This window comes from Henckelia pumila, unplaced genomic scaffold (genome assembly GCF_033568475.1).
Source record: "Henckelia pumila isolate YLH828 unplaced genomic scaffold, ASM3356847v2 CTG_298:::fragment_3, whole genome shotgun sequence".
NCBI lineage: Eukaryota > Viridiplantae > Streptophyta > Magnoliopsida > Lamiales > Gesneriaceae > Henckelia > Henckelia pumila.
This window is the reverse complement of record NW_027331797.1, coordinates 439,908-508,121: the sequence shown is the minus strand read 5'-3', so window position 1 is coordinate 508,121 and position 68,214 is coordinate 439,908. Positions and strand designations below refer to the sequence as shown.

At 36.2% G+C, this 68,214-nt stretch overlaps 11 protein-coding genes across 18 annotated transcripts in view; 7 read left to right on the top strand and 4 right to left on the bottom strand.

Annotated features, from left to right (window-relative positions):
* Positions 1-4,105, top strand: part of LOC140870924 (protein unc-13 homolog) — a 5,060-nt gene extending 955 nt beyond the window's left edge. For both annotated transcript variants that reach the window (XM_073273333.1, XM_073273334.1), the window contains exons 2-5: positions 354-1,220; positions 1,772-2,227; positions 2,456-2,645; positions 2,731-4,105. In XM_073273333.1, coding sequence (XP_073129434.1) covers positions 354-1,220; positions 1,772-2,227; positions 2,456-2,645; positions 2,731-3,659 — 2,442 coding nt within the window. In that variant the 3' untranslated portion in view covers positions 3,660-4,105. The remainder of the gene's footprint in view (positions 1-353; positions 1,221-1,771; positions 2,228-2,455; positions 2,646-2,730) is intronic.
* A 511-nt stretch (positions 4,106-4,616) lies between these two features.
* Positions 4,617-7,404, top strand: LOC140871005 (protein NONRESPONDING TO OXYLIPINS 2, mitochondrial-like). Of its 3 annotated transcripts, none has more exons than XM_073273449.1 (3): positions 4,617-4,861; positions 5,276-5,394; positions 6,975-7,404. In XM_073273449.1, exons 1-3 carry the CDS (start codon positions 4,734-4,736, stop codon positions 6,998-7,000), a joined length of 273 nt encoding a protein of 90 aa, XP_073129550.1. In that variant the 5' UTR covers positions 4,617-4,733; the 3' UTR covers positions 7,001-7,404. The 3 variants fall into 3 exon arrangements, with proteins under 3 accessions (XP_073129550.1, XP_073129551.1, XP_073129549.1); XM_073273450.1 differs by having other exon boundaries at positions 5,276-5,445; XM_073273448.1 differs by lacking the exon at positions 6,975-7,404 and adding an exon at positions 5,526-5,969.
* Positions 7,405-12,612: 5,208 nt separating this feature from the next.
* On the top strand, positions 12,613-19,586 carry LOC140870986 (homeobox-leucine zipper protein ATHB-8-like). Its single transcript, XM_073273420.1, has 19 exons — positions 12,613-13,071; positions 13,583-13,804; positions 14,018-14,177; positions 14,360-14,460; positions 14,729-14,819; positions 15,032-15,127; positions 15,220-15,333; positions 15,422-15,505; positions 15,593-15,748; positions 15,828-15,902; positions 16,165-16,271; positions 16,357-16,549; positions 16,642-16,827; positions 16,961-17,041; positions 17,133-17,267; positions 17,598-17,923; positions 18,144-18,252; positions 18,366-18,515; positions 19,035-19,586. Exons 2-19 carry the CDS (start codon positions 13,587-13,589, stop codon positions 19,179-19,181), a joined length of 2,529 nt encoding a protein of 842 aa, XP_073129521.1. The 5' UTR covers positions 12,613-13,071; positions 13,583-13,586; the 3' UTR covers positions 19,182-19,586.
* A 19-nt stretch (positions 19,587-19,605) lies between these two features.
* On the bottom strand, positions 19,606-19,962 carry LOC140870967 (uncharacterized). The gene has a single exon (XM_073273393.1). It carries the CDS (start codon positions 19,960-19,962, stop codon positions 19,606-19,608), a length of 357 nt encoding a protein of 118 aa, XP_073129494.1.
* A 3,414-nt stretch (positions 19,963-23,376) lies between these two features.
* LOC140870995 (mitochondrial import inner membrane translocase subunit TIM17-2-like) lies at positions 23,377-25,249 on the top strand. Of its 2 annotated transcripts, none has more exons than XM_073273433.1 (2): positions 23,377-23,505; positions 24,105-25,249. In XM_073273433.1, exon 2 carries the CDS (start codon positions 24,170-24,172, stop codon positions 24,851-24,853), a length of 684 nt encoding a protein of 227 aa, XP_073129534.1. In that variant the 5' UTR covers positions 23,377-23,505; positions 24,105-24,169; the 3' UTR covers positions 24,854-25,249. The 2 variants fall into 2 exon arrangements, with proteins under 2 accessions (XP_073129534.1, XP_073129535.1); XM_073273434.1 differs by lacking the exon at positions 23,377-23,505 and adding an exon at positions 23,543-23,603.
* Positions 25,250-28,551: 3,302 nt separating this feature from the next.
* Positions 28,552-32,344, top strand: LOC140870926 (uncharacterized). The gene is made up of 2 exons (XM_073273336.1): positions 28,552-31,317; positions 31,759-32,344. Exons 1-2 carry the CDS (start codon positions 28,683-28,685, stop codon positions 32,208-32,210), a joined length of 3,087 nt encoding a protein of 1,028 aa, XP_073129437.1. The 5' UTR covers positions 28,552-28,682; the 3' UTR covers positions 32,211-32,344.
* A 67-nt stretch (positions 32,345-32,411) lies between these two features.
* LOC140870927 (early nodulin-93-like) lies at positions 32,412-33,100 on the bottom strand. The gene is made up of 4 exons (XM_073273337.1): positions 33,004-33,100; positions 32,778-32,839; positions 32,624-32,699; positions 32,412-32,547 (listed from the first exon to the last, which is right to left on the bottom strand). Exons 1-4 carry the CDS (start codon positions 33,056-33,058, stop codon positions 32,462-32,464), a joined length of 279 nt encoding a protein of 92 aa, XP_073129438.1. The 5' UTR covers positions 33,059-33,100; the 3' UTR covers positions 32,412-32,461.
* A 608-nt stretch (positions 33,101-33,708) lies between these two features.
* Positions 33,709-36,780, top strand: LOC140870956 (pentatricopeptide repeat-containing protein At4g17616). Its single transcript, XM_073273381.1, has 2 exons — positions 33,709-34,026; positions 34,219-36,780. Exon 2 carries the CDS (start codon positions 34,383-34,385, stop codon positions 36,498-36,500), a length of 2,118 nt encoding a protein of 705 aa, XP_073129482.1. The 5' UTR covers positions 33,709-34,026; positions 34,219-34,382; the 3' UTR covers positions 36,501-36,780.
* A 5,537-nt stretch (positions 36,781-42,317) lies between these two features.
* On the bottom strand, positions 42,318-45,374 carry LOC140870949 (serine/threonine-protein kinase Aurora-2). The gene is made up of 9 exons (XM_073273369.1): positions 45,253-45,374; positions 44,386-44,502; positions 43,884-44,030; positions 43,713-43,808; positions 43,413-43,508; positions 43,229-43,325; positions 42,902-43,019; positions 42,705-42,777; positions 42,318-42,613 (listed from the first exon to the last, which is right to left on the bottom strand). Exons 1-9 carry the CDS (start codon positions 45,283-45,285, stop codon positions 42,512-42,514), a joined length of 879 nt encoding a protein of 292 aa, XP_073129470.1. The 5' UTR covers positions 45,286-45,374; the 3' UTR covers positions 42,318-42,511.
* Positions 44,394-50,055, bottom strand: LOC140870950 (uncharacterized). Of its 2 annotated transcripts, XM_073273371.1 has the most exons (6): positions 49,802-50,055; positions 49,210-49,348; positions 49,000-49,128; positions 48,823-48,913; positions 47,489-47,528; positions 44,394-44,502 (listed from the first exon to the last, which is right to left on the bottom strand). In XM_073273371.1, coding segments are annotated over exons 1-6 (528 nt in total). In that variant the 5' UTR covers positions 49,930-50,055; the 3' UTR covers positions 44,394-44,501. The 2 variants fall into 2 exon arrangements, with proteins under 2 accessions (XP_073129472.1, XP_073129471.1); XM_073273370.1 differs by lacking the exon at positions 44,394-44,502 and having other exon boundaries at positions 47,279-47,528; positions 49,802-50,054.
* A 1,136-nt stretch (positions 50,056-51,191) lies between these two features.
* Positions 51,192-60,604, top strand: LOC140870908 (calcineurin-binding protein 1-like). Of its 3 annotated transcripts, none has more exons than XM_073273312.1 (15): positions 51,192-51,327; positions 51,441-51,515; positions 52,091-52,210; positions 52,341-52,381; positions 52,833-53,044; positions 53,173-55,004; positions 56,218-56,340; positions 56,454-57,158; positions 57,338-57,573; positions 57,673-57,883; positions 57,986-58,141; positions 58,353-58,510; positions 58,590-58,782; positions 59,078-59,457; positions 59,812-60,604. In XM_073273312.1, exons 1-15 carry the CDS (start codon positions 51,325-51,327, stop codon positions 59,897-59,899), a joined length of 4,533 nt encoding a protein of 1,510 aa, XP_073129413.1. In that variant the 5' UTR covers positions 51,192-51,324; the 3' UTR covers positions 59,900-60,604. The 3 variants fall into 3 exon arrangements, 2 of the variants coding, with proteins under 2 accessions (XP_073129413.1, XP_073129414.1); XM_073273313.1 differs by having other exon boundaries at positions 59,078-59,466; XR_012147569.1 differs by lacking the exon at positions 59,812-60,604 and having other exon boundaries at positions 58,353-58,446; positions 59,078-59,216.
* The last annotated feature ends 7,610 nt before the right edge of the window (positions 60,605-68,214 follow it).

Genomic DNA, 68,214 nt, shown 5'->3' with positions numbered 1-68,214 from the left:
TATGTTTCCACTTTTTTGGAGTAAGAAGCATTTTAGGAGTTATGTGACTCATTTGTGACTGTGTTTGATGAATCTGTTGTTTGCTAGTGTTTTGAGTTTTTCAAATTGTGTCAATGAAAGCAATACAAAATTAGATTAATATATTTTCTGGCTTTTTAACAGAGTGACAAATGTGCAATTTTCTCTAATTTTTTCCTGCTGGAAATTTTATTCTATTATGTTATTTGAACTGTAGATGTACTGTATTTTGTTTTTGTTTTTTTGTTTTTCTCTAGTTCAAAGATTAAATGGATTGTCTGTGCTTCATGTACTGAACCATAAGTTAAAAAGAATTTTTTTTGGGGTTGTTATAGGTTGGAAGGAGAACCGAGTCAATGGTTCTTCCACTAGAGCTTTTACAACAATTCAAAGCCTCGGATTTTGCGGATCAAGAAGAATATGAAGCATGGCAGAAAAGAAACCTTAAAATGCTCGAAGCTGGACTACTTTTGCATCCGCACACGCCATTGGATAATACTAATACTGCTGCTCAACGACTACGACAAATTATTCAAGGAGCCTTCAACAAGCCTCTGGAAACTGGGAGAAACAATGAATCAATGCAAGTCCTTCGCACTACAACAATGGCGCTTGCTGGAAGAACATCTGACGGATCTCTGGAGTCTTGCCACTGGGCAGATGGTTACCCATTGAATATCCGGCTATATGAAATGCTTCTTGAAGCCTGCTTTGACATAAATGATGAAACATCTATTGTAGAGGAAGTTGATGAGCTGATGGAACTCATAAAGAAAACTTGGGGAATCCTTGGACTAAACCAAATGCTACATAATTTATGTTTCACCTGGGTTCTGTTCAATCGCTATGTGGCCACGGGGCAAGTTGAAAATGATCTAATATGCGCTGCTGATAACCAGCTGGCTGAAGTCTCAAAAGACGCAAAGATAACAAAAGATCTAGTTTACTCGAAGATTTTAAATGCTACTTTGACTGCCATGTTGGGATGGACTGAGAAAAGACTCCTGGCATATCATGAAACATTTGATAATGGAAATATAGAGTCCATGCAGAGCATTGTGTCGGTTGGGGTTTCAGCTGCTAAGATTTTGGTTGAAGATATATCAAATGAGTATCGCCGCAGAAGAAAAAATGAAGTTGACGTGACTCGTAGCAGGATAGACACTTACATAAGGTCATCGCTGCGCACTGCATTTGCTCAGGCAAGTTCCTCTGTTTTGTAGAGATTCAATTTTGAAAGGAAAACCTCATAATCTTCATTAAATTTTGAGTCAGGTGGTCAGTGACAATGCCTCAACATGTGACCTCAAGTAATTTCTTCCACTGCCTGTACAGGTGGTGCGGATCTAATTCTGTGATCCTTTGTAGTCCCATTACTTATTTTATGCGTAAACATTTTGAGTGATCACATTATTGAATTTTTTTTTATGACCAACGCATGCGTCTGCATGGATCATACTCATAATCTATGAGCAGTCTACCAACATGCAAACCATTCATTTTCTTCAAACTCCACCTGTCTTGAGTTTGGGTCCAATCGCATAATTTGCTATTTCCGACTAGGAAAAAGAATACGAAGACTAATATACATATTAACAGCAATGGATTATGTGTAAATGATCACAGTCCTTTCCTGAAGTTGAAACCCTCCTGGGGTATATAATGGATCCAGTTTTCTCCCATGTTATTCATTTTCTGATCAACTCATGAAATATTCACACAAGAAAGATATTCACAACTCTTGATTTTACAGAGGATGGAGAAGGCAGATTCCAGCAGGAGGGCATCTAGAAGCCAATCAAATCCTCTTCCTGTTCTTGCAATCCTTGCAAAGGATGTTGGCGAGCTTGCAGCAAAAGAAAAGGACATGTTTAGCCCTATTTTAAAGAGATGGCACTCTTTTGCCGCAGGTGTTGCTGTTGCCACTTTACATGCTTGCTATGGGAACGAGCTGAAGCAATTCATATCAAGTATCACAGAGTTGACCCCAGATGCTGTCCAAATATTGAGAGCTGCAGATAAGTTGGAGAAAGATCTTGTCCAAATTGCAGTAGAAGATTCAGTGGACTGTGATGATGGTGGGAAGTCTATTATTCGTGAGATGCCTCCTTATGAAGCTGAAGGTGCAATGGCAGAAATGGTAAAAGTTTGGATAAAGACTAGAACAGAGAGGTTGAAGGAATGGGTTGACAGAAATCTCCAACAAGAGGTATCTTAAATTGTTTCTTTACCAAAACAGCAAACTTCAGATTTTATTCAAGTTCATAAGTTTTAAATGATCAATTTTTTATTTAGTTTAAATCAGAAAGTTGCTACTGTTATCAAAGGCTGTTGTCAAGAAAGATTTCACGCCTTACTGCTGTTTCGGTCTTGACAGTGGTAGAAACGTTGTTTTTGTAATATAGTTGTGCATATAATTGTATTTCTCTAATTTTAGATTTGGAATCCACGAGCCAATCAAGAAGGATGTGCTCCTTCAGCTGTAGAGGTTTTGCGAATAGTTGATGAGACCTTGGATGCTTTTTTCCAGTTGCCAATACCAATGCATCCAGCACTGCTTCCTGACTTAATGACTGGACTTGATAAATGTCTTCAATATTATGTAACAAAAGCAAAATCGGGCTGTGGTAATACTGCTTAGCTCAACCAAATTTTTTGATGAAATTGTCAATTGTCCTAAAAGTCAACTTATGAAATCTTTTTGGTACGCAGGATTAAGAAACACATATATTCCCACGATGCCGGCATTAACCAGATGTACCACTGAGGCGAAATTTCAATGGAAGAAAAAGGATAAATCAATAAATTCCCAGAAGAAGAATCCTCAGGTTGCTACAGTTAACGGCAGCAGTTCTTCGGGGGTTCCACAACTTTGTGTACGTATAAATACCTTGCATAAAATACGAATGGAGTTGGAAGTTGTTGAGAAAAGAATAGTTACCCTATTGAGGAACTCAGAATCTGCTAATTTAGAAGATTTTTCAAATGGATTGAGTAAGAAGTTTGAACTCACACCAGCTGCTTGCATCGAAGCCGTTCAGCAGTTGTCTGAAGGAGCTGCTTACAAAATTGTCTTCCATGATCTGGGACATGCTTTATGGGACTCACTGTATGTTGGTGACCCTGCATCGTCTAGAATCGAGCCCTTTCTGCAGGAACTTGAGAACACTCTGACCGTTGTAGCAGACACTGTTCAAGAAAGAGTGCGTACCCGTATTGTTGCTGACATAATGAGAGCCTCATTTGAAGGTTTTTTATTGGTATTGCTTGCTGGGGGCCCTACACGAGCCTTTTCTCGCCAGGACTCACAGGTGATAGAGGATGATTTCAAGTCCCTTAAGGATCTATTCTGGGCGAATGGGGATGGATTGCCTGCCGACATAATCGATAAGTTTGCAACCACAGCAAGAGATATACTTCCTCTTTTTCGAACTGATACAGAGAGCCTCATTGAGCGGTTTAGACGTTTGACTTTAGAAGCATACGGTTCCTCTGTCAAGGCTCGACTCCCATTACCTCCAACGTCTGGGCAATGGAACCCAATTGAACCAAATACATTGCTGCGAGTTTTGTGCCACAGGAACGATGAAACAGCATCAAAGTTTCTCAAGAAAACGTACAACTTGCCGAAGAAACTGTGATAGATGCTGCACCAATTGTGGACTATCAAGAGCAGAACTTGGCCATAATTTTTGGCAGTTTTGGTTGACTAGAGCCGCTGCATAGCCGTGTACAGCAATTCTTCTGAAACTTCTTCTGGGGTCAAGTTTCAGTGGGGATTGGATTAGTGTTGTCTCATTCTTCTATTTTATTTTAATACATATGTATTTATTCCTGTTGCTTCCCAGTTGGTTGCCTCATAGAAGATCGATCCTTATTCATTTGTTCTTTTATATCATTTCACTCACTATATGCATCGTTTTGCTTTTTAATGTTTTTGTTTTTACTATGTAATCTTTATTTTTGCTAGAAGTTGAAGAAAGTGAAGCAACTTAACATTTATTTTGTAGGCGGGACACATTTCTGCTCACCTCTATCTGGTTCTCCTTCGGAATGAATAAATAATAGGGAAAAGTACATTTTGTGATGTTGGTTCTTTACGTTTCAAATTTTTGTTTTGGTTGTGCATATTCAAATTTTTTGTATTTTCGGTCTTCTTTCAAGAGAAATGTTGATATGGTACGATACATGTTAGCTCTACATCAGCGTTGTATGAGTGTTGTACACATTGAGAAAATGACTAAAATTAAAAAAAAAACAAAAAACAAAGACAGCGGACTAAAATTGAAACTTGGAAATTTAGATGATCAAAATCGTAAAAAGATAAACATATAAACCAAAAAACAATTTTTCCTAAATAATTAAAAAAAGTATTTATATTTTCAGCCTCGGAAAGAATATTATTCTGAATCAAAATTTTCGAAACTTTTGTGAAGCACGAAGTGCATAGTTAAAAATTGATTTGATTTACTTAAATTTTAAATCAAAATTATTTTTAAAAAAATATTAAGAAAAGCCGGAATCAAACCGATGGTCAATGAGACCAAACCGCTTCATAGTCGTCTAGACCGATGATGATGAATTAATCCAAATGTGAACTGTGGTGAGAGAGACTCAGCTCCACCTCTATTTTTGGCTTCAAAAACTTATCTAGAACCCTAGCTCCTTCAATTCAATTTTCCCCAAATTATTATTATTAACTCATTTCGCCATTAATGGCGTCGTGCTACAGATCAATCTCAAGACCTGGTTTCAACCTCCTCAAATCCACCTTTGTGAAGTCCTGCGCCAGACCGGTATTCCCACCTCAATCTATGCGCTCCCCATCATCCCTTTTCTCTAGGTTTTCACTTCAAACCATACTTGAGTTATGCTACCGTTTTCCCTGATTGATTTTGTTGCTGCGTATATGTTGGGTTTTATCAAACAACACCACACAAGCTCGTGCTTTATGATGTGAATCATTTCAAGATTTAATCTTCAATGATTATCATTCAACCGACTGCAGTTTAATATATAAAAAAAAAAGACGAACTATTATTGCTATGCCTTGCAGAAGGGTGCCGATTTTATTTGTCTTCGGATGAAGTTGCATTTTAAGAAAATTTAAGCCGAGTTCTTTCGTTTTTAAGTTGCAAGTACCCGCTCTCCTGGTTGGGTCCAGCCTTTATTTATGAGAATTCATTTTGGATTAGAATTTTCTCAATTTAAGACTTTTTGTGTCAAGAAAAATCAGATGTAAGACCTTGCATTTCAGGTCATTGTCACAAATGGGAGCCCTACAGTCTCTTTTACCACTCCACTCGGCTATCTCCTCGGCTAGGTTGACTTCTTGCCTGGGCGCTGACACCATCGGCTGCAGATCCTTGTCTCAGGGTATGATTTGCAGTGCCAACCCTGGAGTTTGATAGATTTTGTATTGTTTATGTAAGAATACTTCCTACTTCCTAGTTCTTTCATATGTTAACAGAATGCTGTATTCTGATCATCTGATGCTATCTTTCCAGAAACTTTGCTTCTGCAACAGCCATATTAGTTTCTTTTTATTCAGCAAATACAAATTTGTGAAATTCCCAACCAAATAAGGAATTCTTGTTGAAACTTGTTTATTAGGTTTTTTTTTGTTGCTAAATCAATAGCAATTTACCGGGAAAATTTAATGGAATGCAATGTGATTTTATTGTTTCATTAATTTAGTACTCAGTGGAGTCAAAATGCATATTTTGCTGTGCCCTGAGACTTAATCCAAATGCCTTGTTCGATATATGTATTGTTATTTCTAGGAATGACAACAGTGTAGCATGGAGCTGTATTCTTTTAGCTTTAATTGACTTTGGAATGTATTATTTAAGGCATGTAATGTCAATTTAGTGAGTGCAAATATAGATAGAGTTTCATGCTCTTCTTAAAACTAAACGAATCTCGAACTTTATGATATCCAGCCATTAGGAGTCTATCTTGTGTTCTACAAACCACAACTAAAAAATACAAGGAAAGGTACCTTTCGTTTTCGTCTTAAATTAAGTTTCTTTGTGAGTTTGGTTTCGAAGTATTGAAAGCAGTATCTTGTGTATGTTAGTGGCCATCTCTAAAAGGCCGAAAAAAATTCACTTGGGGGAAGTTGCGTGTATTGTCCAGTTTATTCAGCTGAAACAATGTGTTAGACTATGAGCTTGAGATAGAGCCCAAACCCAAAAAGTTAGTCCTAGCTGGAAGGTCCTCTCAAGCTTAATCACTCAATAACCATCGTGGAGTTATGTGCAATGTTGACCGGTACTTGAGGACCTGATACCCATGACCATCTACGACTTGACACTCATGACCATCTATGACTCTATCACTACGCTATAACGCATGGAATCTCTAAATTCTTGTGAGAAAATGGAGCATACACTGTGATATTGTTGGGCACTATAAGTTTCTTCCATCTCAGCGGCATCAATGGTGTGATTCTTATGCCATGTGCTGCTGTCTATGTGGTCCCTTATCACAGATTCACAATGCATTCTTCTCCCCTGGCTTTACCTTTCTTTATTAGAATTATCTATACAAATCACCTCAAACCTGTTGAATGTTTATCATCCTTCTTTAAATCGTGAATACATTCACCAACATACACATGACTTCACCCTGATATAATTATTTGATTTGAAAGAAAACTCGTATGTTATGTCAACAGAGAAGAACAGACACAAGTTCATAATTGTTTTTACTGACTTTATAACGACTAATTGCTTTCTATGTTCATGACTATGTTTTTGGTAACATTGTAGTTGTACAGATAGAGAGTCACTCATTCTTGCTTTGTTATCATAATCTCCTCATTAAATTAATTTGGTTTTTGCATTCAACTATTTCATTTCCTTCATTTTAATTGTCTTTTGGGGTTGATTTTTTCTTCGAGTTATCTGACGTATGGTATTAATGCTAACGTGTGGAATTTCTTCTTGTTCCAGAACTAGGTATCTGTGTGCCACGATAACTGCCGATGTGATGTGTTTCGAAGAAGCTATTTGATCAGATGGATGTATCTTCTTCTTGAATCGGTGTTCTTTCTATTTGGTTTCAAGAATCAAATTCTTGACAGTTTTGCATTGCAAGCAATCGATTAAACTTCGGGTGGTAGTGTCAATTCCGCATTTTACTTCTTGCCTTATCAAAATGTGCTTTTCCACATATCTGGCGGGAAAGAAATACGATACCTAATTTTATTTTAAACCAGCATATCTATCTGCCGTTAGTTTATGTAACTGGTGAAAAAGAACTTGGTTTTCCGATGACATTCCTTCATTGTATGAATGTTTGTAGAAATTAATAGATGCATAATGGCAGAGGGAAAAATAAATAAGAACTATGATTTGGAAATAATAAATAATAGTTGGATGATACACTAGGCCTTTATTTTGATATGCTATCGTGAGATTTTGCATTCAATATATCGTGAGATTTGATAAATTAAATTTTGTATTGATTTTTTTGTGTTGTAAAACTTGTTGTATAAATTTGGTTGTACATGTAACATTGCTCAATCGATAAATGAGGCACGTGACGTGACAGCTAGTAATAACAAAGGAAAGGACATAAATCCAAATAATATATTTGTTTTTGATTCACTAGAAACAGACAAGGAAGGGGGTAAATAAATCCAAATGCGTACCTTTTATTTTCTAAATCTAGTACATCATATTATTTCGCATGTTTTAGATGATTAATATTGAAATTATCATACTGCATTCGTAAATAAAACCGAAATATGCATGCAAAATCCAGAAAAGATATGTCACATATTAATAGCTGCCAATCACTCGTTTAGCTTATAATTACTATCCTTCCTACATACGTGGTATTATTATATAAATAAACAGTAATTTTGCACATCATATAGAAATAATATTAGTTTCTGAGACACGAGTTAATTAACATTTGGACCAAAAAATGTGGTTTAATAACCGAGATTATTTGGCCATTCACCATTTGTACGTGAACTTGTTATTAATAAAACAAATATATTTGAATAACGCGTGGCTCTCACATTGTGAGAGGGCGCATGAGGACATTGTGAATTGACAAAAAGAATAAATGGGACATAGCGTGAGAAATAAATAAGAGCGAGAGCGATAAGCACGATATAAAGTTTTCGATCACGCGTACGTGCGGGCCACACAAGGTCTGCTCCCCTCAACTACACGCCAGACATTTTTCTCGGACTCTCTTCATTTTTTATTTTTCGTAAAAACTGGATCAATTTTATGGGATAAACTTTTTATTCGAGTCAATTATAAAATAATATTATAATTTAAGCTAAACATATTATTTTTTATGATAAATATAAGTAAAATTTATCTGTCTCACAAATAAAAATCGTCCCACGGTTTTCAAGCCTCTCGCTCTCTATTATAATTTATAATAAATATGCCATTTTTTTTTCAATTTTTTTAGCCTAATTTCATTTGCAATTTTATGACCGAAAAGTGGACAGCCGCTGATAAACCTTTAACTTAATACAATATATATATATATATATATATATATATATCATATCACTTGATAAAAATATAATATTAGAGGAAATTTACCCTACCATGTTGTTATGTTCTTTTGGATTGATAAAATAATTATACAAAAATTTTCTTACTTTTGTTCATGTTTAGTTGTTCCAGCTAATAATATATATCTTGAATTAATATAAATGAGAACACGCTCGAATTAACCTATAGGGGAATGGTTAATATCCATTCGAACTCAACGAAAAATAAAAGAAAATACTTGATGCGTGCTAAGAATTAATTATACGTTCGTAGAATATATATTTTCCGAAAAATGTTGCAATATGCTAGGATTCAATCTCACGTCCACCAAATACTGAATACTTAATGTATTTGACGGTAGGTTAGATCTCACTTGTTGGTTCAAATCATGTGTGTTCCACTGAATTATATGGGGCCCACATGATTTAAACAAATAAAATACATACACCTGTTTTATGGGATAATATCCATGGGATAGGTTGAAATTTTTCGTGTTTGACTTGCGTATATTTTCACAGTTGAGTAGATGCTACCCGCAGGGTAGTTCCCTGCGGGTAACGTGGCGGCTCATGATTGGTTAAAATCAGTGGGCTCTACGTGGGATCCTCTAATTTTGACCAATCATGAGTTACACATCACACGCAGGATAGTGCCTTTTTTTTCCAAGTTTTTACATTTATAGTGGGCAGAATCTGAGGATCACAAATTAAATTTCAAATTATTAGTGGCAGAATTTGAGGAAGACCGCCGGTGTAAAAGTATTGAAAAAATTGCATCATTCATTCATTCCCATGTCAAATCTTTTTCTAGAGGATTTTGGTCGTTGTGCGTGTTGCTTAATGTTGAAGTTTTTATGGCAATTCTTCTGTTTTCTTCTTCGTCCTTTTCCCCTTTCAAAATGCACTGACGACTAATTTCTTTTTTGAACAAAAATAATTTAAAAATAAGTGAAAGGCGATTACAATGATGAATCGAAATTTCCAACAAATCGTCATATATTTGATTTAATGATGTTGGGAAAATTTTCAATCTAACCCATGACAAACCCAAAGCTCTTTAATCTCATTGTTTCATTTTTTTTTTTAATTTTTGATATAAAAAAAAAACAAAACAAAAAAAAGATATTTTGTCGAGCTATGTTAGTACTTCACATTAAAATTCATGAATATATTTATCCTTTTGAACTTCAGAGCAATGATTATGAACTCCCAAGGTCATAATTTTACATGAGATATTGGTAATTTTGTTAAAGAGAACTCGCCCAGAGGATAAGAAATTATTTAATTAATCATGCATGTAGAACAATATTCATTATCTATATTCTACATGGACTATATGCTGCATGATTTTAGATGGGAGGATTTGAGTTTTGCAAAGTAATTTCATTTTCGCAATTTTAAGCCATATTTTGTTTCCAAATTATTTGTAGAGATGTCCCAATCCATCATGAATATATAATGTTTGGACATTTTGTTTATTTTTAAATATATTATGGTTGTGTTTACTTGCTATGATAAGTATATGATTATATTAATAATCCTAAGCAATCACATGTTTACTTACTTTTTGAGGGCCCGTATTAACTCATAAATCTCATCCATAGTTACTTAATTTAAACATTAAATCTTGATGATTTATCACAAATAAATGGTGTGATAAATAATCATTATGCTTCTAATTGAAAAAAATTACACTAATATCCTTAATTTACTTTCAAAAAAAAATATATGAGAATCTCATTTAAAAAAATTATATAACATGGATATAAATTTCAAATACTTTAAGATATATTAATACATTTTATTTAATTTAAATATACGAAAGGTTCATTTAAAAATTATAAAATATGAAAAAATTATAATAATTTAATATATGATTAATACATTTCATTAGAATTTATCCTTATTCATGGAGAAATTTTTTTAACTCAATTTATTAATTTTTTTAAATAAATAATATTTATACTCAATAATTTTGGTCAATTAAAATAATTTACATGTGGATTAATAATAATTTATATTTTTCAATAAAAATCACAATCCCAATTTTACAAATAAAAACTAAAAATAAGATTATATATTATACACAAAGGGCAAAATTGTAACTCGTCATTTAATCATAGAATCAATCACAAAATTGATCCATTAAAGTAAACATGTGATTGTTTATGCATCATTATTCAACATCTTATAAAATTAGTTTAATAGTCTTAGTATTATTTATCTATATATAATTAATCTTACTAAGTAAACACAACCTATATATATGTTAGACAACATATAATATTTTTTTTAAACCAATTGATTTTAAACCTTCCCAAATTGACTAATTAAATTGATGCCAAATCATATAGTTTTTCCGCTAAAAAAAATCATATATATATATAGTTAATAGTTCTCGTATATATATTTTTTTAATTGTGATAGATCATTGTTATAATTAAATCTTGAACTCCAAACTCGTATTACATATGTGCTTTTTTTATTTCAAATCGATTACAAATCATATACGGTAGACAAATAATAGAATGGAGACGATTTCGAAATTTTCGAAAAATAATTGATAACTACAAGGAGTGATAGATGGAGAGTGATGAGAAATTAATAAAATAAAATGATGATGTGGCCGGCAATTAATATATACAAATCAATACATGTTCGAAATCTGTAATACTGGCGCATGCAAAACTCGCTAATTATTCTGTCTTTTTATTTCAATATTTATTTATCCACCCAATGGCCCCAAACAATCATTACCCGTATTATTATTATTATTAATTATTACTAATAATTTTATAAAATCCATTTTACAAGTAGTCTGATATAATCCTATATGTAAATTGTTCCCGCATGAAATCTTACAAGTGTATCACACTGTTATTGATTATTTTGTGATAACGTGATAATTAGAATGCAACCAATTGATCATAACTAAAAAGAAGGATAAAAATTGAGATTATGGATTTTAATATCTTGTTTGATCTTAGTTATACAAACTTCTTATGGATACATTATGATTTTTTTGTAGAAAAAATAAAATATTTATAAACCACTATTGGATTTGGAAGGCCTTTGATATTTGAAATCATATTTAGATAGTGTGTGCAAAGTATTATGTTTTCAGAAGAGTGATTAAATTTATAGATTGTGAATGTGGAAAAAAAAATTTAAAAATGAGTAGTCTTTGAAATTGATGAGATATTAACATAACGATATATATAATGGTAGTGTCCTTATACTACATCAAATGATCTAATTTTAATTTGGCTACGTGAGCTAAGATGTTTTGGTAATTGATTCTATATTTTTAATAGAATATTAAAAAATACCCTTAATTGGATAACACACATCCATTAGTGTCCAAAAAGATTTACACTTGTTGGTCAAAATATCAGAATCACGAAGAAACTAATTTTGAGATTTTGATTAAATTAAACAGAAGTTAATACAAAATTTGGAGCCAAGAAACATACAAAAATAATTATTGAAAAATCATCTGTCCAAAGAGATTTCTATTTGTTTGTCAAAATACCAGAATCACGATGAAACTAATTTTGAGATTTTGATTAAATTAAACAAAAATTAATACAAAATTTTAGCAAAGAAACACACAAAAATAATTATTGAAAATCATTTTTTCAAGAGTGGGTGTGTGTTGTGGTCGGAGGATTGTGGGTTTATTTATTTATTATTATTATTATTATTGGGAAATAGGAGGATTGTGCTTTTGATTTTTTGTGGTTGGTGTGGCCCATTTTGATGTGATGTGAGTTATTAGTAGCAGGACACATATATATATACTAATACAACGTAGGTGGGCATTGGATATTGGAGAAGGCCAAATCTTTTAAAGTGCTCAAAAGCAACACAAATATTTTTTCTAAGAAAAAGACATAAATACATATTTAACTAATATCTCTGAGTACCAACCAACCCGTTTTCTATACAGTATTATATCGGTTAAAATTCCACTAACGTAGGTTCATAGTTCATATTTGCAGATATATAATTGTACTATTTATTTAACGAATTGGCTTACCGAAAAAGAAAAAGAAAAAGCAAAAGCAAAATCAAGCGATGCCAAAAAAGAAGACAGCACTATATCTGAACTGATCATTTACTCTTCCCACACAATAATCAATGGTTTCCACTACCAATTTGTGTCCCCTCTTTCCCAGTTCTCTCTAAAAATACTCAAACAGAATCTTCTTCTTTCACTTCCACACACTCGAGGACAGAGACAGTAAAACCCATATATCTATATGTGATATGCCGTGTTAGTATATCTTTATATACACGTATGTTTGTGTGAAATTTTGGAGGTATTTGGAGGCTGTTCTGTTGGAAACTATTATTACCGCATAAAGAGAAGGGTGGGTTTTTTGAAGGGAAAAAACACACACAAGAAAACGGTAAGAATGGACGATTTGCGTTTGTTTCCTGATGCTGTGTGCTTCTGAAGCTGCAAGACGACAACTTTTTACCTTCAGACAACCACCCCAGGGATAGATTGCACACTTATGCACGTATGTATTTTTTATTCATGTGTGTCGGGATTTCTCTATGTGTTTGTGTGTGTGGTTTTTTTTTTTTTTTTTTCCCTCCCTGAGGTTACTTCAACTTGAAGAGTAGCGGAGTTTGGAGACGCTTCATACACAAGTTTCTGACAAGAAATAAAGTTTTACACGTTTTGGCAAAACACACACAAGAATGGACTTATAAAGGCACAATCTTGAGTAATTTTAGTTTTGTGGGCTGCCACTTATTTTTTTTTTATGTTACAAGAAACTGAGGTATAAAGTTATCAACTTGGTGTAATGAGAGTTCGAGTACTACTATATGAAAGGAGTTTACTTAATTCTTGATTTGATAGTAGATTCTAATAGAGACGAGATTCATATTGTCAGGGAATAAAGAGAGTTTTTGCAAGAAAGAAAGTTCATTCATTAATCGGAAAGATTTCAGTTTTGTTTTTATTGAATTTGTGTAATTCATTTCATCCAGAAGAAAAAAGTTAATTTAGCTATTGATTTCTAGTGTGATGATGGCTGTGACATCAGCCTGCAAAGACAGCAGCAAAATGGGGATAGATAACGGAAAATATGTAAGGTACACACCTGAGCAGGTGGACGCTTTGGAGAGGTTGTACTATGATTGCCCTAAGCCGAGTTCAATGAAACGGCAGCAGCTGATCCGAGAATATCCAATCCTCGCCAATATCGAGCCCAAGCAGATCAAAGTTTGGTTTCAAAACAGAAGGTATTGTGTTTCAAGTGTTAACAGCTGCAAAGATCAAGCTTAATTTGTCAAGGTTTATTAGATTTCATCTTGTGTGGTTCTACTAGGTGTTGAGATTCATCTCACTACCCAAAATATGATTCATATTCTTGTTTAAGATGAATCATGATTCTTGATTGGTTTTAAATTTTTGAGCATCATGGATCTATGGTTCTTTTGCTTGATTTGGTACAGATGCAGAGAAAAACAGAGAAAAGAGGCATCACGCCTTCAAGCGGTGAACCGGAAATTGACGGCCATGAACAAGTTGCTGATGGAGGAAAACGACAGGTTGCAGAAGCAAGTTTCACATTTGGTGTATGAAAATGGTTTCTTCCGCCAACAGAATCAAAATGTAATGGAAATCAAAATTCTATCTCTCTGTACCACTCTCTTTTTCTGCAGTCACTTTGATCTTGAATTAGACATGTCTTTGATCTGTTGGATTAGAGAGTAGTTATGGAAATGAATCAATGAGAACAAGTTAATCTTGTTGTTGTACTCTTAATAATCTGGAGTTTTTTTTGGGTGTTACAGGCAACTCTTGCCACCACTGATAATAGTTGCGAATCAGTGGTAACAAGTGGTCAGCATCACTCAACTCCTCAGCATCCCCCAAGAGATGCAAGTCCAGCTGGGTGAGTGGAGCATGTTTCTTGCTCTTTATAGTGGTGGAGTTAGAGGGGGACAGCAGGGAAATTGCCCACCTACTATCGTACATGTTCATAATTTTTCTACATTTTACATATTAACATGGTACTTAGCTTTCCAAAATACGAAGAAGGATTTCTTTACCATTTGTTGCTGTCTCCCAACATTATTTTCTGGCTCCACTACTTCTTTGCTTATGTTGTTTTCTTGTTCTTTAAATTGTTTTAAACTAACGATCTGTTTGTATGTTTGTAGACTTTTGTCCATTGCAGAGGAGACATTAACAGAGTTTCTATCGAAGGCTACTGGAACTGCTGTGGAGTGGGTCCAAATGCCTGGGATGAAGGTAATGACTACTCTGCTTTAGTATCATTACCATGTGATAGAATAATTGTTGAAAGATGTTTGTTATTGTTAAAACCAGAGTTCGACTGCACTTTTCAGCACTTTCACGTTTCAATCGTTCTGTATCATCAATATTTTTCATCATAATTGTTTTTCTCAATTTTTTCTTCTACATTATGTTATTATGAAATTTCTTATCCTTTTGTTTGCCAGCCTGGTCCGGATTCCATTGGAATCATTGCTATTTCTCACGGTTGCACTGGTGTGGCATCACGTGCATGTGGTCTTGTGGGTTTAGAGCCTACGAGAGTGAGTTCTGACAGAGCATGCTTTGTTATGATAAATTATCGTTTTATGTCGCAGTTCTATCTCAGTGATAATAATCCTTGATATTTGATCAGGTTGCTGAAATTCTAAAAGATCGACCGTCATGGTACCGCGAGTGCCGAACTGTGGATGTCCTCAACGTCTTGTCTACTGGAAATGGTGGAACCATAGAATTGCTGTACATGCAGGTTGAATTTCCTTTTTTTCTTTGTAAATGATTTCTTTTTATATATGTGGTTATATTCGGACCAAGTTCTTATTTTACTATTGATTCAGCTCTATGCACTGACTACTTTGGCGCCAGCTCGTGACTTTTGGTTACTACGCTATACTTCTGTTATGGAGGATGGTAGCCTTGTGGTAAGTTTCTAATTACTCACAAAAATTACTGAATAAAATAGAATCTAGATCACACATCCCTTCGTTGCCTCTAAATCGTCTGAATAGGTATGCGAAAGATCGCTGAACAACACTCAGAATGGTCCCAGCATGCCACCAGTCCCGCCTTTTGTCAGAGCTGAAATGCTGCCGAGTGGCTACCTAATAAGACCATGTGAAGGTGGAGGCTCCATTATTCATATAGTTGACCATATGGATTTAGAGGTATCTTATCTTCTCTTTTATTGAAATTCGGAAAGCCTATCAAGTTCAGTTAACAGTTTTGCCTTATTATACTTGTCAGCCATGGAGCGTACCTGAAGTCTTGCGGCCTTTGTATGAATCATCAACGTTGCTCGCACAGAGGACGACAATTGCTGTACGATTATATATATTTCTTTTAATAGGGAGACCATATCTTTGTATTTGGCGGAGTTAGAGGGGCTGGCAGTGTTGGTCACGTATCACTTAAAAACCATATTGTATGATTTGCCCCCAACCAAAAACATTTTGATTTTTAGTTATCGCTAGAACTTCTGGTTCCGCCACTACTTTTTCATATTATGTTGTCTTTATGATTCTTTTCATCCTGTCACAAAGCGTCGATTAATTTATACTGGTATGATGGTGATACTTTTCAGGGTTTACGCCAGCTTAGGCAGATCTCCCAAGAAATTTCTCAGCCAAACGTGGTTGGATGGGGGAGAAGACCAGCAGCTTTGCGTGCACTTGGCCAAAGATTAAGCAGGTTTGTTGCTTGCTTCTGAATCTTTTCGTCACTGAAGTCTGTTGATCCAGTTATATTAAAATTTTGTGCTTGCCTCATTATGCAGAAGCTTTAATGAGGCTGTAAATGGATTCACGGATGAGGGTTGGTCTATGATAGAAAATGATGGTGTGGATGATGTTACCGTTCACGTAAACTCTTCTCCTGGAAAATTGACCGGAACAATGCAAAACTTTGCGAATGGATTTCCATCTATGAGCAGCGCAGTATTGTGTGCTAAGGCATCAATGCTTTTACAGGTAAAGATATATTGTTTTAGTTTGTTTAACTTCTAACTAATGTTGGTTATTTGTGATGGATAACTAATTATATTTTTTTTTTTTTCTTGCAGAATGTTCCTCCAGCTATACTTTTGAGGTTTCTGCGGGAACACAGATCGGAGTGGGCAGATAGTGGTATTGATGCCTATTCAGCTGTTTCTGTTAAAGCTGGTCCTTGTACCTTGCCTGTATCCCGGGTTGGGTGTTTCGGTGGTCAGGTTATTCTTCCATTGGCTCACACTATCGAAAATGAAGAGGCAAGTATAATCAAATCATTTGACTTTTAGTATATTGAGTAGCTTCATAGACTGCGGGGTATACACAACATACAGATGTTACTGCTTTTTTCTTCTTTTTAAATCGTACTGCTTCTTTATCCTGGAAGAGCAGTTTATGGAAGTGATTAGGCTGGAAAACATGACCCAGTATCGAGATGACGTTATTATGCCTAGCGATATTTTCCTCTTGCAAGTAAGTTGCTGGCCTTTAAATGATTTTGAGGTTCAATATCTTCAAACATTATTATACTTTGGTAACGTGTTTCAATTTGGTGATTTCTTAGGTCTGCAACGGAGTGGACGAGAATGCCATTGGCACCTGTGCGGAGCTTGTATTTGCTCCAATTGATGCCTCTTTCTCTGATGATGCTCCTCTTCTCCCCTCCGGTTTTCGCATCATTCCGCTTGATTCCAAAGTTGTAAGTTTGGTCAGTTGCAATATACAAATAGATAGAAATCGCTTTTTTAGAACTTTGAGGTTATGGTTGCGCAACAAAGGTTTTATACTTGAGATTAATTTTTAATTGAATTTGTGTGGATGTTCAAGTTGACATCAGGCATTAAGGGATCTAATGATGTATAAAAATTTTTGAAACTGTGATACTCTGATACCATATAAACACCACATGCATGCCCCGAACCTTGAACTAAAGAGAGTTGGATCCATTATAAGTTTATGCATTAACAATAATAACTCTTTCTTGTGGTTCAGCTCGGTTTCAAGTTACATTTTATTTTAACCACTGTAGGATTCGTCAAGCCCAAATCGTACTCTGGACCTTGCATCAACACTCGAAGTGGGACCTGCCATAAATAGACAACCGGGTGAACATTCTGGTCACCATGGCACTGCAAAATCTGTCATGACAATAGCATTTCAGTTTGCATTCGAAATCCATCTTCAGGAAAGCATAGCAGCAATGGCTAGACAGTACGTTCGCAGTATAATTTCATCAGTTCAAAGGGTGGCAATAGCACTCTCCCCTTCTTGTCTCGGTTCAAATGCTAGTTTACGGATACCCCCTGGTACTCCTGAAGCACAAACACTTGCTCGTTGGATTTGCCAAAGCTACAGGTACCACTGGCATTCTCTTTACAATTTAATATCACTATTATCGTTATGATTAGAGTTGGCCAATATATACTTTTCTTGGAAAAGAGGGACATGGAAAAATCCAACTTCTATTGTTCATTATGTTCAACTAATCAGATTGGAAACAATAGCAACCCCCTTTATGTTGTTTATAAAGTAGTTGATAAGTCATTGGTCCTTTCTGCCTGTCGTTTATTTGCAGATATTTCATAGGTGCGGAGCTGCTCAAATCTGCTGCTACTGAAGGAAGTGAATGTGTTCTTAAAACACTGTGGCACCATCCTGATGCTGTGATGTGTTGCTCGTTAAAGGTAATTTCGAGTATATATGTTTTACGTTGGAAAGCATCTGCTTCATCCTTAGTTGTATCGGTGTACGCACATTGTAAATGCTCATTCAAAGGTCATTTATATTCTATGAGCAGGCATTGCCAGTTTTTTCATTTGCAAATCAGGCCGGACTTGATATGCTCGAAACTACTTTAGTCGCGCTTCAGGACATAACAATTGAAAAGATATTTGACGAAAACGGAAGAAAGACACTCTTTGCTGAATTTCCACAGCTCACGCAACAGGTATATTGATGTGTTCATATTTGTGCTCAAGCTCGAAAAATGAATTATATTTGGCTCAAGGTTGTCTCAACTAAATTCAAGCCTGATTCTCTTTTTGGAACTTTATATCTTGCTTTGTTAATAAAATGCTCAAACTATATAGCTAGAGCTCTAGTGAGCTCGGTCATTTAATTTAATGGTAAATATATTTATAAAAATCTCATGAGGATTAGAAATAAATAATTTGGGCTAGTTAAATGTTGGCTAGAAAATATTGAACATTAAAGTTTGATTTTACTATGGGAATAAATGATCTGGGAAAGTAAAAAATGTATGTTTATCTTTATTTTGGGAGATAATAATGATTTGGTTCCAACAAGATTGTATAAAAATTGTTTGAAATTTTAAAAGAATATATGAGAAGCCTATTAGCAGCGCCAGACCCAACAGAGACAACCCAGAGCAAAAAGTACTTCAAAACGAATGTAAAGGCCTGTATTTGGGGAAGAAATGTAATTGGTTGGCCATTATTGTTTGCAGGGTTTTGTGTATCTTGAAGGTGGCATTTGCTTGTCGAGTATGGGACGACCGATTTCTTACGAGAGAGCTGTAGCCTGGAAGGTGTTGAATGATGAAGAAAATGCACACTGCTTGTGCTTCATGTTCATCAATTGGTCTTTTCTTTGATCATAATACTCAGCATCACATTTAGAATTAAATCCAACATTACATTTTGTCCCAGGATTTGCTATATATCATGCATGCTTAAGTTCAGGTTGATGAATCGTGAATGCACCCCTTCGTTCCATTTTCTTACTTGCCCTTCACGAGATTTACTCGCGATTTGGTATCACATGCATATATGATTCGATTACTCTAATATAGTATTCAGACCAAATGAATCTATGAAATTACACCCTTACTTGTGTACTTTGGGTAACGTAGGAGACATCTCTATTATAATAATGCTCTTATTAGTGCAGTTAATCTCACGTTCGAAATCCTTTACATTAAGATATATCCTAGGATCAGAACTAGAGCTCTGATTGTTCGAAAAAACAGAAAGAAAGAACGAAAGAATGAACGAACTTCTAATTAATGTTAATTTGTTCTAGGCAAGTTTCTTTTTTTGTCGATTTTCACAACTTCTCTGAGCAATATTCCTCATAGCCCATGTCAATGAGAGCTTAGGATTATGTCTAATAGTACCATTGAATTCTTGCACAAAATTTGTGTGAGTGTTAATAGCATCTTCAATGGCGACTGGCTTTCGGTTCACTTGTTCTTCCACTGCTTCTGAACAAAGCCCGCATAGCCATTTGCCCGAAAACGAGTTTCGGATGCGTGATATGTATTCTTCTGTGCATTCTTCTTTCAGACCGCAGCACTCACATTCTGCTAAAAAGGTGATTCCATCTTCCGATTCCACGATGACTTCCAAATCTTTGGTCATTTTGTTTACTGCCATTGTTGCATTGGATACCACCTTTCTGATAAATTGATGCACATTCTGCCGGAGAGAAAGTAGTAGTTTTCTTTAAATTTTTAGTCAATTTAATTTGCACATTATAATCACTGTATATGCATGTATATATATATATATATATATATATATATATATATATATATATATATATATAGATCGATCATGCATGTGTCAATATAATATTTTTCCTAAATTCTTATCCTTAACTGATGTTCTGACACCTAATTTGTTGGCTACCAAGAAATATTCGTGCAAGATTTGTTTATATATACAATTAATTATCATCAAATTAATCAATATATAATAAGATGAATATATGATATTAAACTTAAAAAACAATAACTGGAATCCAAAGACTTTCAATTTTGAGGAAGATTTTGGATCGAGTACTTAAAAGTTAAAACATAAGCATGCACGTCATGTATGCGCGCAGACATATATATATATATGTACATACCATGAGTGAAGAATCCTTGATTTCATCTTCGTGAATTTCTCTGATTACTCTCATGATCATCTCTCTGTATTCGACGCTATAATATATTATTAAGCAAAAGTATAGAAGAATATTAACACTCGATTTACAGACAGATAAATACGGTGTTAATCAGCTAGCTAGAGTACGCATCTAACTATATATTGATCAGCATGGCTCCGTATGAACTTACAGTCACATGCAGGTACTTTGAAGTTTGAACAGATAAGGTCCAAGTTTGCTTTATTGACATTTTACGATCAAATTAATGCATGCATGCATGCATGCAAGTAGGGCTGCTGCAGTAGTACTGTAAAATTTGCAAGAGAGAGCTATTTTAATTTGCATATTACTACTAATACCGATTACTTCATTAATAATTATTTGATCCGATCGAGCGTGGGAAATGAGAATCATGTGACTCAAATTTTATCATCCAATTGGAAGAGATCTTTCTCGTGAGCTAGGAAAAGTATTGACTATATATGTTTGATTTTGGTTTTTAATTCGGATAATTGACTTCCCTTGATATATAAGTTATAATAAATGTTTCATTATATTTCCAGAAAGATTAATCCCGTCAAATTTTCAGATTAATGAAATAAAATAAACTTACAGCTTTCGTACAATAAAAATATTATAAAACATACGTTTGAAAATAAATAATAGAGTTTCCAATATCAGTTATAATAAAGGAAAATTGCATTTTGGTCCTGTATTTTTGTCACTTTGAGATTTTGGTCTTCTATGTTTTTATGTTTCAGTTTTAGTCCGTTATCTTTATTTTTTTTTTGCAATTTTAGTCATTTTTCCGATGTGGCGCTGATATGACATCATTGAAGTGCTGATGTGAAGTTGACATGTAATGTTTCACGTAAGAATTTTCGAAGAAAAATGACTGAAATTATCAAAAATCGAATATGCAAGACTAAAACTAAAATATGAAAACATAGATGATCAAAATCGCAAAATAACAAACATAAATGACCAAAATTATAGTTTTTTCGTTATAATAATGTAGTGATATAATTAAACAATATCTTTCAAAATAAGCAAAAAATCGTGTATTGAATTCCACTTGAAAACGAATGTCACGTGTGCATTACGTGTTTTCTCGGCCGCATTGTTTACGTGTGAGAAGTTTTAAGGTTTGAATTTGTGTTTCCATTAGAAATCAAAGCTCTAGAATATTCAACAAACATGGCAAAATTATATTTCATACTATACATCAAATACTGATCTTAAACCTTAACCCCATTTGGTACAGAGATGAGATAACTCTTAGACTAGAATGTTGATTGATAAAGGAAGATAAGTATCTATTTGATAGTTTTTTTTAGATTGACCAAACTACCATTTTCTCTCTCAATTATTAATCAAGTGGACCAATTTCTTTCCACCCATGTGATTTTTATTATTTATAGTGAAGGGGTAGTTTTGTAAATTACTTTTGTAATTCATGTGGATAAATATAATCAAATGTAGATTGTGTTGATGAGTTGTCTATGGGCTAATCCAACTTTTGTCAATCCATATCATAGTTCATGTTCAAAAATCAATTCAAACATGGGTTTAGTTACCATTCCAGCAGATATCCTACCAATCCAGCAGATATCCTGTCTATGCCTTAAAAAATAAATTACTGATCTTAAAATTTGGGTCGGCCCGGATCACTTTGACATTGGGCCAATTGGGCAAAATCCCGGTTCAGTCCTAAATGTTTGGACACATTCTCGGTTCAGTCCTAAATGTTTGGACATTCCCGGTTTCATCCTAAATGTTTTCCAAAAATTTTCGGTTCAATACTAAATGTTTTTACGTTCCCGGTTTGGTCCCAAATATTTTCCAAAAGTTCTCGGTTCAGTCCTAAATATTTTTACATTGCCGATTTCGTCCCAGATATTTCCCAAAAGTTCCCGGTTTGATCCTTCCATCTACATCGTGTGTTAAAACTAACATCGCGTAGTGTTTATCATTTATGATTGAGTTTTATATTATTTATTATATATTTAACATTACACAACTTGTAAATAAAACAAAATTTTATTAGAGTTTTTATCCAAATTTAAATCAATTTTACACAATGTTCAAAATGATAATATTAAATTCATGATGCTACAAAATAAAAACTTAAATAAAATAAACGGAACTTGAGAAATTAAAATTTAATGATGTTATTTCACATTTCTATTAATTTTGTTATATTCTCATTCATGATGCTTGCACATTTAAGGAAAAATTTGGAGGTTGGAAAAAAATATCTTTTTAAAACTCTTTTTATAAATTAAAAAATTAGGAAATGAGAAAAATTTACTATTAAATAAAACTTAATTTCATCTCACTACTTCAAATGTGGTCAAATAATTCATTATATTTTATCAATTGTTAACCATAAGTATTTCTTCTCTTGAAAAGTTTGTTGAAAATTTCAAATATTTTGTAAAATAAGTAATACTAGTTATTTGCTAAAACATTTGTTTATTTCTTTGTGATTGATAATATTTTTAACTATAAGATTGCACGGTTCAATTATTGTTTTATTCTATAATTTTATTTTGCATAATTTAGATTATATTTTCATTTGAAAGACATTATTATTATTATTATTATTATTATTATTATTAGCTTCTATTTTATTTAACTTTGTCTTTTGTTTGTAATTTTTTTTTATCACGCTTTGTTTGTAGATGGAAGAACCAAACCGAGAACTTTTGGAAAACATTTGGGACGAAATCTGGAACGTAAAACATTTAGGATTGAACTGTGAGCTTTTTGAAAACATTTGGGAACAAATCGGAAACATAAAAACATTTGGGACTAAACCGAAAATTTTCGAGAAAATTTTGAGTTGAAACCGGGAACGTCCAAACATTTAGGATTTTCCCCGGGCCAATTCAAAATATCAAGAAATAACGAATTTCTTTTGGGCCCAATCAGAGCTAAAGAAACCTGCGCTGCAAGCCATAGCAGGAAGGCTTATAACACCGAAAAAGGCGTTGCTTTCCGGTTGGTCGTTCTTTCAGAGCAAGCTGTAAAAAGCTGCGTTCGAGGTAAAACCCTAACATAGTACCCATGTTTCTTTAATTTAATATAATTTAATTTAATTAAACTGGGGAATTATTGTGTTCTTCTAGCTGCGTCGCATTAGGTTAGCATCATGATTTTTTATGATCTGTTCGGTTTTTGCTGTAGTTTAGATAGGTTATGACTTTTTATTGAAGTTCAATTTTTGTGAGCTTTATACTTTTGGATTTGGTTGGTAGAGATCGTTTGCTTTCGGACATTGTAAGAATGGATGGCAATTTGTTTGATCAAAATTTAACGGATATTCTGGATCATTACTTGCAGTATTAGGTGGTTTCAACTATTTGTAAGAATCTGGTGGAACCCGGTATTTGTTTCACGAAGTAAAGATTTAATATTTGTTTAGTATAAATTATATAGCTTGTGCCCTGTATATGCCACGAAAAAAGAGTTTGGAGAGAAGCTGTTGGTCTGTGTTGGATGCAACTTCTCTTGTTTTGTGTCTCACTGAGTCTGTATATGTGTTGTTTAAGTGTATATAAGTTTCCATTGCGTGATCGCGCATAGTAGCCAATTTATATCTTTGTTACCAACTATATTGACTAGTGAAAAATATATGTTTTAGAGACGTGCGTGAGGTCAGTGACTGTTTGAAAAGAAAGTGTAAAGAAGGATAGGTTTTATCTGATCATGGGAACTCCAGAAACGTCTCGAGAACCTTGCCCTGATCGTATCTTGGATGGCGTTGGTGGAGCATTCGGCATGGGTGCTGTCGGTGGCTCGGCTTTCCATTTTTCGAAGGGGATTTATAACTCCCCCAGAGGAGAGCGACTTGTCGGCGGTTCTCAAGCTGTGCGCATGAATGCCCCTCGTGTTGGTGGTGGTTTTGCTGTTTGGGGGGGACTCTTCTCCACATTTGACTGCACTATGGTGTACATCCGCCAGAAAGAGGATCCGTGGAATGCTATTTTGGCTGGTGCGGCAACTGGAGGATTTCTGCAAATGCGTCAGGGGTTTCGTGCTGCTTCAAGATCAGCTTTATTTAGTGGTGTATTGCTTGCCCTGATCGAGGGAGCTGGGATTATGTTTAATAAAATCGTGAATGCACCACAGTATTTTCCAGATATGGAGGAGCCATTGCCCAATGTGGCTGGAGTTCCTGGATATCCGATGGGGCAAATTCCCAGCCAAGTTCCGGTAACTGTAGAGGGCATGGGAGCTGATTCGTCATCTTCTTCCTCTTCCGCAGCAAGTTCATGGTTTGGAGGCCTCTTTGGTGGCAGGAAGGAAGAGACAGTTCCAAGTGATGGAAGCAAGACGACGGTGTTAGAGAGCTTTGATGCTCCTATTCCCCCGTCTTTTGAGTTTAAATAAGCTCCGAAGCCAGATGAGGTAAGTATGGAATCGATCATTTAGTGTCTATACGCTTGGAAGCTGCAGGTTACAGATTACGTATTTTATCTAAAGCTTTATGTTTCTCAATCTGAAAAGCATCTTACTTTTCCTAATTGATCATCTTGTAAATGTCTGGTGATAATAAATTAAAGCTTCACCACATTCTTTTTATTTTTGATTTTCTTTTCAATTATCTATGCGGGAATTTTATGATACGTCGTTGATCACCTTAGTTTACGAATATAAGAACTCGAGGATTCTCTATATAGCTTAAACGCTCTTGGCTGCCCTGCGTAGTGGCTTGTAAATCAGCATATTATTTGTTCTACATTTAAATTTGTGGTGAGTGGTGACACGATTTTCTCATTTACTCAGAAACCCGACAGAGTATCGTTCGAATGTTGTATAGTGGAACGATTTCTTTTTCTGGCCTGTTAGCTATTTCCAAAACTCAAGTCTTGTCAATTTCACATTAGTTTGATGAAGTTCAGAAATCCACTCTAGATTGATAAAAGGTTTGTAAAAAGACAATATTCAGAAGAGAATTTTGTCTTAATTGTATCAATTTATGCGAGTCCACTAAAAGAAATAAACCCCACATTTATTGATAAATGTGAATGGTTAAATAAGGCAATGCCTGTGTAGTTAAGATCTAACTTATTGGATAAAAATTTATTTTAAGTATGATAATATCTGAACTTTACTATTCTCACTTTATTTATGGTAAATTTGACTAGGCTTGGGGTAATATCCTAAGGGCCAAATCCAATGGGCCGCATGTTTAACATGTAAATTACATATGGGTCCACTGTGTCTAATTTTATGACAGTAACTTAAGGCTGGGTTTGAACTTTGAAGTTACCCGTTAGGTTATATTATTAAATTTTTTTTTTTTTGAAACTGGTTATATTATATTTACTCACAAGGATTCGTGTGAAAATACTCAGTACAGTCACTAAAGAAAAAGGGGGAAAAATTTATCAAAAAGAAAAAGAAAAAAAGTTGACTAAAAAGCTTAGTTGGCCCACCTAATTAATTGGTTGGCAGCCATCAGAATTGAATGGTCAATGATTATTATGATCATCGGAGAAATTTGTTGGACAAAAGTAACTTTGTATGGTCTTAAATTTATTGAGTGTATTCTGTATTAACCGAACAAGAGCATACATACGTGTAACCCAAAAGCTTTGTTAAAGTAGTTGACGCATATCTTTGATACAGTCAACGATTTACAACTTTTTGTTTTTTGTGCAATTTTACCCAAAAAATAAATATTTTGTTGGGTCCAATTATCTCTAATGAAGCTCAAGTAGCGTAACTGGAGCAACCTGCAGAATTCAGTTTTTAAATTTCGTTTTGAAAAATATTGGATACTGTTCATAGTGAAGATATATTGATACTATTTACGTTTATGAATTTGTTTTTTTTTTTCGAGATAGTTTATAGAAAATATTTTTCAACTTTTTCTTAATAAAAATTTGATATTTTGTGAAATTTTGTTAAGAAAAAATTAAGAAATGTTTTTTAGAAACTCTCCCACATACTATCTTAATAACGATAATAAACTTACGTTGTTTGTTTGTCATTTAAGTTACTTATATTTAAGATTTTCCTAATTGATACATTTTGTGTTTCACATGTCCACGTACAACATTTGTACCAAACAATTATATATATATATATATATATATATATATTGCAATCTTTTAATATACTTTATTTTATTTATTTCTTAGTTTTTATTTATTTGAGTGGTGGGTATTTTTTTTTGTTATTTGGGATAGTTTGTTTGTATTTTTTGGGGGGAGTAAATTAATTTGGGATAATGTATCATGTGCGTGTATGTGTACAATAAAAAAGTAAATGAAGTTTCCAGTCAGCTGCCAAAAAAAGATTAAAAAATAAGCACCATGATTGTCTTCTAGAAAATGGGCCCAGTTGGGGAAGTGCATGTATCTTTGCCAAATCTTGAAGAAAAGAATGAAGTTGCCAAGAACGAACATTTGGAGATGGAGTAAATACAATGTTTTCATCCTGTTTGTTCTTTTCGGCCTGCATTCTATTCTACCCGGGGAGAGTAAAATCCAATCTTTCAAAAAACAATTAAATGTTATATGTTATAAATCTATAAATTTTCTCCATTAAAATAAAATAAACAAATTGTTGGAATCTAGTCATTTTCATGCAGAAAATACAGATTCAGCAATTATATTGAAGAACTGGAAATTTGATAAAGGTTTGGTACACAATATTATTAGTATATGTATAACTTATCTCATCAAATCTCACGTTCTTCTCGTCATATTATTTATCTATTTATTAATTATTAATTTTACATCGATCAAATCATTAATAATTTATTTTACATCAATCAAATCATTGAATTAAATTACTATATTATCATCATTGAATTAAATTACTATATTATCTTTTATATATAATATTATTTATATTTTATTTATTGTTAAATAAACAAAATGATCATTTAACATTTCTATATAAAATTATCAATCAAATCAAATAAATTATAATTTATCAATCAAATCAAATACTATATTAACTATTATTTCTTATTTATTTTTTATTACATTATCTTTACTATTATATAAAAGTTGATACCCATTTAAAAACTGCTTTTGGTATGTTTGATGACACAAATATAAATTTACAAATTTAACCCTCAAACATGCATTGTATTTCATATGGATTATTGGGTAAAATAGTAAAAATATAGTTACATTTCTCATTTCTACTATAAAAAACCACCTACTATCTATGTCTTGCTAAAATTAAGGATTCATTTCAATCAATTTCATTGTACTTTTCTTTAATATCGACATATTATTTGCAAAATATTAAAATTTCAAATTTATTATGATTTTAATTAGATATTAAATTATTTACATATACGCAGAGCGTGTACATCGGTTGATATAATTAATTATCTATATATTACTTATACCATCATTCAAACTAAACAGTACCTACTAATCCAATTTAATGTCATGAATATGGTTATTATGTGATTATAATAGATTTAACTAGTAAAAAACTTGTCTGATTACCAGTTGGCATCTCTACGGATTACAAGAGATCATTTCATAGTATTAAAACGACCTGATTAAACAAATAAAAGGTGCTTCGCCATAAAATTATCATCTTCACTAAAATTTCAAAATATTTTCTTTATTAATGTAAGTATGCTTTTTTTTTTTCCCCACCTTTTTTTTAAAAAAAAAATTGCAACACTAAACTATGTTTACTAATGTACACTATGCTTATTCGCCGCCAACTTCGAACTATCATATTTACTTTTACAATTTTCTTGCTTGGAAAAATCAATTATTGATCTCCTATCTCAAATGCTTCACTTCACTACTTTTTCTAGAAGAAAGCGTATCCAATATGCTCCAGTGCAAGGATGAATGGGACCCCCCAAGTAGAATTAATTCTCTTTGATCTAAGTTGACTTCTCTGCTTCTCTATTATATTGCTAAAACAAAATATTTTATAATTTAGGATGAAATTAGTTATCATAAAACAATATTATCCATTTCTTTCACAATCAAACACACAATTTTTTTATACCAATATAATTATTGTACTAATAAACTCCTAATTTTTTTTAGAATATCTACAATCTTATACTTCTTTTTTTAAAAAAAATAACATAATTATCCGACAGAAAATTTATAAATGTGAATCATCGTTCCTTTCAAACTTCGTTTCACACCACGAAAGGAAACATAGCTTGTCCTCCTCCTCCGTTCCCCACCGCCGCCACCTCCCGCGGTGCCGCAGCCATCAAATGGCGACTCCGCCCTTCGCCGGCACCGAAACCCAGCTCTCTTTTATCCTCCTGGTCCTCTTCTCTTTACCCTTTTTCGTAATATCACAGTACTTCTCACCGGCGGAAAGAGCAGCTCTCCTAGACCTGAAACAAGGACTCGGCAACCCCCAGATCCTTCAGGCATGGAACTCCACGTCCTCCCCCTGCGACTGGCCGGAAATTCGGTGCACCAGCGACGGCTCCGTCACCGGAATAATACTTGCGGAATACGACCTCATCGGATACATCCCAGACTCCATCTCTGCGCTCCAGAACCTCACCGTTCTCAATTTCGCTTACAATCTTCTCCCGGGAAGTTTTCCCACAGCTGTTTTGAACTTTTCGAAGCTTCAGTATCTAGACCTCTCTCAGAACAATTTTGTCGGTAATATTCCGGAGGATATCGAGAGGCTCCGCTCGCTTCAACACCTCGATCTCAGCTCCAACAACTTCACCGGAGATATTCCTCCGGCTGTAGGGAATTTGCTTGAGCTGAAAGTCTTGAACTTGCATATGAATCTGTTCAATGGGAGTTTCCCGAAGGAAATCTCGAATTTGGTGAACCTTGAATTTCTGAGATTGGCTTATAACGACTTCTTGCCAGAGGTGATACCGCCGGAGTTCGGAAAGTTGACGAAAATTAAGTATCTTTGGATGGTGGAAACGAACGTCTACGGCGGAATTCCGGACAGTTTCCGGAATTTGTCAAGTCTGAATCATTTGGATTTGTCTAGGAATCAATTGGGAGGCGAAATTCCTGATGGGTTGTTCTTGCTGAAAAATCTGACTTATCTTTATTTGTATAATAACAGATTTTCGGGTTCCATTCCTCAAGTGATCGAATCCTTGAGCATGGTTGAGCTTGATCTTTCTGGGAATAACTTGAATGGAACGATCTCAGAAGATTTTGTGAAGCTGGAAAAATTGGAGGTTTTGAATTTATTCGCCAATAAATTCTATGGAGATGTGCCATCAAGCATCGGTAAATTGCCAAGCTTGAAGACCTTTCGGGTTTTCAGGAATAATTTAAGCGGGCTATTACCACGTGAAATGGGTGTGCATTCAAATCTCGAATATTTTGAGGTTAGTGATAATTTTTTCACCGGAGATTTGCCGGGAAACTTGTGTTCTGGCGGTTCTTTACTTGGTGTGGTTGTTTTTCACAACAATTTAACCGGAGAGATTCCGAAATCACTCGGAAATTGTCAGACTCTCATCACGGTGCAGCTGTATGGGAATAACTTTACAGGTGAGATTCCTTTAGAGCTTTATTCTTTGCAAAACATAACTGAAATCATGCTGAGTCATAACTCGTTTTCTGGCGGCCTCCCGACTCGGGTAGCGGGGAATTTAACTCGGTTGGAGATTCGTAACAACAAGTTTTCCGGCGGAATTCCTGTCGGAATTTCGACTTGGGAAAGTTTGATTGTGTTTGATGCCGGTGACAATATGTTTTTGGGGTCCATTCCGGTGGAATTAACCGGCCTCAGTCAACTTACAACTCTGAAATTCGACGGAAATTCACTTTCTGGTGGACTCCCACCTGAGATCATCTCGTGGAAATCTTTAACTACATTGGATTTTTCAAGAAACCAACTTTCCGGTCCAATTCCCTCCAGCTTGGGTTCTTTACCCGACCTTCTTGATCTAGACTTGTCCGAGAATGATTTTTCCGGGGAAATTCCGCCTCAATTAGGCAATTTGAAGCTCATATCTCTTAACGTGTCTTCTAACCAACTAAACGGTGCCATCCCACGTGAATTTGATAACATGGCTTATGGAAACAGTTTCTTGGACAATCCTGATCTTTGTGCCTCCAATTCAATCTCCAATCTTCCCAAATGCTACCCCAAATTCCAAGAAACCAAGAAAATGTCAACAAGATTTCTTGCTGTGGTTCTAGTTCTGGCTGTTGCACTTTTCTTGATCACCATTTTGATGACCCTGTTCTTGGTTAGAGACTACAGAAGAAAGAAGGTCAAACGTGACCTTGCAACGTGGAAACTAACCTCATTCCAGAGGTTGTATTTCTCTGAAATCAATATTCTTTCAAACTTGACTGAAAGCAATATGATTGGAAGCGGTGGGTCAGGTAAAGTGTACAAAGTTTCGGTTGATCGAGATGGTGAATCTGTTGCTGTGAAGAGGATTTGGAGCGACAGGAAGTTGAATCATCTGCTGGAGAAAGAATTTTTGGCTGAGATTCAAATTCTTGGCTCTGTACGTCATTCGAATATCGTGAAGCTCTTGTGTTGCATCTCCAGTGATGATTCGAAACTTCTTGTGTACGAGTACTTGGAGAATCTGAGTCTCGATAGATGGCTACATGGGAAGAAACGGAAAGCCTTATCTCTCGATTCTTCTGTCCACAACATTGCCTTGGATTGGCCAGCAAGGTTAAGAATCGCGACTGGAGCTGCACAGGGCCTTGCGTACATGCATCACGACTGCACACCACCGATCATTCATCGTGATGTAAAATCGAGCAACATTTTGTTGGATTCTGATTTCAACGCGAAAATTGCTGATTTCGGGCTTGCTAAGAGTCTGACCAAGAGAGATCAGCCTAACACCATGTCTGCTGTTGCTGGCTCATTTGGTTACATTGCCCCAGGTAATAAATAATGCTATACAAAGTGTTAGAAACCAACTTTGCCCCCTATCTAGCTACACTCTTGAGTAGCTATGTGATCAAGCATGCGATTTGGTTGCGATATACTCAATGGGATTAGAGTTGCAATGTAACTATTAGCTATGGATTTTGTGCAGTGCCTCAGTGTTACGATTAATGCACAGTAAATATCACAAATTTGATTCAGATGACTTACAATGTAGTACCATTTTTGGGGTCTCATCTAAATGACTATGTGGCACAACTATAGAAACATGTATCTTTGGCTACGATTTTCGAGTTTTGTTGTTCTTATCAGCTAATAGGTTTTTATACAGACAGTGACAAGCATGGGATCATACACTATATATAATGCTAGCTCCTTTCTGACCGCGTAGACTCGCCTCTATGTACCATCTAACTATATGTCACTTCTTTTCACAGAGTACGCCTATACAAGCAAAGTAAACGAGAAGGTTGATGTATATAGCTTTGGCGTCGTGCTGTTGGAACTGGTCACCGGACGAGAACCTAACTGTGGAGAGGAGCACACAAGCCTTGCCGAATGGGCGTGGAGGCACTACGGAGAAGAAAAGCCAATTACCGATGCTTTAGACACGGAGCTTCAAGTAGAACACTACTTGGAAGATATGACAACTGTTTATAAACTGGGGCTCATTTGCACCAATGCATTGCCTAGAAACAGGCCTTCAATGAAAGAGGTCGTTCAGATTCTCCATCGGTGTAGATCTCTGGAGGTTTACGACGGAACGAAGGCGGGAAAAGAGTATGATGCGGCACCCCTTCTTCAAGATGACAAGTATCTAAGAAGCTATAGGTGTCATTCGAAGAAGCTCATGGATTTAAGCGACAATAGTTTGGTGAGCCTTGTGTAATAATACTTGTGTACATTAGATAGCGAATACAAAAAAATACCCTGTGGATTGTAGTAGTAGCGCATTTTCAAGGATTTAGATGTATACTTGAGTTTTTATATCGAATATTCAAGAAATCCTGTAAATATTATTTTCCCGAGTTCAATCACAAGGAAAACAGGCAAATTACAGCAATTAATTAATTATCAAGAAAAAGGAAACCATTCGATAGATCAAAACTGCATTAGAATCTTATGCATCAACATGTGTTCTCAGGGCTTCATATCGTATCGAGCATTCTTCTTTGCTCCCTCGAGGATGGTTTTGTCAGCATTGATGAAGAAGGCAGCAATTGATGCTGTAAATTATCCAAAATATATATTTTTTTTAAAAAAATGAATGCATAATGAAAACCCAAAATGAAGTAAATGTACCTCCACAGATTATGAGAGCTTGACCAGTGTAATTTATGCTTGCCTTGGCCCAGGGAATTGTACGAACTGCAGTCAACTGCATTGTGCATGGCTCAAATATCCACGTTTCTTAAAAGCGTGTTATTTGAAATCGAGACAGGTGAAATCCACTTACTGTAGGTATAGCAGTGGCTACACATGTAAAGCAAGCTGCCTTGAATCCAGCCTGCCAACCAGCTGCAAATTCATGCAAAACATTCACATCCAATAAATCGTTTTGTTAGAATGAATTCTTGACACCAAAAATAATAATCATAATAATTCGGTGAGAAAAATATAAATTTTTAAACATTATTGATATATGTGTAATATATGAAACAACATACGATATGTATTTGTACCTTGAACGCAATTTTGGGCCGTTATAATCTTGTCTTCTTTGCTCGAGGATGTCATGCTTGTTTGTGTTTTCTTTCCTTAATCACTGTTAAGTTCAAAGAAATTGATTAGGAAAAAAAAAGGTGTGAAATAATAATTAGCACATAAAATAAGTGGAAAGTTTAGCAAAAGATATGAAGATGATAAATCAATGGATGGTGTCAAGTGTTGGCAATAACACAAGTCTCTCCCTACCGTAGACACCTTTAACTTGATCAATTTACTTCACTAATGCTCCTGATTTCATTCCTTTACCTCTTTTTGGGTAAAATTTTATATAGCATGAAAAGAAGGCAAACACTTGTATGCAACCGTTGCACGGGTCATATTCGTGTGACGGGTCTCTTATATGGGTTATCCATTAAAAAATATTACATTTTATGTCAAAAGTATTACTTATTATTATAAATATGGATAGGGTTGACCCGTCTCACGAATGAGACCGTTGCACAGGAGTGTTACTCCATGAAGAAATGTTTTCGGAAATTTAAATTTTGAGTCATTTTTCAAGAAATACAGATAAATTATGGACTTACCTTACAAATTATTGAAATCTGAATTATTATAATAATTGAAACGAGATCTAGCATACATAAACTCAAAACCATAATAGATTACTTCTTAATCATAAATATTCATTAGAAAAGATCACATCAATTTTTCGAGATCTCATATCCGAGTGATTCATAAAAAACATATCAATTTTACATTTAAAAAATTACTTTTTTTTAATCATACAAATATATTAATTTTTATATAAAAATATTCTTTTCGACGCGTCCCTCGTTTCTATAATCCCTTGATTTTCTCGTGTTCTATGAGAACAAACTTCAGTGTGAAAATTGGAGTTGGAAAATTTATTGAAAACAGTACAGAGTGTAATCGGCAGCTCAGAATGAAATTGGGTTCGCGAGGAGGATCTGGTGATGGGAAGTAAAGCTTTGTTAATGGAGATGGAGGGAGCCTGCTAAAAACGGCACCTTTTGGTTCCACTTCTTCTTCTTCTTCTTTTTTGCCTCCCTCTCTCTTATTATTATTATATATATATATTTTTTGGGGAAAATCAAAATCCCAGTACTTGTTTCTGTTTGAGGGATATAGAGAAAGTTTATGGTTTATCGATTTTTTCTGAGTGACTCAAATTGCTGTCCATTTACTTGAATTTACTCTTGTTTTAGGTTTGCTGTGTGAGAGTCTACATATGGACTTCAGAATACTGATGGTGAAATGATGTTAGCAGAAAATGTTGCTGCTAATGGAGCTAGGGAAGCTCCTTAATCATTATACTTGGATTATATTATTGTAATGAATATGTTGGTTGGCATTTTTGCCTTAACTTACGATGCTAACCTCAATCAGAGTTAGCCATAGGGGAGTCCTGGGTTTGATATTTGGTGGAAAATTTGCATCCAGCCATTGTTATAGATATTTTCAGCTGTTGGGTGGGTATAGTAAACTTTATGGAAATCCATTTTCCCGCTATTTATCTATTATTGGTGCAAAGCCAGAAAAGCTACGGTTGAAAGGATCATCTGACTCCATTTTGATGCGAAAGCTTGAAGGGGCTTTGAAAGAGCGTCAACTAGATGAGGCGTGGAAAACTTACCAGGATTTCAAGCGCCTGTATGGTTTCCCCGGCCAGATTCTTGTGTCCAATCTGATAACCGAATTGTCTTATTCAACTGAGTCTAAATGCCTTCGTAGAGCTTTTGATTTAGTTCTTTCTATTTCGACAGAGAAGAAAATTTCCCTGCATCCTGACTTGATGACGAAGCTCGTGCTTTCTTTGGCAAGGTCTCAAATTCCTGTTCGAGCCTCTACCATTTTTAGACTGATGTTAGAGAAAAAAAATCTACCATCACTTGATGTATTACAAACGGTCGTTCTACATTTAGTGAAGACGCAAGTTGGAACTCTTTTAGCTGCAAATATTTTAGGTGAAATTTGTGATTGTTTTCAGAAGTTAAATTTCAGTAAATCACCTCAAACAGAGTTGACAAAGCCCAACGCGACCATTTTTAACCTCGTTCTTGATGCTTGTATGAGGTTTGGATCACCTTTAAAGGGTCAGCAGATTATTGAGCTGATGCCAAAAATAGGAGTTGTTGCGGATTCTCAAACTCTTGTTATTATTGCCCGGATCCATGAAATCAATGGCATGAGAGACGAGTTAAAGAAATTCAAGAACTATATTGACGCAGTTCCAGTCACTTTGATCCGCCATTATCAGCAGTTTTATGACTGTCTGCTGAGCTTGAATTTTAAATTCAATGACATTGATGCTGCTTCTGCTCTCTTGCTGGACATTTCTGGACGTCGCAAGTCAAATGACTCAAATCCGACTCAAAATGGTGAGAGGGCACTACATAAGGTATGTACCGTCTCAATTGCTTCAGACAATATCAAAAAGGAGTTGAGACTTCAGTTTGTACCCGTTCAAGTAAACATGGATTCTGTTTGTAAAGTAGATGGCAAAGAAGAGTTTATCATGCATAAGAACGGAAAATTTGTTCTCAGCAATAAAGGGTTGGCTATGCTCATCATAGGATATAAGATAAGTGGGAGAATTAATGAGCTCTCGAAGCTCCTCATTCGGATTCAGGATATGTTAGTTTCATCTGAAAACAGCACTTTTTGTTCGAATCTAATCCGTTTTTGTATTCATTTGGGATGGCTTGAGACAGCTCATGATATTTTGGAAGATTTGAAATCTGAAAATTATCCTGTATGCAAAGATTCGTATACTTCACTTTTGATGGCTTATTACGATAAAAATATGTTCAAAGAAGCAGAAGGACTAGTAAGGCAAATCAAGAGGATCTGCCCTGATATAAATGTTTCTGATACTATGGTTTTCTCCTCGGATATTTCTAGTAAGTCCGAAGAAACCAGGGCTGCATTTTTTAAAGAGGCCACTTCATTCTTTGAATCAGATTTAGCAGCATCCATTGCCAATAGTATAAGACTAGAGGATCGACCGGTTTTCCTAATGGTGCATGAGTATAATTCGTCTATTTACTTCTTCACAAAGGCCAAAATGATAGGAGATGCCATAATGGCATACCGTAAACTGCAAGATATGAACATCCAGCCCACCACATCAACTTTTTTCTATATGATTTGTGGATATTCTTCGTTGGGAATGTATCGTGAAATCACAATCTTATGGGGTGATATCAAGAAGAGGATGTCGAATCAGAATACAGTATATAACAGAGATCTTTACGAGCTATTGTTGTTAAATTTTATTCGGGGTGGCTATTTCGAAAGGGTCATGGAGCTCATTGGATTTATGTCAAAGAATAGCATGTACCTAGATAAGTGGAACTACAAAGCAGAGTTCTTGATGTTTCACAGGGATCTTTATCGAAGATTAACAATGTCTGATGCTAAAAATGAGGTTCAGAGCCGGAGGATTGAGTATGTTCAGGCATTTAGAAAATGGGTTGGAATTAGTTGAAATCCACAGGAAATTTTGAATAAAATATCAGTCATTGTGGGCTATTTTTTATCATCCTTCATGTGGTAATGAGCACTTGATGTAAGATCCTTGTGCTTTTTGCAGCCAGATAATTACCATATACGTATCATTTCTTGGGTATCATCATTATGGGGCCGGCCGGGGGAATTTTTATTATACCTGACCATAAAGTGTGGTAACTAAAAATAAGTAGTCATTTGTATTGGCCTAACTTTTTTTTTTTTTTTTTGGTGTTATGCAATCGATTAAATTTAACGGCCAAATTGCAAACTTGTTCAAGCACATTTTACACTGAAAGCAATAATAACATTGTTGGATAGTGGGAGGAATGGTGATCACGAACTCAGGTAACAGACCAAGTCTCTATAGTTCACTATGAGCACACATTTGGTTTCTGGAAGGCCAATTACTTTAACCATAAGCTTGCAACATTTAATCAATCTTGATTTTTGTTAGGCTGGTTCACTGATTACCAACAATAGCAATAACAAAGAAGAGATGGAACAATAATGGAAGTAATTATATTAAAATATAATGATTCTGAAGAACAAAGATCTCCCAGATTTGGAATCTGTAACCCTCTAGCCAAGCTAGTACATATCAAAATATTTCATAACTAACTCAACGTCATCCTCATGCTGACTTTTATATTTTTCCCTAAACACGTGTTAACTAAATGGGCTTTTTATGCCTTCTAGTATAAACAAACTTGATATTGGGCTTGGGTTGGTCCTCCAGGTCCCTAACAATACCCTCTCCCTTCAAATTAGCCTTGTCCTCAAGGCTAAAGTGAGGAAACTGAATTGCCATTTCTTCTGCATCCTCCCATGTTGCGTCGTCTGCAGCTTTATCTTTCCATTCAACGAGTACTTGCAACTTGTCTTCAGCGCCCACTTTCTTAGTCCTGGTGGACAATACTTTGTGGGGTTCAAAACCCATAATGAAATCTGTCTCCAACCCCCGCGGAAGTTCCTGCAGTGTATGCCCCGTCCCAACTGCTTGTTTTAACAACGACACATGGAACACCGGATGAACCTTGGACTCCACCGGTAGCTGCAGCTTGTAAGCCATACTGCCCACCTTTGCCAATACTTTAAAAGGTCCATAATACCGGGGAGCTAATTTCTGAAACACCCTCTTACACACCGATTGCTGCCTATGAGGTCTCAGCTTCAAATAAACCAAGTCACCTACCTGGAATGTCATATTTGTCCTTCGAGCATTGGCATATTTGGTCATACTGTTTTGAGCCCGCTGTAGATTATATTTGAGGTGCCGTAAAACCTCATCTCGATCACGCAACTCTTGCCCCACCGCTGCCACCTTCTTCTCCCCAGATAGAAACTGTGTGAGCACAGGGGGTTATCTCCCATACACTGCCATAAAGGGTGTCATTCCGGCCGAAATATGATAGGTAGTATTATACCAATACTCTGCCCAGGGCACCCAGAGAGCCCATGCTTTGGGTTGCTCAGATGAGAAGCATCTTAAGTATGTCTCAAGGCACCGGTTCAACACTTCCGTTTGGCCATCCGATTCTGGGTGGTAGGCCGAACTCATCGCCAATTTCGTGCCATACAATCTGAATAATTCTGTCCAAAAAGAGCTCATGAAAATAGGATCTCGATCACTCACAATAGATCGAGGGACCCCATGTAAACGAACAATTTCCTTGATAAAATGTTCTGCCACTCCTTTAGCATTGAAGGGGTGTTTGAGCAAGATGAAGTGGCTGTATTTGGATAACCTGTCCACCACCACCATTATCACATCAAAGCCCCGCGATTTTGGTAACCCAACTATAAAATCCATGGATACATCTTCCCACACCGCCCCTGGAATAGGAAGGGGTTGTAGCAAGCCGAAAGGTTTCATTGCTTGGTATTTTTGTCTCTGACAAATGTCACATTCCGCCACCATTTTAAGAACATATGCCTTCATTCCCTCCCAATAGAAATTTCCTGCCACCCGTTTTAGTGTACGCAACCCACCGGAATGGCCCCCCGATGGTGTAGTATGACACTCTTCCAATATCTTCTGGACCCAAATAGACCCCTTAGGTAACACCATTCTTCCTTTGTGGAGCAAATTTCCATTGACCAGCGTATAGGGTCCAATGGCATCGGTGGTTGAACCCACCCTCTTCATCACCTGTTGTAACACGGGATCCTGATGTACTGCCTGGCGCAGCCCCTCAAACTCCACCCAGAATGGCAGTGACACATTACATAACTCCGTCGTCTCTTCTCTCCTAGACAATGCATCCGCTGCCCCATTGTGCACTCCCGCCTTGTACTTAATCTCAAATTCATAGCCCATCAATTTGGCCAACCAATGTTGTTGGTTAGGTGTGGTGATTCGTTGATGAAGCAAGGATCGTAATGACTTATGGTCGGTCATCACCACGAACTTGCGACCCAACAAATAAGGACGCCAATGTTGAATAGCCAAGACCAGGGCCATCAATTCTTTTTCATACGTGGATTTGGCCAATGCTCGTTCTGCCAACGCTTTGCTGTAAAAAGCCAAAGGTTTTCCATCTTGAGAAAGAACAGCCCCAATGCCCCTTCCTGAAGCATCACATTCAATTACAAAATCTTTCTCAAAGTTGGGCAGCTGTAGCACAGGGGTGGCACTAAGCACTTCTTTTAGCTCTTCAAAAGCCCGCTCCGCTTCGTCGCTCCATCCGAAATTATTCTTTTTGAGTAAGTCCGTTAGAGGTTTCGCTATCTTCCCATAATTCCTGATGAATTTGCGGTAATACCATGTTAAACCCAAAAATCCTCGCACCCCCTTCACATTTAGAGGTCGCGGCCACGTGCGGATACTGTCGACTTTGCGTGGATCAACTGCTACGCCCAACGCAGAAATGATATGGCCTAGGTACTCCACTTCCTGAAGCCCGAACCCACACTTTTTCTTATTCAACAGTAGCTTCTCCTCCAACATTACATTCAATACCGTTTCAAGATGAATCAAATGTTCATCCCATCCTTTGCTGTAAATCAAAATATCATCAAAGAAAACCAATACGAACTTCCTCAAATAAGGTTGCAATACCTCATTCATTGTGGCTTGGAATGTTGAGGGGGCGTTTTTCAGCCCGAAGGGCATTACAAGGAATTCGTAATGTCCCATATGAGTGCGAAATGCTGTTTTAGGTATGTCAGCGGGCTTGACCCTGATTTGATGGTAACCCGATCGTAAGTCCAGTTTTGAAAAATACACCGCCCCATGCAATTCATCCATTAGCTCATCAATCACCGAAATAGGAAATTTGTCGGAAATGGTGATTTCATTTAATGCCCTGTAATCTACACAAAACCTCCAACTCCCATATTTCTTTTTGACGAGGATTACTGAGCTAGAATAAGGACTTTGGCTTGGTTGTATAACGCCAGCTGCAAGCATCTCTGCCACCAACCTTTCAATCTCATCTTTCTGGCAGTGAGCGTATCTATAAGGTCGTACCTGGGTAGGCCCGCAGCCCTCCTTAATTTGGATGGTATGGTTGTGCCTCCTCTCCGGGGGTAAGCCCTTAGGTTCGACAAACACTTTGGCATACTGCTGTAATAGATGTTGGACCACAACTGATTGAACCGTCTCAGACTCCACTGCTAAACCAGCAGCCCCCTGGTGGTGCATGGAGTACAAAGCAACACAAAATGCAACATCTATGGTCTTAGTAATGGAACGAAGAGAGACCACAGAACGTTGAAGTGTCGGATCCCCTTGTAATATCACATCCTGCCCTCCTTGCTGAAACTGCATTCTCATCTGTCCCCAATTCACCATAACATCTCCCAAAGTTCGTAACCAATCGATCCCGAGAATCACATCCACGCCACCCAACTCAAACAAATACCCGAGGACTGTCAGTTTGCACGCCTCAAGATCCACCCCTAACTGAGGACAAACCCCTTGACAATCTACACGGCACCCGTTACCCAGTAGAACCCCAAAACGCACTGAATCATCAATGGGAAGCCCCATTTTCTCAACCAATTTTCTGGAGACAAAATTGTGGCTAGCACTACTGTCGATCATCACCGAAAATAATGGTAATTCCATAGTTCCATACTCTTTGTGACGTTCGATTTTAGCCTCACTCCCCGTCGTACCTGTCATCTGCTGCGCTTCGTCCAACTCGGTTTCTTCTTCATCCTCGGCCAAAAGTGTTACGCGTAGGGCTTTGTGAGCGCATTTATGTAGAGGATGAAACGGCTTGCCACATCTGAAACACAACCCTTTATCACGACGATGTATATATTCTTGGTGTGAAACAATTTTGCCTTCTCGTGGTTTTAGATTCTCACCCTTGACTACGCTGCCACGATCACCAAACGTTGCTTCGCCCCCGGTAGATGATTGTCGAGGGACATCGAAAGAGTAATGGGTCTGGGTTTTCTGATTCAGCGATCCTCCTCCTTTCTCATATTTTGGGTTGTGGCCCAAATTAGTATTGGGCCTATATTTGTCTCTGTCCCATGGTGGAGAACGGCCCGAAGGCCCATCCCATAGATCTCCCCCTTTGTTTGATCGGACACCCATGGCTGCCGGCCCAATGCGATACTGCCCCTGATTCCCAAATACCTCTTCTTCAATGGCCCGAGCCAAATCCATCGCCTTCAAGATAGTGCGAGGATCGTGGATGCCCATCCGCCGATTGATTTCCTCACGCAATCCCGACAGAAAATATCCCAAACACTGATCCTCCGGTAGATCACCCACCTGAGCCAGTAATATCTCAAACTGTTCAATGTACGCTTCGACCGACTGGGTATCTTGCTTGAGGGAAGAAAGTAAAACAAAAGGGTTCGCCGCTTTCCTCCCTCCATAACGGCGAATCAACTCATGTGAAAATCTGTCCCAAGTGAGGTTCGGGATCTTCATGCGAAGCCACTGGAACCAGTGATATGCTGGTCCCTCCATGTGCATGAGGGCAAGCTTGAGGCGATTATGCAACGGCGTATCATGAAGCTCGAAATATAACTCCGCTCGGCCGAGCCAAGCCCGAGGATCGACCCCATCGAAACCCGGAATATCCACCCTTCGTAACGCTAGACGCATTTCATAGTCTGCACCGCCCCCAATATCGTAACAAGAGCCACCACCTTCCTCTTCGTGCACCCCTCCATCGTTTTCCCCCCGTTTTCGTTGTTTCTCATGGATGAGGGAGAGGTCGCGATCCTCTGTAGTCTTTCCCAATACCCACTGCTCCAAACGGGCATGAGAGTCGGCCATTTTCGCTTGTGCTTCCGCGATCATGGCTACTGCCTTGGTAAGTGAACCAATATTCTTCTGCATCTTGATCATCGATTTCTCCAGAGCTTCCATCTTAGCTTCAGAACGAGTGAGAGCCATCTCTTCCAGGGCAGGTCGGGCCAATTGTTAGGCTGGTTCACTGATTACCAACAATAGCAATAACAAAGAAGAGATGGAACAATAATGGAAGTAATTGTATTAAAATATAATGATTCTGAAGAACAAAGATCTCCCAGATTTGGAATCTGTAACCCCCTAGCCAAGCTAGTACATATCAAAATATTTCATAACTAACTCAATGCCATCCTCATGCTGACTTTTATATTTCCCCCTAAACACGTGTTAACTAAATGGGCTTTTTATGCCTTCTAGTATAAACAAACTTGATATTGGGCTTGGGTTGGTCCTCCAGGCCCCTAACAATTTTTTAGCTTAATTGACAAGTTATTTTATATATCATATTTCTGTCAATTGTTTCCGAGCTTGTGTTTTGTTGGAGCAAATGAGCAATTGAATTTTTAGTGACAGAGAGCAAACCAAATTATTGCTCACAATTTAATCAACTGTTAACACCACACAGAACAATTTAATCATCAGTTCAATCAATTAAAGGATGCACGGGAATTACAGATTACTTTTACAAAGATAGTAACACATCAATGTCAGGTTTTTGGGGACGTAAACTTCGGTTGATTGCAAGAAAACAGCAGAAGCGAAGAGTTGGTTCAACCTCTGTAGACACCTGATGGATCTGCATTTTGCACAATCCATGGATGCTCAAGTAGCTTGTGCAGAGGCAGACGCTGTGAAGAATCCTTGACGAGCATCTGTTGCGAACACAATCAAACAACTATGAACTTAGGCAAAGATCCAAATTTTAAATAGAGTATGAGACAGGGTATGAGTAATCTAAGGTACCTGGCTTATGAGATCTTTGGCAAGTGATGAGACAATAGGCTTTGGGGGGAATTTAAATTCCACCTGGATAATCCTGTACATTAACATAGCCAAAACGTAACACTAAGTAAAGGACAAATTGCACACATCATTTAAATCTTATATCAGAAACAACCTATAATGTACTTTTCAGCAATGTGAATTCTGAAATCATTTACCTTTTATAGGTATCTGAATGTTTTTTCTCTTCGAAAGGGGGCATCCCATACAAAAATTCGTAGCAAAGGACACCAAGACTCCAAATGTCCACACTTGCATCATGCTCCACAGTCTCCACTGTAGAAAAAAATGATGTAAAAGATTAACATCATACTGCATTTTTTAACACGTTCACTTAAAAACGGGGTTTGTCCATCAACTTTAATAACTAACATGGGGTTTGTCCATCAACTTTAATAACTAAAATGCCGAAATGCGCAACATAGTTTTCCCACTAATCCTCAATCATGCACTGATAACACATTCCTGTTAGGAAAAGCATATACCCATCTCGGGTGGAAGATAATCCAGAGTTCCACACATAGTCCGCCTGCGATTGAATGTGTGCACGGACCAACCAAAGTCTGCAATTTTGAGCTCACCCTGACGGAGAACACCAAAGAGAGTGAGAAAAGACAGCAGCACTTCGAGAAAAATTAGAGAAGAAAACAAACAAAAACCAAAAATTACCTGTGCTCCAACCAAAAGATTCTCAGGTTTAATGTCTCGATGAATCACATGTTTTCCATGACAGTATATTAGAGCACGAGCTAATGAAGCAACATACTGTTCAATGCGTCCAATAAACATATGAAAACCATCACATCTCGTCAGATAATAGCTAGAATGTGCACTAACGAAACTGACAGCAAAAGAAATCAGATCTTCCAAGCATTAACTAAACATTTTCTGAGGAAACTACCGCTCAACTAAGGTATATGGTGTGGAAGAGAAGTAGAAAAAACTGGAGAACTGATAGAGGGGACTCACCGTAGCAGCGCGTCTTTCACTAAAATATTTGCACTTCTGCAGCTCTTTGTAGAGTTCTCCCTTGGCAGCATATTCCAAAATCAAATAAACTCGTTTCTGTGGGTAATTGATGACCGTCAAAGTTTTGAACAGATTTTATTTAATGTACGAAATAAAGAAAAGCTTCCATGCCTGGTCATAAAAGTAACCATAGAGTCTTAATATGTTTGGATGTCGAAGATGGCTCTGTATTTCGACTTCACGACGAAGCTGATGCTCGACCTGAGACTGTTTCAGCTGGCTCTTAAATAGCACCTTCAGTGCAACTATGTGATTGCTCTGCTTTCAAGAGGAAAGGGGTTAGTTAATTTGTACAATAAATATTCCAACATTATTCACCAACATTCCCAATTTTTTTTCTAGACAAATACCATTCCTGTAAAAATGAAGTACATTTCGATTTTATTTTTAAAAAGCTCATGATTAGCTTCGGTAGTGAAAAGTTACTATTAGAATCCCCGACCTAAAAGTGTTGCTTGGTCAACAAATCAAATGTTAATGCGCGACATGTTCAACATCTAGTTCCACTCGAATGAAGAAAAGGTGGCATTTTTAACATTAAATGGTCGAGATAAATGGAAGTCATTTATCAGTGTTCAATGAAAGAGAAGCTGCCCGAATTGAGTAGACTCACCCTCTTTTCCCTAGCAAGATATACGTGCCCAAACTTTCCTCTACCAAGAGGCTTTCCTATGTCGAAATCATTGATAGTCCACCTTTTTTCCTCTGCTGTTGTGCTCTCTGATGAAGTCTACAGCAAAAAGGAGAATAATCATATATTCAAGCATTTCTACCAATAGTACACAGATATAGGAAATGCCACTAGAGACTCTAGTTCAAGTACATAAAAACTGATATGAAAGGAATTAATCACCACAATTGCACTTCACGGCAAACAAAAGTTAAATATGGAATTCGAACTTACAACAGTGAATTTCTTAGTTAAATTTATGCTCTATCCCTCAAACGCAATGCGATTCCCTCTGATTTATTTCACTTAAATCAGCCCAGCATAGACAAGCAGTTTTCACAAATGGTACGGAATACATCATAATAAATCTACATGCCAGATCCCAGCCAAATCACCTTTTCTAACAAAAATCAGGCGGCATCATGGAATTGCGAACTCATAATCTTAATTTCTTTGTTTCTCTTGCATTAAACAAAAAAAGATAAACCGAGGCCAGAATGAAGAGCTCAAAAACATCTAAAAACGGCCAATCATCATCCTCTATTCCTTGGTGTCAAATTAATCCTTGCATTCCAAGAACGTCACAAAAATGTCAACGAAAAAAACGGACACGTCCTAAAAACCCTAGCCAAATTTTTTTCAAACAGAAAAGAGCAAAAGGTAGAAAGAATTCCAACTTTATCAGAGAAAAGACACAAGAAATCGCAAAATCCTCGGCATTGTCCATAAACAAAATTTGAAGAGAAGGAAAAAAACAAGGCATGAGATCTCCGAGCAAATTCTGAAAACAAACGACATTGGCTTTAGTACCTTGTATTCTTGCTGAGAATCGGCGATCGCCATTTCCGAAACCACACGCACTCACACGCTCAGAATGTGAGAGAGAAAGCTGGAGAGAATTCGGGGAAGGCGAACGGTGCAGTGCTGATTTTGATTTGAAATTCAAGGGATCGAAAGAAGGTATTTGTATATTTATTATTAATTATTATTATTATTTTTATTTTTATAATTTATGCAACGGTCATATTGCCCACGTGGATGGTTTTGCTTTTCAAAATTTTTCCAGCATAATTTCAAGGGAGGAGCGGTACTTGCTTGCTTACGCCATTACAATTTTGTCCGTAGTTCAACGAACATGTTATTGATTATGCGACATTCGTTACACAAATTAAATATTTTTCTACCCTAAAATTTTTTTAATTTTTTTTTCTTTTCTTTCCTTTATATTTATATCTCAATTATATATACATAAGCTTTAATATTTCTTTTGAAAAATTAAAACCACGGTTTTGAAATGGTTTCTGATCCACAGAACATGCTATATACTATTTTTATTCGATTTTTGGAAATCAAGTTAAAAATCACCCAATGCATCTTGGAAGTAAATCTTTATATAATTTACCACATATATTTGTTATGTATTATATTATATAACATAAAATAGAGCAGATGATTTTATTTCTACATAAAATTAAATTTTACTCTGATTTGAAAATCCGAAATCCATAATTTTGAACTTTGTGTTATTTGATTTTATTATGATATCAATCCCATCATTTCATTTTATTTTATTTCATTAAAATTATGACCATAACAAAGTAAAATATTTAAGATATGTCTTTATATTAAAATTAGTTATGGTGAAATTTTAAAAAAAAATAAGTTTATTTAAATAATAAATTAAATTTTTAAAGACCTCCAAAAAGTTTAATAACCAAATTTATATACCATGACAAATTGACAATCAATATTTTATCTAAAGCTATTCTAACTGATTTGATTGACTGAATTTCTAAAAAGTCATAAGTTATTCTAATTTATTTTTTTATATTTTTAAAGGACAAATCTTTTTCCATGCCAAACAAGCAAATGAACTTCGATTGTTTTCTTGCCCAGCAGCTCGAATTGTATGGAGCATGACCTCTATTGGCAGCAACCTTGGATCAGCTAACTCCTTTGAAGAATGGTGGAACTTTCTGGTCGATTCAGCTGTACACTCTGATGTGGAAACAACAGCTATGGTTTTATTGGGTATATGGCAAAACAGGAATGAAGTAGTTTGGAATTCGAGGCATAAAACAGCAACTCAAATTATTCAAACAGCTCTCGGTCCCAATGGATTACGGCTCATGAAGGAATTCCAGTTACCTCCTCATCCGGACAATCTCATACTACTCTTTGGCAGAAACCACCTACTAATTTCCTCAAATACAACGCGGATGTAGCGATCTTCAATGATCCTCCACGCATGGGGTTTGGATGCTTAAATAGAAACGATTCGGGTGCTTTACTCAATGCCATTCATGGTGCTTTTCTTGGCACTTTCCATTCGACTTTGGCAGAAGCAGTGTGCATTCGTGAGGCGCTAAGTTGGATCAAAGACCTCAATTTATCCAACACCATTATTGAATCTGATGCTTTAATTATCGTGAATGCACTCATGAACGAGACTGAAGATGATTCATGTTTGGGTTTCGTCGTCGAAGACCGTAGATTCCTAATCTGGGAACTACACTCTTGTTCCTGTGTTTTTGTTAGCCGATCAGCGAATCAAGCAGCTCATACTTTAGCTAGGGCCGCTAGTTCTATGACTGGTCGTGATGGCAGGGTTATACCCTCGCCTTCTCTTTTATCTTCTGACTTCTGTATTAGCTTCTGATGTGGTTTAATAATATTCTAGTTTCTCTTCAAAAAAAAAAAAAGCATATATATATTTGTATATATATGTTTTGATTATGAATATTTCTAGTTCATAAAAAAGGTTGTTCCAATTAACCAGTAGTTTTGTTAAACGAAAATTATTGTGCAAAAAATAAATTCAAATATCGGCAAGAAATATAATTCGCACATAAATTTACAAAGCTAAAACTTCCGGTGCCAAACGCAATCCTTGCAAAAATTTGAGAAGATAAATGTGCCAACATATAACTATGACAGTTTGGTAATAGTTGCCGGTGTTCCATTTTTTGGCATAAAAAACGGGGGAAGAAACGATGGAACAGCAAATGCAAACACGAGGCAAAACAATACCAGAACTACAACATACCAAGCCTGATGGGGAATGCCCAGCAAAAGTTCATCACAAACTGCCAAAAAGATCGAGAAAAGGTGAGAAATTCTATAGAATTCAAAAATAAACGAATTCGTGAATACACATTCCAAAAAATGCATGCATGAAACATCTATTGCATCAAGAGAAGCTATTACAAAAGCCGGAGATGAAGACTTGTCATAAAAACCACATACACAGTCGAGCAACAGTTCAAAAGCCTATGTCGAACTTCAAAGACATCGATGAAGCACATAAGGAGTTACGAACAAAGAGAAGGAAGGAAAAAAAAATTGCACTTGGCTGCCCTGCACGACAGTTCATCGTGTGCTAAAAAACCAGCCCCCCCCCCCCCCCTGAAATGCACAAGGAGTAGTATACGAGTTACGGGAAGTGATGAAATGCATATCCATCCCATGCCAAACAGTTCATGCATTAAATCCCACATCCTCTAAAACTGAGATCAGCTAAAAAACCCCCTCTGTATCTAAAAACGTTGCTAGCTGACACTGAATAATGAAAATTACTTAATATATTTGATGTAAATTTGAGAAAACCAAATGCAAAGCCCAGTCATGGAAGCATGTCTAAACCAACTGATGAATGAAATACGCTTCGTTAAAGGTGGAAAGGCGGGTGCTTTGAGATTTTTAAGGATTCGCTCCACATTCCCTGCTTGATGTCATGTTTTGAACATTTTTCATTCCCACTTCAGAACATAATATTCTCACTGTCTCAGGCTAAAAATCAGGCTAAAAAAAAAAACTCGTCCGCCAGAAGTTATATAAGTTTCTTCATAAATACCGGTCTCTCAACTTAAAGAAGTAACAGAACGATGAAATTAACTCAAACAAAACAAAGCAAAAGCTAGTTGCCATATTAATCAATGTAGCAACACAGAAGTTGTAGAAGGATAAAATTTCGCCATTAAAAAGGCAACGATAATCATCAAGACCAAACTGGTCGAGCAACAAATAAAATTTGCCTATAGTTTATTTAGAGAATCAAGTCCCCATTTACATGAAACTCCACAAGTTACATTTACTGAAATGAGAATTTTAGACGTTTGAATTTTTCTTTTAGTTATGATTTTACACAACAATATTTATTTATGCATTTTTTATTCATACATTGTTTGATATTTTTGTGAAATATATTTGGTTTATGTGATATTGTAGTATAATTCACTTTATACATGTGGATTTTTAAAATTTATGCCAAACACGTTTTACTTAGATAAAGAGTGCGCCCCAGGCTCTAGGGCACCCAGACTTTAGTGCGCCTTGCGCCCAATAACCATGTTACAAAGTAGAAACAAAATATTGTAGTACCTATATTGAAGATGACATATTCCTGTTCCAGTTTCCCTGGTATTGCAAGAAACCCCTCAGGCTCAACGTTCACCAGAACGGACATTTCACCCTGTGCAAAAATTTGAGCTGAATAAATTCTCACGCAGCAAGAAAACGAGAAGAAGCATTTATCAATGTTAAAAAACTTGAAAAAACCTGGTCACTAAATGAAGTCACTCCACTCGTCTTGAAAATTAGCTTGTCCGTATTGAGCAATTTTCTTCCTCTTTTTGAGGACAAATTTGGAATACCTCTGTTCAGTTGCAAAGTGAAAGCAGAAGGTATCTGGTATTTGTTTCATCTTGTTATAATACGTTATCAACAAAGTTATGATGACAAATAGAAAGAGATAAACAAGATGCATACAGAAGCTGGATATGATATCTTCATTTCATACCACGTGTATGGTTTCAAGCCTTGCAACTGATAGAGGCGTGCACCATTTTGTAATGGCATCATCTCCCTAAAAAGCTCCTCACCAACACGCAGAACGTTTTGGCTAACCCTGTAAATTTTTAGTGAGATAAATGATATAAAAACAAAGCTAAACTCAGTATTTTCAATTAAGAATCAACCTCATCCTTTCGAAATAATGCTCACGAAAGAAGGTGAATTTCACAGATAAAACATAGAAGCAATCAATCAATAAACAATCCAAAATAGACCCTAATTAATAAGTTACCTAGATAGCTTGAAAATGTCCTGGTAATAGAAAATGTTTCATTAATACTTTGATTTTCAATTGTTCAGATAACAGAAATGGTCCGGTTTCATTGAAGATAATTCTCTATAAAAGCTTTGATGATATTAACACAAGGAAAATCAAAACTTGAAGATAATGAAAAACGTCATAAATTACAAATCTTTTATAAAACAAAATATTGTCCAATCACCACGAGAAATAAAATCTCCCACAGAGCTCGAACTAATAAAAAGCTCCAAGTCATCGACCACTTACCCGCTTCCATGGATGGATGTCGTGCAGCTGAGTATAAAATACAGAAAGATCAACCCGTCAAAGGTGGCTAGCTTCCGCCCAATTTGAAACATGAAAAACTTTTGAAGAACCAGAATCCAGCATAACATAAAAAATGATTCACTAGCTTACTGAGATTCGACTATCTTATTGAATGAATCTCATAAAACGAGTTCTAATGACATATTATCAGATTCCGATTCGATTAGCTCGTTGATTTGATTTATTATTTACGTTCTGATAACAAGTTTTTTTTTTCTCCCAATAAATCGGAGCAATTTTCTTTTCTCTGTTTTTTATTTCGTTTATTATTATTATTATTATTATTATTGTTGTTGTTGTTGTTGTTGTTGTATGGGTATTTCTTTTGAAAATCATTGGTGCTCAATTTTTATCTTTAGTAAATAGTTAAAATCATTATATTTTATTTTGATTTTTCTTAATTCGTACTATCCAAGCTTTAACTAAGTTTTTTTTTTTTAAAAAAAATAGATTTATTTGTATTTATAGATTTATTTATAATTAATATTAAATTACCATTTTAGAGAAGCATTCTTAAAATTTAAATTTATAGTTTTAATATTTGAGATGGTACATGACATAATAATATATATTATGCATTCTGTAAGACAGTTATAAATTGATGTTTTGTAATAATTAATGGTTTCATGTATTTTATATTTTATTATTATAACGAATATAATTTATATATTTTTTCAAAATTTTACTTTTAATTTTTAAAACAAAATTCACGGGATAATTATTTTCAAATTTTAGAGAGTGCAGTTTGAAGTCGTGCACGTGAGTTTACAATTGATGCATTATTAAATCGTTGTATTTTGGTATCGTATTTACTTTCTAATTGTAAAAATATTTTATTTATGTCTTAACGTGTTCAAATTTAAACATATTCGATATGAGTAACACTCCTGTGCAACGGTCTCATTCGTGAGACGGGTCAACCCTATCCATATTTATAATAATAAGTAATACTTTTGACATAAAATGTAATACTTTTTAATGGATAACCCATATAAGAGACCCGTCACACGAATATGACCCGTGCAACGGTTGCATACAAGTGTTTGCCATTCGATATAACTATTTTTATTAATTACTCAACACAATTATTTTATTAATTATTTTTTTTGAAAGAATTATTTTATTAATTATTCATTATAATTACTAAAATATTTTTTTTTATAATTATTGCCGGGTAAAATCATTTATTATCATTATACTGATATTTTTTTTTTACTCTAACAAAATTAAATTAAAAGTGATATTAATTATATTTAAGTTTCTTGTTTAATATTTATTCGGTTGATTATTAAATTATAATTATTTTAAAATATAGAGCAAGTTCTTTGCGAGAGCATGTGTCCACCGAGAGGGATAGGGAAACGCAGTGTTGCTTTGCTTGCTGAATTGAGAATACTAGAAATTTGGCGCAACACTTCTCAAATCCCCGCCTAGAATCTCAGCGATTCGCAAGACCCCAAATCATGGTAAGCGTATGGCGTGTGCATTCTGCAGAATCTCGACTTTATTGTTGGCGAAGCCTTAATTTTCAGCCGATTTATTGAGTATAATTTGTCGTTCCTAAATGTGTGGGTTACAGTTTTCATTCGCAGCTATCAATGATACAGACTCGAGAAACGAGTGGCAACCATTAGCTCCGACAAAAGAAGCGCAGGCAAGAATTTTGTGCTATTGATCCCAATTAACGTTCATGTTTGCATTATCTGGTTTTGTGTAACTCATTTTAGTGTTTTCGTGTTTGAGAACGTGATGGGATTTCATGATCCGGTACTTAATCGTTGCAGTTATTGTGTTGCAAATTTTGAACGTGCTGGGCCAATAATTTTGTGATGTCGATGTTTTTGGGTTAACTTTACAGTTTGAGAAGTGCCCTTGGCTTTAATTTCATTGTAGCATAAAGCGATCACGAAGCTTGGTTTGTTCATTCAAGGAATTTATCTTAACAGAGCTTCCGTGTGCCAACCAGAGTCAATCTCAAGCAGCTTGATAGTATTTTATACACTATTTTTATATTGCTAGCTTATCCAGCTCAATCAACCTAGAACAAATGGTTTTCAATTTTTCAAAATGAGATACCTGAGCTACAAGGATTTTTGCAATCCATCAAGTGGTTGTGACGGGGATCATTTTTCTGCAGTATCTGCTCCGTTGTATTATAGCTATTTTGTCTTATCCACTAGGTATTGGTTGTAAACTTCCATCTCGTTTGTAATTGAACTCTGTTTCCAGGAGTTTCGTTTGTCACAGTTATATCATGATGGACTGTTGAGATTGCAAGCTAAAGACTATGAAAAGGCCCGGGAACTTTTGGAGTCGGTGCTACAAGATCCATTGTTATCAAATGATCAGGTTGTGCGAGCTTTAAGAATCTTCCAACAAATTTTTTTCTTTTGATACCTTTTCTTATTTCATCCCTATTTCTTCTTTTGATTTTTTTCGCTTTACGTTCTTTTGTATGTATGTTTTTTGTTTATTTCAGGTGGAAAATAGTGCTAGTGGTGGTCATCTGTCACAGCTCAGGTAATAAACATTGACAAATAAATTTCCTTTCGAACGGTTTTAATATATATACATATGTATATATATGCTTCTGTGAGGTCATCCATTGGAGATATTTCTTTCAATGGTCACTCCGCATCTATACGGGGGTGTGTTCATTTCATCGTTTGTTTGCTGGGCAGGGATGCCTATGTGTCTTTGTTTTAATAACCAGACAAGTTGTTTGATCCAGCTATCATTTTTCTAATACCAAGTTTGTCCATAGTTGAAATGGCGACGACTATCCCTTTGGCTACCTTGGTTTTATGCAGTCATGGCAGAATTGAGCATATCGCAATTTGGTATCAATTGAGTTTGTTTGAAGCAAGTTACCAGAACTCTGCTTCTGTCAATTCACAATAGGAATTGTTATGATCCATTCGAAGCTTTTTGTTAAACATTTTTTATGACTCAACTTTTTGGTTGCCTGCAGATTCTTGGCACTTAAAAACCTTGGCATGGTCTTTCTTCAACAGGGCCCTACCTGTTATGAGAGTGCTTTGCGGTGCTATCTGCAAGCTGTTGATATTGATGGCAAAGATTCTGTCCTCTGGAACCAGTTAGGTACTCTGTCATGCTCGATGGGGTCTTTAAGCATCTCTCGTTGGGCTTTCGAGCAAGGACTTGTTCGCAGCCCTAATAACTGTAAGCTTATTTTTGTCTTTCCCCACCTTTCACTTTTCACATTTTCATTTAAACGCTACTAATGCCACCTCTATTGAGCCATAAGCCATATCTCCACAAGTTAATTATGGTTTATTGACAAACTGCAGGGAATTGCATGGAGAAACTCTTGGAAGTTCTGATTTCTATTGGTGATGAAGTGGCTTGTCTTTCTGTTTCAAAACTGATACTAAGACATTGGCCATCTCATTCTCGCGCATTGCATGTTAAAAGTACCATCGAGGAGTCTGAACCAATACCATTTACCCCGAGAGGTATAGATAAATTACAACCGAAACATGCACGACTGAAATTTCCAGATAAGAGAAAAGCATCAGATGGGGAATTGGACAATGCCACGGCATGTAAAAAGCTGAAGCGAAAAATTGAAGTTCAACTCTCAGAAGCCTCCTGGATAGCACTTGCTTATGAGCTACTGGAGATCCTACTCCCATTATCAATACCCAGCTCTGAACCAACAATTGAGAGGCAGAAATCTGGGGACGTTAGAGTAAGCATACAGTTGCCTTCATCGACAAAAGTGGCAAGTTTTATTGAGATAAAAGGGTTCACGTGCAAGCCAGGTGGTACAGGCATGCCTGTTGTTGATCATAACTCTACCAATGATAAGGAAGGAACTGTACTCGAAGAACAACCTCAAGAGAGAAGAAGCAGTCGCCTTGAGAGACTTAGAACTCGTAAACCAGGGAAAGAAGAATCAGAACTTTCCACGAATAAGGATCTTTCTAAAGTTGTGAAGCAATATCTAGTACCTTATTTGGTCAGCAGAGCTAGTACTATAAACTGCGAGCACAATTCTAAGGTTTCTTTGGATTGTTCTCAAGAAGCTTCCAATTTGTTAGATTCGGAATCTACTGATGTCATTGCATTTGTTCAGAGTACATACAATAACTGTGGTGCTTACCACGTGAGTCACTTGCTTTTAGAGAAAATTGCAAATAGAGGCATTTTATATCAGGATAGTATTGTGAAAATATTGGACTTGGAGAAGTTGACAAGACTCTGGGGACAGGAAAGAACTCCTGAGTGCAGTCTTTTTCTTTCTGAGCTTTATTATGACATTGGTCTACGGTCTTCTGAAACATCAAAAAAGTGCAGTTTCATGTCAGAGGCATCCTACCATCTTTGCAAAATTATAGAATCTGTAGCCATGGAATTTCCTTTCCATATTACTGGAAGGGATGAGAAAGGAAATTGCAACTTGACAGATGTTTCTGAAAAAAACCTTAATACCGTGATGGACAACAATTCTTTATCAAATTATAACCATTGCTTCTGGATACGTTTTTTCTGGTTAAGTGCACACTTGTCTCAGTTGGAAGGTGACGAGCTAAAAGCTCAAAAGGAATTGTCTGTTGTATTGTCCCTTTTCATGGACAAGGATAAAATGAACTGCCCTTCTGTTCCTATTTGCTTGCCGCACTGCAAAGCCAATAAAAAGCTTTCTATCGATAGGGTTCTTCACGAAGTCAATTTGATTGAGGTTGATTACTTGCTAAAGAAGTCTGTAAATGATATGCTTGAGAAAAATATGCATGCAGAATGTGTTGATCTCCTTGCCCCTCTTTTATTATCAGTAAATGACGTTCATTTTGATGTGTTATGCGCCTCAGGTCATGAAGGTAGAGGGTTTATTCCAATCGAGATATCTGCACTAGATGTTTTAATCGAATCGTGTGAACTGGCAGAACAGATGTACGTTGATGTTTATTTGGGTTGTCATAGAAGGAAACTCCAATTACTTTTAGGTAGAGCTGGTCTGGAAGGCAATTCTACTGGTAACCATGCATATTCTTTTTCTGAAAGTCCATCAAATGAAAGCTTATGGCAGCAGTGGAACCATTCAGTTGCTGAAGAGGTGAAGGCTATATCTCAATCTGCATCAAAAATCAAGAACACCATCAATCCCATTGACTTTATTGTGAGTCATTGTTTTTCAAATTTGTTACTATTTTTAGGTTTTTGTAGAGTATTACGGAAAGCCTTGAATAGGGTTCGGCAACGGATTTAACAACAAACAGCGACTAGATACGCATGATCCATTGAGTTTGGATGACACTTTTCTATCTGAAAGCACGAAATTATTGATTTTAGCTATATGACAATAAATTGTTTGATCTTCCTTTTTGGGCCAATCTTGTTTGTATATCTGGTTTTTGGTTATCTTGTCTATATTTGAACTTCAGAGGTTCCTTGTACTCCTTCAGGGTGCTTCAGTTATTTTGTTCTAAGAAATTAGGCATCCTTTATCATTTTGTTATCCCTTGGATTCTTCCGGTTTACTGGTCGGTTGTTTACAGATATGGGGGAATTACATGCTTATCAATAGTAGATCTGTTTTTTTACTCAGCCCCACTTTTTAGAGTAATTTGTTTGGAGATTTATAGGTTTTATATGCATCTGTGACAGTAGCAAGTTAACCAGGATTATAAATTTTCTTACAAAGGAAACTTAAGTATTATATTCATACCCAACTGGTTTGTGCAACCATTTGCAGGATATGTATGCAAGTATTAATTCATTCACTGATATAAAGTACCAGAAGCTAAGACCAAAATATGTTTATCTTTCAAAATGGACTTTCTGAAATATGGACATTGATGAAAAATTCCAGTGTTGATCAACTATGTGAAACATGCTATCATCCTGACTGTATCTGTGTTGGTAAAAAGGCTGAATAATTTTGTTTTAGCTGGAAATCATTTCTGCCCTTATAGAACTTGTTATTTTGTACATTTATGATCTATATTATTGCCTTATTTGCATGTTATATATTTATATCACTTTGGAAGTTTTTGTTTGAGCTCAGATAATTCTTATTCATATACTGTTCACCATGAGCTAATTTCGTCACTTTCTTTGTTCATGAATTTTCAACAAGTATTTATATTACATAACTTGTTTGTTTAGAGCAATAATTTGAAAATGCTTGAAATTGTTCTGGATACAAAGAGGCATCAGAAATTGCCTTTTATATCAGAACTTAGAGAAATTTTACTGGATTGACATGCTATATTTCCTTACCCTGTTTGACAATATCTTGCAGAACAAAGTTCACATGGAAAATTATTGGTGATATCCAGTGTTTATTGCTAACTCTCATGTGCAATATTGCTAATTTATACTTCTCCAAGAAGTCCTCTGGGATTGGTGTCCCAGATTCAATTGAGCACACTGAAAGATGCTACTTTGTGGATGCTGCTATTGCCTTTTGTAAACTTCAGCACTTGAACTTTAACGCTCCAATCAAGTCTCAGGTGAGCATGTGCCCAGCTTCTACCTCTTATTGCTTTGTTTAATTGGTCCATCATTGCCCCTCTTTTTTCCCTCTCCAATTTACATTCTAATGTTCTTTCATTTTGGGGATCAGACTGAGTTGGTCGTGGCGATTCATGATATGCTCGCGGAGTTCGGTATCTGCTGTTCTCGAGGGACTGATGAAGCAGAAGAAGGAACGTTCTTGAAACTTGCAATTAAGCATCTATTAACCTTAGATATGAAACTTAAATCTAATTTTCACTCTCCTAATAACGGGCAAGAAACAAAGCTCGATCTACGCACTTCCAGCAAAGATCAGTTTACAGAGTCAGAGAAGCTATCCCATGATAGCCCTATCCCAGGATCTCCAAATGTATCTCAACAATCCCATGTTCTTGATAATGAACTGGACAAAAAGGACAGGGATGCAGCTACCACTTCAGAAAACGTATCTGTTGAGAGGTTAAGTTCAGAAAGCACTCCCTCTTCTTTAGATAAAGAGAATCTAGGGCTGAAAAGCAACACTAGTGTTGGTTATGGGTCTGATGGCACACACAGCAAGCAAGAAATAGAGAACAACAATATGATTGAGTGTGGTGATGAATTAGCTGAGGATGAAAGAGAGGAACTTGAGCTTGGCATTGATAATGCTTTGGATCAATGCTTTTACTGTTTGTATGGTTTGAATCTGAGATCAGATTCATCTTGTGAAGAGGATTTGGTAACCCATAAAAACACAAGCCAGGGAGATTATCAGACCAAGGAACAATGTGCTGATGTTTTCCAATATATACTTCCATATGCAAAAGCTTCATCTGTGAGTAGAATTTTCTTGACTCGTCTGTTCTTCCTTTCTGGTTTTCCTGCTTTCAAGATCTTCACATCAATATGGCTTAGTATCCTTTTGTTGTGCTATTATCAAAATATACAGTATAATGCTTCTAGAACTGAACCACTGAATTTACTTTGGTGTACTAAGATGTGTTTGACTTTCAGAGGACTGGGCTGGTTAAACTTCGAAGGGTTCTCAGAACCATACGCAAACATTTTCCCCAACCACCCGATGATGTTTTGGCTGCAAATGCAATTGATAAGTTCTTAGACGATCCTGAATTATGTGAAGATAAGCTCTTGGAGGAGGCTGAATCAAACGGCTTTCTGGATTCCGCTATGAAAATTATGTTTTCAGAGAATTCATTTGGTAAACAACATAGCACGTCATCAGTAGAAAGGTATTATTATATAAGGAGGTTGCCGATTCCATTTAATTTTGTATTACATGAGTATCACTTGGAGCTAAGTTCACTACATCATTAATGTTTTGGTTTCAGTTTTGACCCTTACCTGGAAGTTTATTGCAACTTGTATTATTTTCTCGCCCAGTCCGAGGAAATGAGCGCGACTGATAAATGGGCTGGTTTTGTTCTAACTAATGAAGGAGAAGAATTCGTAGAGCAGAATGCAAATCTATTCAAATATGATTTACTGTATAATCCTATGCGTTTTGAAAGTTGGCAAAAACTTGCCAATTTATATGATGAGGTAATGTTCATGACATTCTTCTTTCCTCATAAAAGGCAAAAGGAGGGAGGTCAAGTGATCCAAGCTTGATAATGCCTAAGTTTATGGTACTTTATCATGCAGGAGGTGGACTTGCTGCTTAATGATGGCAGTAAGCAAATAAATGTTCTGGGTTGGAGGAGAAATTCTAATCTACCTCAGAGAGTTGAGGCAAGTCGAAGAAGGAGCAGAAGGTGTTTATTGATGACTTTGGCTTTGGCTAAGACATCAAGTCAACAGGTTTCATTCCCTTTTTAGCTCTGGCTATTTTTAGATTGTGATGATAAGAACTCCATGCACCTCATGCTGGCTGGCTATTTTGTTCGGTTGAATATTCTCTGCATTGAGGTTGTGTTGTTGGACTATGGATTGTGTTGATTTTGAGCCGATGCCTGTACTAACAATGTTGTACGACTCTTCTCCATTGTTTGCTATGTTTTATTGGTATCAGGGAGAGATACACGAGTTATTGGCATTAGTATACTATGATGGACTTCAGAACGTTGTACCATTCTATGATCAAAGATCGATCATTCCCTTAAAAGGTGCGGAATGGAAGATATTTTGCGAGAATGCTCTGAGTCAATTCAAGAAAGCCTTGAAACACAAGTATCTTTCATCCTCTTGAATCGTCATATCTCAAACGTTTTCTTTCCAGAATCTGATCATGCTCTTTCTGGTTTTGCAGGGAAGATTGGTCTCATCCATTTTATGTGGGGAAACTCTGTGAGAAACTTGGGTACTCTCATGATATAGTGTTCTCGTATTACACCAAGGCTATTGCCTTGAATCCATCAGCTCTAGATCCATTCTACAGGATGCACGCATCACGGCTGAAGTTGCTCTGCAAATGTGGGAAGCAAGATGAAGAGGCCTTAAAGGTTCTAATCTATTACACTTGATGTGATTCTTTTTTCTGAGGACTGTGTATGCCTTTACTTCTCCTATTTATTTGTGGTTTTTTATATTGCTATGAAAATCTGTGTACACATCCTTTTGTAAGGGTGAAAGTGAGGTTACATTCGCATAAAGAATCCATAGAAATGATTTTTCTTGTGAGCTCTTAGTTGAATTTTTGTGATCTTTGATTGATCAGTGTCCACAGCTATTTGTGATTATTTGATTACTTCTAAGAGCCTAAGACATTGTGGTGTTGATCCGTAACCTGTGTTCCAGGTAGTTGCGGCGCATTCCTTTGTTCGGTCAACCAAGGAATCTGTGATGAATATTTTCAGTGGACTTGGTTGTGAAAATTCCAAGTCATCAATGTATGTTGAGGATGGAAGTTCTTGTACCAATTCCGAGCTAGTTGGACTCCATCAATTTGAGAAGATATGGAATCTGCTTTACAGTGACTGCCTTACTGCCCTAGAAACTTGCGTGGAAGGAGACCTCAAACATTTCCATAAAGCCAGATATATGCTATCTCAAGGGTTGTACCGGAGAGGTGGACCTGGGGATCTAGAGAAAGCAAAGGAGGAGCTTTCTTTCTGCTTCAAGTCATCATCTCGCTCTTCATTTACGATAAACATGTGGGAGATTGACAGCATGGTAAAGTAAGGAAGGTACAGAAATCATGCGCATGCCAGCTATAATATCAATATTGAAGCTTATTATGTTGCATCTCTGAATAGGTCTTAAGCATCCAAGGTCCCAAAGGAGTATCAGAAAACTTATAGTGTTTAACAGAAGGGCTAGAAAGTTAAGGGTTGAGACATCACTCTGATAAAATTGAAATTTAGCTGGCATATCACCATCTTTTTCAACCTAATCATAATTTTTCCATCAATTAGGTGGTGGTTAATTCATTAGTTTCAATCTTTGCAAACTCACTCCAATTGTACAACATGGCATCCATCATGCTTTTAATATCATTTACTTGTATTATATTTTTATTCTTTGTAATACAGGCGCAAGACTCAAGGTCCTTGTGGGAACAGGCGAGTTCTTGAAGTTCACTTAGCAGAGAGTTCTCGAAAAAGTCATAACTTGCATTAGGAAGTACACACTGTTTTATTTGAAGTTGCTGGAGGAGACTGAAGATATCTCTACCCTTGATCGAGCTTATATCTTTCTTCGGGTTGATAAAAGGGTATTGCATCTTGATGCCTCTGGATTACAATAATATTCTTGCATTTACCAGAGTAATGGGTGCTAGCAGAGAGGAACATTGTTTAGAAATTCTTTAAAATTGTGACCGTCCCCCAACCAGTATTGTAGTGGCTGTATTATGAAGAAGAGGCTGCAATGATTCAGCAAAGTGGTCCACCATACTGCGACAGAGTAACTAGTGACTGTTTTTGAAGAATTTATGTGCATAATTGCCAAAACAATTTTTGATATGTTTGTTAAAAAAGAAAAAATCTGTTTCAAACGATCGTATGGAGCCTTCTTTTTTCCAACCTCATTCCCCAGTTTTGGATACACGAGTGCACAACATCTGTGGCCATGTGATGTCTTGGCGTGGCCATGGAAAAGTAACCTATGTGTTTTTACAATTGTTGCTGTGAACAATAATGTGGCAGAGTGAGTTCCATTGTGGAATATTTTCATAGAGCCAGAACAACGTGCTTTTAGGTGAATTTTAGATGAAAGGAAATGAGATAAAACTTCGAAATTCATTTTCTTTGTATCGCCTCCCCTCTTTAGGTTATCCTCCAGTGAATGTGCCACATGTTTGTGATGATTTTACTTTGTTTCCTCATTTCTATAGAATGCCATGAAAGTACTTTGGCATGGAAACGCATGGAGATCAAGTGTTTGAGATGTTTCCACTAATTAGGGTATCCATAGGAAAATCCAGATTGATGTTCACTTTACCGTACACAAATGTTTATTTTAATTAGCCGTCTATAAATCTTACCGTAAATAGGTGAAAATGATTTTACAGTAAATATTTATTCTGGAAACTGTTGCGTCTAACTCAGAGGTTAATGCAGTTCTCCTTGTGCCTAGAAGATCTGGTTCCATTGGCTCTCATGAGGTACATCAAGGCCTTGACCATGTGTATATCTCAAGCTGGTCCTGGCTCTGATGCTACTACCGAATCCATTGAGCATTTGCTGGAGAGATTATTCAATTTGTTCTTGGAGAGGGTCAATTTATGGCATGATATTTTCTGCTTGCCTGAGCTAAAGGGTTCAGAGTTGACAGAAAGCAGCCTGTACGGGTAAGTGCTGGAGAGAAAGAGTATTCCAATAAAAGTGATAAATGCATCAACATGTGTTTTTTTAATCCTCTTGTTATTTTTCTGCAATCACTCATAAAGGGTTTCCATGTTTCCAGTTGAAAATTTAAATGAACAGAAAAATGTCTATTTTCAAGTTGAAATATATAGTTAAGTCGGTTGGTTGATCTTGCATGGCGTCCATCTTACCATTACATTTTCTTACTTGCAGATATCTCTATGACTTCATACAGCTATTGGAGAGAAACGTAAGGGTGGAAACACTTGAAGGCATGAATGAGAAGATCCGAAAGCGACTGAAGAATCCCAAGTTGTCCAACAGTATTTGTGCTAAAGTATGTAGGCATGTTTCTGCTGCTTGGTGTAGATCCCTTGTCATTAGCATGGCTGTTGTTCACCCTTGCTTTCAAGGCTCTCGACTGAGATTTGTCAGATGAATTTATTGGGCGGGGGACTGGAAAGCAACCAACTGCTTTGTGTCGATCTGCAATCAGAAGAATTGTGGAGTTCAGCTTTTGAGGATTCAAATCATCTCAATAATCTTGAAACCAAATGGAACCCTTCGTTATCGAAGATCAAGAATGTTATAATCAAGAGAGTTTCAGATGAAGATTTGGAAACGGCAGCCGCACTTCTCAGATCTTCCTACAGTTTTTATAAAGATACCTCTTGTGCATCCATCCGGTATAAACCTTTATATGATGCCAGCTCAGCTGGCGACAGAAACATATATCCAGCCAGGCATTGATGGGGTTGGCATACTTGATATGAATACTTCAAGGAAACTTCTGTTATGGGCTTACTCACTTTTGCATGGCCATTGCCCAAACATCTCACATTTATCAAGTTCTGTGAAGAGAACGCAAAGGTATGACTTGTTAATATACATGTATAAACTAATTCATGTGATGGGTGCGAAAGGAAATAAATTCATTCACGAAAAGAAAAATAAAAGCATCCAGTGTATAACTTTCACCAGTCATTTCCAACTTAATTTTGCCTCTTAAAGTCAATGTCTTCTTGTTGCAATAGCACAAATATTAATACCCTAACTTTGGTATGCACTGGGTAATGTTATATTCTGTTTGTGCAATTCAGGCGAGGATCAAGAAAGGAACAGGGGTTCATCCACCCCTCCAAGTGCCCACGTGTGTACTGCCACTGCCACTCATTCAGGTCCTTCCTAAAATTTTGTTGTGGTCCTTTACGAACAGAAAGTATCGCCATGACCATACACTGATGCACATTCCTGTCCTTAAATTTGACCCAAAAATCTGCTATGCAGGTGGCATGAAAGATGGGGTTGGTAAAAGCAGTGAACCAGAAGTTCACCCGATACCCCCTTTTAGTCCTATTGCACCATTACCTGAAACTCAGAACCTCCATAAACCGGAATGCTCCATTTTGGCAGAGTCCAAATTTACGCAGAAGGGTACATCGACTTTGCCCAAGAATGCAAAGATTAAGAACCTGATCAAAAAAATTTTGACCGAAAGTGAGGGTAACAAAGGCTGCATGACATCTGATTCTCAGCCTGAAGCTGGCAGTTCTTGCAACGAACCGCCCCCTGCATCTTCATCACTTTCTGGGGAATCGCAGAATGGTGAGAAATGTGAACCATCTGATGAGAAAGAACCGATATTATCAGCAACAAATTCACTTCAGCACAACGCCTCTGATGTTGAATTGGGCAGTTTGGATTAGCGGAATGAGGGTGTGAAATTGAATGAAGTTTGATTCAGCCAGGTCCTTAAAAGAATCTATAACCAATTCCAACATATTTTACCGTATACTTGAGATTATTATAGTAAAATAATTTATTCATTGAGTTTAACCAAATCCAAAAAATGAAATATAGTTTAAACTCAGCTTGGATATAGAAGTTGTATCGTATAAAAACTATGCATCTTATAAAAATGTTTAAATAAGTTCAGTTTTTTTAAGTTTTTTTATTAAAAAAATGATAATAAAAATCATTTTGATGTTTGGATAAATGTTAAAAAAAAATTTATATTTTTAAATGTAGTTATAAATCATAAGTAAAATCCCAAAAGCCAAAAATTCTAGCTTCAAAAAAATATTTATTTAAGTATTTTTTAAAACAACTTTTGTGACAAAAAAAACAGTTTTTTTTAAAAAAATGTTTTTTTAAAAAGTGTTTTTTATCCTCTTCTTCAGCCCCCAAAATTTAGATCTGTTAATAAAAAAATTTGAAGATTCAAATAGTAAAATCAAATAAAAATACTTTCAGATCAAAGCCCACAATTTTCTCAATTTTTATACAGTTGATCTATGTCGTGTCCTGCTAGTCTCTCACTAAAGTTATGTTTTTCTCTGTTGAGTATTCTTACCAAATATGGTAGATGCACGCATGACGCATTAGGTGAAGCAATTTCAACAGAGGGGTTTGGGACTTCTCAAAGTCTGACGCTAGTTTTCACCGGTATCAGTTGGTTTTCATCTCAGAATTAGCTCCAAATAGTTGAAAGTCGATCATGCAAATTGGATCCAAAAGTGTTGAAATAATTGAATGGAATTTAATGTTGTAGGTCGCCGCCTTCTTTGAATATATATATGTTCACACGTTTTTGCTACTCCAACAATTCATGAAACATGGCCCTCCATATTTATTATGCTCAACTAATTTGATAGAACAAATGTCTGGCTGCTATTTGAGCTGTCGTTTTCTTTTGTGTATGTGCATGTGCATGTACCCAAATTTCTATATGATGGAAGTCTGATGTCTTAATATAAATATACGCCTTTGAACTCTCATCAGATTCATTGAAATATATTCTCTCTCGTTTCTAAGCTACTGCACTTCTGGTCCATCATAAGCTGTTGTGTTCTTGCTCATACATGCTTCTCAATTTTCTGCTCGTGCATGCTATACCTTGTCTCACCTCTGAGTTTGTTCTCTGTTTATTTCTGAGTTACTGATTTTCCTACTCTTGCTCGGATTTTGAGAGTTTACGTGATATCGTTACGGTACAATCTCAGTTCGCCGGTGTAGTACTTCGTGCTAGGTGACTACAGGGTTTTACCGTTGTATCCTGGAAAACAGACGTCCTTCGTGATCCTCCGAGTACATCCGGGAGGGGACGAATCTGTTTTAAGAAAACTGTAATTTTACAGGCCTCGGTTATGTTATTCTTGATCTGAAGGAAATTCACGTAATAGTTTTGATCTACAATCTTAAAACAGATTTTCTTCGTATCATTCGGTTACGTGAATCAAGTTCATATATGAACGCCTTTTCGACTCACTCGAATGTTCCAAAGATAACTCTTCCTGGTGCTGCTGCTACGATGACTCTAAGCCATGCTGATAGGCCGGAGAAATTCGAGGGCTTGAATTTCAAAAGATGGCAACAAAAGATGTTGTTTTACTTGACCACCTTGAATTTAGCAAGGTTCCTCTCTGAGGATGCTCCCAAATCTGTTGAGGGAGACGTGCAGACTACTAGTGCTGTTGATGCATGGCACCATTCAGATTTTTTGTGTAGAAATTATATAATGAATGGTTTGGCTGATTCACTGTACAACATGTATAGTGAGAAAAAGACGGCCCGAGAGTTATGGGAGTCTTTGGATCAAAAATATAAAACCGAAGATGCTGGGGCTAAAAAGTTTATTGTCGGTAAATTCTTGGACTACAAGATGATTGACTCTAAATCAGTGATCAGCCAAGTTCAAGAACTACAAGTGCTCTTGCATGAGATACACGCAGAGGGCATGGTGCTTAGTGAAACTTTTCAAGTGGCAGCTATAATTGAGAAGTTGCCTCCGGCTTGGAATGATTTCAAGAATTATCTGAAGCACAAACGAAAGGAGATGAATGTTGAAGAGCTCATTGTTTGACTTCGTATCGAGGAAGATAACAAGAGTTCTGAAAAACGATTGTATTCTCCAAGTGTTGCTAAAGCTCATATTGTTGAGGAGAAGAAAAATTCAAAGGCAAAGAGATTTGCTGGTGGAGGCTCCAAGTTGGGCCCAAATAAAGACACGTTCAAAAAGAAGTTTCTTGGTAAGTGCTATAATTGTGGCGGTCCGGGCCACAAGTCTGCTGACTGCAAGAAAACGAAAAGAAACCGTGAGACAAATCTCTTGGAGGACATATCTAAAGAGGTTTCAAACATGGACCTCTGTGCTGTCATTTCTGAAGTAAATATGGTTGGATCAAATCCAAGGAATGGTGGATTGACACTGGTGCCACCTGTCATGTTTGTTATGACAAGGACATATTTGCTACTCTTGATGAATCAGAGAATGGTGAAAAATTGTTTATGGGCAATTCTGCTACCTCTGATATCAAAGGACAAGGGAAAGTGATCTTGAAAATGACATCCGGGAAAGAGCTGACTCTTAACAATGTACTATATGTGCCAGAAATTCTAAAGAATTTGGTGTCTGGTTCGCTTTTGAATAAGCATGGTTTTCGTACTATTTTTGAGTCAGATAAGGTTGTTTTGTCCAAATGTGGAATGTTTGTTGAAAAGGGTTATGTTTGTAATGGCTTGTTTAAGCTCAATGTAATGGTTATTAAGCCAAAAATAAATAAAGTGAAAGCTTTTATTTATTTGCTTGAGTCTTCCAATTTTTGGCATGGTAGACTAGGACATGTTTATTATGATACAATTCGTAGATTAATTAACTTGAAAAACATACCCACATTTCATATTGATAAAAACCACAAATGTGAAATTTGTGTTGAGGCAAAATTAACAAGATCATCTTTTAAATCCATTAAAAGAAATAATGGACCCCTTGATTTAATTCACACTGATATATGTGACTTAAAAAGAGTGCAAACACGTTGTGGAAATAAATACTTCATTACTTTTATTGATGATATCACAAAATATTGTTACATGTATCTTCTTAAAAGTAAAGATGAAACTATTGAAAAATTTGTCCACTATAAAAGTGAAGTTGAAAACCAACTTGATAAGAAAATTAAGGTGCTAAGAAGTGATCGTGGAGGTGAGTATGAATCACCTTTTGCTGAGTTTTGTTCTCAACATGGTATTAGACACGAAAGAACTGCATCTTATTCTCCTCAGCAAAATGGTGTTGCAGAGAGGAAAAATCGCATTTTGAAAGAAATGATGAATGCACTGTTATTGAGTTTTGGTTTATCACAGAACATGTGGGGGGAAGCTGTTCTAACAGCTAATTACCTTTTAAATAAGGTACCCCGAAAGAAGCAAGATAAAAGTCCATATGAGTTATGGAAAAGAAGAACACCTTCATATCAATATTTGCGAGTGTGGGGGTGTCTTGCTAAAGTAGTTGTACCTACTCCGAAAAAGGTCAAGATTGAACCTAAAACTGTTGATTGCATTTTCATTGGATATGCACACAACAGTAGCGCTTATCGATTTATTGTATATGAATCTCAAATACCTGACATTCATAAGAATACAATAATGGAATCAAGAAATGCTTCATTTTTTGAAAATGTGTTCCCTTGCAAATCAAAGGAAGAACCAGGTTCATCCAAAAGATCTCACGAGACAATGGAACAAGAGGTTAACCATGAGGTTGAACCTAGACATAGCAAGAGAGCTAGAATTGAGAAATCCTTTGGTCCGGATTTCATCACTTTCATGATGGAAAGTGAACCTCAAAGCTTCAATGAAGCTGTGAATTCATCTGAAGGACCTCAATGGAAAGAGACTATATATTCTGAAATAGAATCTATTTTGCAAAATCATACATGAGAACTAGTGGACCTTCCTCCAGGAAGTAAACCTCTAGGTTCTAAATGGATTTTCAAAAGAAAGATGAAATCAGATGGAACAATAGATAAGTATAAAGCCAGATTGGTAATCAAGGGTTACCGTCAACGTGAAGGGCTTGATTACTTTGACACTTATTCTCCAGTAATGAGAATAACTTCAATCAGGATGATACTTGCAATTGCCGCTTTGTGGAATCTTGAAGTACACCAAATGGATGTAAAGGCTGCTTTTCTAAATGGAGATTTAGAAGAAGAAATTTACATGGAACAATCTGAGGGATTTTCTGCACGTGGGCAAGAAAATAAGGTTTGTAAATTGGTGAAGTCTTTGTATGGCTTAAAGCAAGCACCAAAACAATGGCATGAAAAATTTGATAAAGTCATGCTAGGAAGTAGATTTAAAATCAATGAATGTGATAAATGTGTATACGTTAAAGACACTGAAAATGGATATGTCATTTTATGTCTTTACGTAGATGACATGCTTATCATCGGGAGTAATGATAAGATGATTCAATCCACTAAGAAATTGTTGAACTCAAAATTCGACATGAAAGATTTGGAATTATCCGAAGTCATCCTTGGAATTAAAATCCATAGAACATCCGAAGGAATGGTTCTAAGTCAATCACATTATGTTGATAAAATTCTTGAGAAATTTAATAAGGATGATTCTGCATTGGCTAGAACCCCGATAGATACAAGCCAACATCTATCAAAGAATCGGGGTGAGAGTATCTCTCAATTAGAATACTCTCGAGTCATTGGAAGTCTGATGTACTTAATGAGTTGTACACGACCAGACATAGCCTATGTTGTAAGCAAATTGAGCAGATTCACGAGTAATCCAGGAGATGAACACTGGAAAGCAATTGTCAGATTGCTAAGGTACTTAAGGTACACTCGTGACCATGGGCTGCACTATACCAGATATCCTGCTGTTATTGAAGGATACAGTGATGCAAACTGGATATCTGACATGAAAGACTCAAAATCTACAAGTGGATTTGTGTTCACTTTAGGAGGTGCAACAATTGCATGAAAATCTTCTAAACAAACTGTAATAGCCAGATCCACGATGGAATCTGAGTTTATAGCACTTGATAAGTGTGCTGAAGAGGTTGAATGGTTGCGTCTATTCTTAGAAGATGTTCCAGGATGGGTAAAACCTGTACCGGCTATTTGTATTCATTGTGATAGCCAATCTGCAATCAGAAGAGCACAAAGCAATATGTATAATGGTAAGTCTAGACATATACGTCGTAGATACAATACCATTCGACAACTACTCTCAACTAGAGTTATCTCTATTGACTATGTAAAGTCAAAGGATAATGTAGCGGATCCGTTAACCAAAGGGTTAAACAGAGAGTTAGTTGCAAAA

Bases quoted from the DNA above. Each gene is read 5' to 3' on its own strand.
- LOC140871005 (XM_073273450.1), top strand. From the start codon at position 4,734: ATGGCGTCGTGCTACAGATCAATCTCAAGACCTGGTTTCAACCTCCTC. The intron at 4,862-5,275 runs GTTTTCACTTCA...CTTGCATTTCAG, and splicing joins CCATCATCCCTTTTCTCTAG to GTCATTGTCACAAATGGGAG.
- LOC140870986 (XM_073273420.1), top strand. From the start codon at position 13,587: ATGATGGCTGTGACATCAGCCTGCAAAGACAGCAGCAAAATGGGGATA. The intron at 15,334-15,421 runs GTTGAATTTCCT...CTATTGATTCAG, and splicing joins TAGAATTGCTGTACATGCAG to CTCTATGCACTGACTACTTT. The intron at 15,749-15,827 runs GTATCTTATCTT...TATACTTGTCAG, and splicing joins TTGACCATATGGATTTAGAG to CCATGGAGCGTACCTGAAGT.
- LOC140870949 (XM_073273369.1), bottom strand. From the start codon at position 45,285: ATGGCGATCGCCGATTCTCAGCAAGAATACAAG. The intron at 42,778-42,901 runs GTAAATGATTTC...GTTAATGTACAG, and splicing joins CATTCAGATACCTATAAAAG to GATTATCCAGGTGGAATTTA. The intron at 42,614-42,704 runs GTACCTTAGATT...TGTTCGCAACAG, and splicing joins CCAAAGATCTCATAAGCCAG to ATGCTCGTCAAGGATTCTTC.
- LOC140870967 (XM_073273393.1), bottom strand. From the start codon at position 19,962: ATGGCAGTAAACAAAATGACCAAAGATTTGGAAGTCATCGTGGAATCG.
- LOC140870926 (XM_073273336.1), top strand. From the start codon at position 28,683: ATGGCGACTCCGCCCTTCGCCGGCACCGAAACCCAGCTCTCTTTTATC. The intron at 31,318-31,758 runs GTAATAAATAAT...TTCTTTTCACAG, and splicing joins ATTTGGTTACATTGCCCCAG to AGTACGCCTATACAAGCAAA.
- LOC140870950 (XM_073273370.1), bottom strand. From the start codon at position 49,929: ATGTTATGCTGGATTCTGGTTCTTCAAAAGTTTTTCATGTTTCAAATT. The intron at 49,129-49,209 runs GTATGCATCTTG...AACAAATACCAG, and splicing joins AGATATCATATCCAGCTTCT to ATACCTTCTGCTTTCACTTT. The intron at 47,529-48,822 runs GTACTACAATAT...TCTTTTTGGCAG, and splicing joins ATATGTCATCTTCAATATAG to TTTGTGATGAACTTTTGCTG.
- LOC140870995 (XM_073273433.1), top strand. From the start codon at position 24,170: ATGGGAACTCCAGAAACGTCTCGAGAACCTTGCCCTGATCGTATCTTG.
- LOC140870908 (XM_073273312.1), top strand. The intron at 57,574-57,672 runs GTATTATTATAT...TTTTGGTTTCAG, and splicing joins AGCACGTCATCAGTAGAAAG to TTTTGACCCTTACCTGGAAG. The intron at 58,511-58,589 runs GTATCTTTCATC...CTGGTTTTGCAG, and splicing joins AAGAAAGCCTTGAAACACAA to GGAAGATTGGTCTCATCCAT.
- LOC140870927 (XM_073273337.1), bottom strand. From the start codon at position 33,058: ATGACATCCTCGAGCAAAGAAGACAAGATTATAACGGCCCAAAATTGC. The intron at 32,840-33,003 runs GTACAAATACAT...ATGAATTTGCAG, and splicing joins GGCCCAAAATTGCGTTCAAG to CTGGTTGGCAGGCTGGATTC. The intron at 32,700-32,777 runs GTAAGTGGATTT...TGCACAATGCAG, and splicing joins TAGCCACTGCTATACCTACA to TTGACTGCAGTTCGTACAAT.
- LOC140870956 (XM_073273381.1), top strand. From the start codon at position 34,383: ATGCTAACCTCAATCAGAGTTAGCCATAGGGGAGTCCTGGGTTTGATA.